The sequence below is a fragment of the Lytechinus pictus genome, chromosome 16, assembly GCF_037042905.1.
Source record: "Lytechinus pictus isolate F3 Inbred chromosome 16, Lp3.0, whole genome shotgun sequence".
Classification (NCBI taxonomy): Eukaryota; Metazoa; Echinodermata; class Echinoidea; order Temnopleuroida; family Toxopneustidae; genus Lytechinus; species Lytechinus pictus.
The window spans coordinates 8,321,104-8,374,160 of record NC_087260.1 but is presented as its reverse complement, the minus strand read 5'-3'; the positions used below and the strand labels follow the sequence as shown (position 1 = coordinate 8,374,160).

At 37.2% G+C, this 53,057-nt stretch overlaps 1 protein-coding gene across 3 annotated transcripts; it reads right to left on the bottom strand.

The window, feature by feature from the left end:
• Positions 1-1,921: 1,921 nt before the first annotated feature.
• On the bottom strand, positions 1,922-45,279 carry LOC129279188 (gamma-tubulin complex component 3-like). Of its 3 annotated transcripts, XR_010296014.1 has the most exons (26): positions 45,194-45,279; positions 42,204-42,318; positions 39,413-39,461; positions 36,715-36,776; positions 35,612-35,679; positions 35,176-35,253; positions 33,003-33,198; positions 31,451-31,508; positions 30,823-30,992; positions 30,089-30,207; positions 28,500-28,625; positions 27,980-28,048; positions 26,217-26,349; positions 25,342-25,508; positions 23,763-23,873; positions 22,882-22,996; positions 17,135-17,262; positions 16,410-16,474; positions 14,655-14,790; positions 13,827-14,031; positions 12,559-12,647; positions 11,779-11,910; positions 11,119-11,259; positions 9,384-9,503; positions 5,133-6,806; positions 1,922-4,711 (listed from the first exon to the last, which is right to left on the bottom strand). XR_010296014.1 is itself a non-coding variant. In XM_064111078.1 (25 exons), the coding sequence occupies exons 2-25, from the start codon at positions 42,304-42,306 to the stop codon at positions 6,651-6,653; spliced, it is 2,796 nt and encodes a 931-aa protein (XP_063967148.1). In that variant the 5' UTR covers positions 42,307-42,318; positions 45,194-45,279; the 3' UTR covers positions 1,922-6,650. The 3 variants fall into 3 exon arrangements, 2 of the variants coding, with proteins under 2 accessions (XP_063967148.1, XP_063967149.1); XM_064111078.1 differs by having other exon boundaries at positions 1,922-6,806; XM_064111079.1 differs by lacking the exon at positions 45,194-45,279 and adding an exon at positions 44,976-45,041 and having other exon boundaries at positions 1,922-6,806.
• Positions 45,280-53,057: the final 7,778 nt, after the last annotated feature.

The following is a 53,057-nucleotide window of genomic DNA, read 5'->3' as shown; positions in this document are numbered from 1 at the left end:
CTGTTTTCATGAAATGTGTAGGAATTTTTACATGATTTAAGAACAGTACTTCACTATATATTGGAGGAGTGTATAATAGAAAACTTGTTTTATTCTAGCCCGGTTTGTCTCAAGCTGGTTAATGGGACAAGCCGGTTTTGTGGATACAGTGTACACTATGAGCATGCAGATAGGGGTTATTTGAATTAGCAGTCTAACAACATACATGAAATTCTTAAAATAATCAAAATTATTTTTTTAAATAATATCTGTAAAGCGCTTAGACACGTCGTTCCGATGTACTAAGCGATATATAAAAGCGGATTATTATTATTAATAAGAAACAACAGCCAATACACCTACATGTATGTAAGGTTGAAATTTTAGATGATAATCCTGTATGTTACATAGATTATGTAGATTCGAATCAGTGATTGGTCAACATGCCATCATGTGATCATAGCTCATAATCCCTTGGTGATAAATATAACTCCGTCCGGGAATTGAAATGTTATACATGTATTCAAACCCTAGGTTGGCAATATCTGTATAATAATTCATATAACCGACCCTTTGCCATCAACCTCCAGTGCCCCCATAACATGAAGCTTAGCAACCATCATAGAATATCTTTACGATTGATTACATTGTCTACAATGTACAATCAATCATGATGATCAATCGCTATCCTTTGTGTTACGGCACCCAGATGAGCCTGTCTGATCTCTGGTTGACGATTATCATAATGAATATTATTACTTTTTATTATGGATGTCATTATTATAATTCATGTTAATATGATAAGGATGAAGATTATTGATATTTCTTATTATTGCTATTATGGTCACCATCGATGGTGCTATTATCGTAACTAAATATTGCTATAATAAAGCTGCCCTTACATGTATGTGAGTATTGGAGCCAAATATTTAGGTGTTCTTGATATGCAGCTAAATGTTTTTGTCCACAGTCGTCCAAAGCTGGCAGAATCATAAAGTGATTTTTATGTTGATACATGTACTTCAATTATGCATTAATGTTGTGATCCTCAGTTTGGATTCATTTTATCGTTTGAATTCGGCATGTATTGAGTTGAAATACGACTTCAGTGAAGTCACTAGCCAAGTAAAATTCTTGTAAAAAGTTCGACTTAGTCTTGGATTGAATTCAGGCTCTGGCATAATGTAAGATCATGATGATAATTATACATTCATTTCTCAGTGATGAAATATTTGTAAGCAAACAATATTAAAATAATTCAAACAAATCAAAAAATGTCTGTGATTTTGTTTCTTTTGTGTTGTTCATAATTCAATTCAGAGATTTGGAGCAAGTCTTTAACCCATTGAACCCTGAATTAGTGTATGTGGCTGAAATCAAAGCCATTATTGACTGAAATTATCAACTGCACATTCATAAACGTATATGGCGTCATTTATTGTAAGATCACCCACCATTGAGAACTCCTGCTTTTCAAGTCACATATTTCTGCCCTTCAGGTTCAAAGGGTTAAAGTTTTCTTTTCACTTTCATTGTATTCTTGGAATTTTTAAACCCTACACCCACCTCTTCTAATACTTGCAATAACTAGTCAATAAGGAGTTTTCAATCCAGTTTTCAGCACATTAAAGAACATAGAGAATGTGTTGTCAATTGCCCTTCGTGACAAAGAGCAACCAATAAGTCTTTGTCCAAAATCGGTGAATCAAACCGGCAGTTTTGTCCTGGACTCCGGACAAACTACATGGTACCCTTTTTTTTGTTTCATTGTCATTTGACGGGCACTCAATACATTTACTGTGTTCTTGAATGTGTCATGCATCAAAAAGCGAATGTTCACTCTCTACTATCACATGCTCTTGGTCAGACTTTCCATTTTAATACTCGCTCTTCATTTGTATCACAAATGTAACATACAAAAATGTAGCATAAACTCTTGGTGCATCTTGCCATATTTACAATTTTATTATTGTACAATAGCCAAATCATTTTATAAACTATACAATACATTTCAGAACAAAAAAATATGTATATACATGTAGCTCAGATTACAAATAGCTTATTTTGTAATAAGTCACTTTTATGGGTTTTTTTTAGTGACATGACATTAGCTCCAGCAACAATAAGCCTGTTCACGAGCAGAAAAAGGTCATTGGAGACAACCATGAAGGTGGCTTTCAAATTCACTGACATAGGCATTTATGATTTGATGATTATTCATGTTTCCTTTAAAAATATTTATCACATCCAAGCTGAAGAGTAATAAATAGAGCCTTCATAATCATTGGTATTTGACAGTAGCCTAAACAATAGTCAAATGTGCCAAAGGCAGACAATAAAACAGATTTCCAAACTTTATCCCTGATGTACTATTCTAGTCACCTGGGGAGCGTTTCATCAATATTTTCATCCGACAAGTTGTCAGATCTGACATCTTTCCATGATTTTGATTGGCCGAGATGCACTGTTCCTATGGTAACTGTCGGATAAAATGGAACTTGTCGGATAAAACGTCCGACAAGTCCTTTCATGAAACGCCCCCCAGGTCTATACAATGCCTTTTGTTCTTAGAATTTGAATACTCTACCGGTAAAGCTTACGCAACATTTGAAAATGGTAGTGCTTATCCTAATGAAAAATCACAAAGGTCATTTGAGAAAAGTTGATCATGAGCTAACCGTGATCTGGCTTATTACTCCTGGTTTTATTTCATTTAGGATGTAGGGTTCGGGTTGGAATAGGGTTGATGTTACATGTAGGTTTAGGGTAGGATATAAACCCAGGGTTGAATTTGGTCATTCCTGGTCATTCCATTAAGCCCATCTCACACTATGCGACTCGTTGCGATCCGAATTTCAAATCAATTATGATAACATTTGATATGGCAATTACAACTAATTATGTATTACGGATCAGAGATCAAAATAGTGGTAGGACTACTGAAATCGAAATTAAGTTCCAGTTAGAGCCTCCCTGAATGAATAAAAACATATTCAAATTGTAATGACGTCATCATCAGCTGCGACTTGAAGCTGATTTGCACTTTACTCCGGCTTGCCGCAAATTAAAAAATTTGATTTTAGTTTTCCTAACAATGTGCCTAACTTTAAATAAAATAATTTTACTTCTTCGAACTTTCATATCTAATGCAAAATGCGATTTCTTGAAAAATCGCGTCGCACCGGATCACATAGTATGAGACGGGCTTAAGTGTTTGGAATTTATAGCAGGGCAATCGTAGCTGGAGGAAATGACATGGAACCCTTCGTTCAGTTGTCACACGTCTCGTGTATATGCTCTGAGCTATAAAAGGGTTGCCATTGATTACTGATTTTGAGAAATCAATTCTGATCGGTTAGTGGTGAGACTTTTAAACATGCGACAATGATGCTAATTGGCCATTGCAATTATGTGATTGATCACAAGCGTTTGTGTTAGAAGTTTTAAGTTCAAAATGCAGCAATAAATGCTGAATATACAGTTTTGGAAGAGGTCACCATTAATGATGATTATGTCAAAATGAGGACCTCCACAACCTTAACAAGACGAGTCAAGATTATTGTTATTCTTAAGCTATCAGCAAATGAAAAACAATTTTGTTGTATCTGTGCAAGAACGACCTTACGCAATGCACTTATGCGTGCTGCTAAGGGTGTTTTTGCGCATAAGTGTGATGTTAAGGGCATTCTTGCACAAACACAATTCAACCTATGCAGTTACCAAAGGCAACCTGGCAGTTCAGTCTCATGACCCAGGTCAGTAATATTTACATAATATTGACTGACCTGGAGGGGAACATCATATATGTTGCCTACAACAGAATGATATTGACCCACGTCTCTAGACAAGGGCAATATGGTTCTTTTAAGGGCAACATATTTGATGTTTCCCCCCAAAAGAGCCAGTCAATATCATTATCATTACCTAAGGCGGTACAATGTGTAATTTAGGCTACTATTCAGAACAATTCATATGCCTGCTTGCTTATCACTACTTCTGATTTCAGGTTATTCACGAACTTAGCGAAGTAACCCTTAATATTAAGCAATTGTGACGTAAATTGTTACCTTGCAGTTGCGCATCATGCATGGTGCGCACATACACTTAACGGGTAGAAATCTTGGGTTTGCGTATGCATGCACTGGTCCCGCCGCGCATTATATCTACAATGCATTGCTTCATAAACTGGTTCCAGCTAGATTTTTCAAATACTGAAATTAGCAATCAAAATTGGCTCCTACTGCGCAAGCGCACTAGCAGAAATATGGCCAATATTGCCCTCTGTTTTGTACAGGATTCCTATGGGCAAAGCCCGGAGAGGGCAACATGGCAAATGTTTACCTCGTTGGTCTCGGATTGAAAGTAGCGAGCGAAATATGACTTATTTATCCGCTAAAATGCCTGTATAGGTTAAAATACAAAATATTACGCTCTTCCGCATGAAGATTTGGTTCAGACAAATTGATCTATACTTAACCCAAGTGGGGGGGGGGGTACCTGGCAGAAATTATTTATTAAAATGCTTTATTGAAATAATATTCATGTCCTTTGGAAGCCTGCAGAGATGTTACATGTATATATCACGGTCTATAAGAGAACTGCACGATTATCATAAATTTATTTCATTTGGAAGGGGATGGGGCGTATAAGGCACGTAATACCATTACCAATAATTCAGATTCGCGTCTTTAAGCAGTGATCCTACCGTAAATGTGTTAAGGCCACCGCACACCTAACGATTGGTCTGCGACCCGATTTTAGAACAAAACGTAGTAGAATTTGATGCTTATATTGAAACACAGAATATCTTTACTGTGTAATATTCTAAAACATCATACTAATACCTATGTTCACATCTGTGGCTATGCTATCGCCCTTATTAAACTAAAAGTGAGTTTCATATCTAGTCGTAATGACGTCATGGCAATCGTACGATTCACTACAATTTGAAACTAATTTGGCATTTACTAAAAAATAAAGGCTTCCAATCATCCGAAATTGTTGCATTAGTAATCTTTCAATTAATTTGAACCTCAAATAAAAAAAATAGACTTTTCATTCACATTTTCAGAAAATGAGCAAAATGCAATGTGTTCCAAAATCGGATCGTGGACCAGTCATAAGGTGTGCGGTGGCCTGTAGGCGCCTCTCACTGCTTCTCTCCTGCATTCCAACATTGTTTGTTTTTAAGGAATGTGACGATTGCGGTGTTAAGGAGTTTTCCCTTCCAAGACGCACGACAGATTTAAGAAATAGAAAATGTATTGTCGAAAGCCCTTCATGACAATGAACAACCCAGAAGTCTTTGTCGAAAATTGGTGAATCAAAGCAGCAGTGACATCCAGGGGCCCGTCTTACAAAGAGTTACGATTGATCCGATCAATCACAACTATGGAAAGCCAGCAACATCAACATATAAAATGCATGTTTTTTCAAAATTTGTTCTAGATATGAATGTATATCCATAAAGTCATCGATTTCTTGACAATTTGGTGTGTTTTCCTTTGTTTACAAAGGACATTTTGCAAATTTCCTGTCGAAAAAATTATGACACTGATGGATTTCCATAGAGTTACGATCGATTGGATCAATCGTAACTCTTTGTAAGACAGGGCCATGGACTCTGAACAAATGACATATTTACAATTTTTCATCAGCTCCGAAACGTAGGACAAATATGCTGTCTTGGTTCACCGGTTTTTGACAAAGCCCTCCCAGCTGTTCATTGTCATTTGACTGGCATTTTCAATACATTTACTGTGTTCTTGAATCTGTTGTGCGTCATGGAAGTGAAAAATCCCTATTCATCAGGGTTCCCAGCTTTTCAAGAAAACAAACTTCCCTGATATTTTTCTGATTTTTCCCTGATGAAGTTTAAAAATTCCCTGATAATTATTTAAACCCAGTCCCAGTTTTGCATGTTTTCTAAGATGTTGCAGTGTATTATGTGTAAAAAAACCCACAAAAAACCACCAAAACCAGTCATTCAATGGATGATGTTTTGATATGCAACAAAATATAACAGAGTCTGACTGATTACAGTGCTTTCGACTTTGGGGCTGATCAAATTCCCTGATTTTTCCTTCATTTGAGGCATTTTTCTTAAATCACATTCCCTGATTTTTCCCTGACTGGAAAAAAGGATAATAATTTTCCCTGATGGGTTGGGAACCCTGCTATTTTTTCATAAAAGACACAGCTATAACTTATGGTAAGGATCCAAAGAGCACTGCTCAATGCTAAATTGAGATCACAAAATGGTAACCAATTTTGGTGAAATACAAATAAATCCTTTCAATCCTCCACCTTCTCGCCTATCCATTTCACTTAGACCTCAATCCCCTTTTCTTAGACCTTTCTAGGACTTTCCACAAGGCGTACCACAAACCACTCCCATAATTGTCCACACTACTATGCAAACCTTCAAACAACATCTGCGAATCCTTTGCCTAGCCTCATAAAAAGACCTCCTTAGATAACTTTCCTTTCTGATGGCCGACAAAGGGCGCTGCAGCTTGAGATCTTTAGCTCGGTCTTTGGGAAATGTGACTATTTGTGGTATTCAAGCATAAAAGACACAGCTTTGACTCCCAGTAAGGATCCTTAAGAGTACTGACTAACTGAGATTAGAAAATAGTAACAAATTTGTCTAGCCTCAAACACAGACCCTCTTAGTAAACTCTTTTCTTTCTGATGGCGGACATGGGGCTACGTAGCTTGGGATCTTTCGCTCGGTACACTTCATTGAAATCTAGCCTGACAGCCAGGAGGCGGAGACTGTCGTCAGGGTGATCCCGCAGCATCATCAGGAATTTCTGCACCATGTCCTGTTGAAATACAAATGAAAGTAGTAAACACGATTTCTCGAGAATGCCTGTAAAGCAAACTATATCATCATGGATCTAGATCATGGGCCCATTTCATAAAGGACTTGCAACTGTTGTAACTTTGCCATAATGGCAACTACCATGGTAACAAGGCTCAGCAGCCAATCAAAATTAAGGTTACCATGGTAGTTGCCATAATGGCAAAGTTACAACAGTTGCAAGTCCTTTATGAAATGGGCCCCTGGTACAATTTATAAATAAAATGAAATTTGTCCAATCATGAAATCTCAGCTGAAAAACGATCACAATTGAGATCACCAACACAGTTAAGCACATATGGGACATGCTTGGAAAAAAGCTCAGACAGTCTGTCATGCTTATTTTGCTTATTTCTCAACAATTTACACCATTTCTTCCAGAATCCTTTGGCACATATTTCTTCATTCATACATACAGACACGTGGATGGTCCGTTTCTTGGATTCTGTAAGAATTCATTATGAAATCGTTACCACAACTGGCATTTATCTTTAATTTACAGAAAGAAACCAACAATAATTCATTGTTGCACATAATGTCCTGTATTCTGAACTCTTTTTTTTTTATTCAAACTTTAGTCGAAAGTCGTGGTTTGACTAGGGATAGCCATTTGAAACTAAACAATTCTCCAACAGTACAGGCTCTATTTGATAATAATAACAATAAATGAGATTTGTATAGCGCACTTTCCATCTTGATTAGATGCTCAAGGCGCTTCAGAGCAGAACAACAAAACTATTTACATATAATACATGTCTGAACAATAAATCAATGTCTATCAAAAAGCACTCTTATACAGGTATGTTTTCAGGTTGCCCTTAAATGTGGTCACTGAAGTCTGGGTTTTCAAACTCTGTGGGAGAGAATTCCACAGGCTACGCCCTGCATGAGCAAAGGCCCGTTCCCCCCATGATTTCTTAGCTACTGGAATTTGTAAGAGATTAGATGATGAGGAGCTGTTCCTCAGATGTCGGGGAATAATAACAAATTTAGTTTTCTTTGCCATTATGGTGAAAGAACACAGTGAACATAAAAAACCATACAATCTAGCCCAAATTTTGCCATATTTAGCTTCTCATAATTTTAGCAAAGAGTTTGACAATGGGTGACCGTACATTTGCTCCTACGATATTTGCTCCGGTCTTAATAGAGGTGTTGTGGCTCAGTGGATAAGTCTCCGGATTTTGAACCACAAGGTCCGGGGTTCAAACCCCATCGCAGCACTCGCATCCTTTGGCAAGGCGTTTTATCTACATTTGCCACTCTCCACCCAGGTGTAGAAAATGGGTACCCTGTAGGAAGGAATTCCTTGAATGCTCAAGCGTCCGATCAGTATAGCCATGCTAAAGCCAGGGTAATAGTATGCAGCCCTTACAAACATATGTATTAAGCGCTATAGAAATGTTGCATACTATTATTGTCTCAGAGGGCATAGAGTTAGAGTTGGGATTGTGATAAAGAGTTTTTGGTTCAGAATAATGTAAAGACAAGGATTGGGGTTTATTTTGTTTTGGAGGTTAGGCTTTAAGGCTCTGTCACGTCGTTCCGTGCAAGCCTTGCGGGTAACTATTTTTTGCCACCCGCAGGTCGCCCGCATTGACAATATCTTGCACGTATCCCACACACAGTTGCCGGCAGAAGCGCGAGCAAGTCTGATTTGCACGCTAAAAAAGATATGAACATATCTCAAAACTTTGTTGAGGTTGAGTTGCGGGCAATCACTCGCAACTCACCCGCAAGGCTTGCACAGAACGATGCGACAGGGCCTATTAGCAGACCTGCCAACCTCTAGGAATGAAAAACTGTATTCTGTGATAAAAAAAAACTGCATTTTTCCCCAAAAAAGTGTATTTCATAATAAAATGCTTGGCGCACTCGCTCATCGCGGCGCTCAAGCTGCATGCAAGCTAAAATGCGCACTGCTCTTGCAGATGAAAAAAAAAACATTAAAACATGTGTGTATATCTTCACATTGGTTTTAACAAAATGATTGAAAAAAAAGTTACCTGAAATTACATTGATCTATTAACCATATTTGTGTACGTTTTATGAAATAGAGACATATAGAGATTATTTTTATTATTTTTTTTTTTTTACAAAAAAATTATTTTTTCAAAGAAAAAACGTACTGCCGTATTTTGGTTGCAAAAACGTACTAAATACGGCTAAAACGTACTGGTTGGCAGGTCTGTATTAGGAATGGATTGCAGATTATCCATCAGGGCAATGGTCGCCAGAGCAAATGTCGTGGAACCAGACCATGACCTATTACACTGGACTTCAGAATAATACATCGGGAAGGATCAGGGTGTCGTAGAAAGAGTTGTAATCGAATGGAACCTCGAAAACAAAACGCACTTTGATCAACAACCATTCGGAATCGCACATATTGCATGACTCCATATTACATCTCACTCTTTTTGAAACACCCCTGTTCTAGATGAGAATTACATAAAAAATTATATACATACACCTCAGATAAGACAAATGAAAAGCAAAAAAATGGAAGATTAATTTTGGATTTATGAGCTGCTTATACCTGGTATGACTGAGCTAGTACTTTCAACTGGGCCTTTGAGCTTGGCAAGAAAGTTCGCAGGAAATTGACCTTTCTTCTCTCGTTCTCTTCCTCCTCCAAAGCGGTCGTTCCCCATTCTCCCTAATGCATCAAAGAATAAAGCACAGTTTATATACTGCACTTGAAGGAATCGTTTCACTTTGTGAGCACTTGATTAAAAAAATTCTCGAAATAAGATGAGACATATGTATGAGTGCTTGTATTTGTCCTTAAAACCCCCCCTGAAACAGACTACAATGTAGGATGTAAAACTACAATTTAGACACAAGCCTGATTTTGATAACCGTCTCTGAGATGCATGCAGCTTATGCCCACTTTTCTCAAATTCAAAGAGTCTGTTGCACACACTATATTAGCTACAGTGTACATTCAGTGTACCTTGTACGCACTGTGCATACATGTACATGTAGGTCATGCTGGTTTCATCCAGACTTTCTGTGTTGTAGTGTACAGATTCGCTCTATACACATCTAGTCAATGAAACCAACCCCCAATCATTTTCAAATGTTGTTTTACATCTCCAAAGTTTTAAAATGGTTCCTGTAGATATGATTCCTGCACATCAAAACTTTTGGACTGGTATTTTTACACACCAAGCCTAATGTTAAGCCCATTTCCAAGAAATAAAATTATAATTTTTTAACCCAGAACAAAGTGAAACAATCACTTTAAAAGAAAAAGCCCTAAAATGTGACCAATAGATAAAACTTGTTTAGGGTGGATTTGTTAATCCTGTGGTCTTGTGTGTATGCAGCAATATACATGTAGTTCAGTGCACCTGCCCCCCCCCCCCCCCCCCCCCCCGCACCATCAGGCTATACATGTATAGTAGGATTCTTGGTGAAAGGAGGGCTACATACCTGCTAAAGTTGATTGAAAGTTGCTTTTCTTTTGTATATTCTTTGAACCCTAAAAGAGCCGGGTTTTTCGGACCCCTCTCAGAGCCAGACGGGGTGGGGACTTCGAGATCTTGGCCTTCGATCGCGCGAGTGCCGCAAAAAATTTGCACAGTGGTAGTGTGCGATATAATCAACAAGGCTGTATGGTTAATTTTCATGAAATAATAAGATTTTTTTATTTAATGAATTCCTTATGCTAATTTATGCATGAAATAAAACATTTGCTCTAATCATCTATCTTACGGCCCCAAAACTGCTAATTTTTTATTCAGACCCTTTGTAGGATCCCGATCAAATGTACTTCAAATAAAATTTGGTAATGCAATTTTTTTCTCATTTATTTCATTGTTTGTTAAATTTCTTGTGTATTTCTTTTTTTGTTTACTTTTTTTTTTTTGTTTTTACAATGGAAATTGTTGCAGACTTAATTCTGATCATAAACAAGACAAAACTAATCAAGTTTAATAAGTAAAAGTAGAAATAATGATACATTTATGAATTTTGGCTAAATACACAATTTGCATTCATTTGGATTTGTACATGAATTCACGTTTTTGAGCAGTTTTGGGTCTGACATGTACTTACATAATGTTGCGCAATTGTGTGATCGCATACCCGGGCATCGCAAATTTGGTCTCAAAAGTTGTGTGCAATTTGAAAGTAAAAAGTCAGCGATTGGCGGGATTTATCGTGAAAATGTAGAGGGGGCGGTATTCGCCCCCCTCCCCAGGCCTTTAAGGGTTAAATCTGAGCTCAATTCCTTATCTTAAAATGAAAAGAAATCAAAGTTCACAAACCTGTCCAGTTCTGGATCTGATAGCTTTAGTGACAGCTAGTCTCCTACCCAGTTCCTCCAAAGCATTAGTGTACATGGCCTCCTGCACATTCTGGAACTTGATGATCAGATCAAAGATCGCTCGTAGCTGGGTCAATAACGGCTACAAAAGATAAACAAAGTATGACAAATGTAACCACTTTAGTCCGGTACATGTTTATGAGTGCTGGTTGACATTTGATTTCACTGTTAGTCGATCATCACCAGCAAACTATCGCCAATAACATGATAAACATAAATCTCTGAGACTGAAAATTCATTACCACATATATGTATATAATGATGATAGGTTCTTGTATAGCGCCGGTATCCACCTCTGCTGGGCGCCCATGGCACTTTCTCAGAAATAGGAAATGTCTCACAAATTTCGATGTCTTTAAACAGTGCTTAGAATCATCATTCAGTTCAAATACTGTCCTAGTAGTGCTGGAATTATGTTATTCTTGCGATGATTATGAGCAGGGAAGGGGAAATGAAAAGGCTTTCATCAAAACAATAAGGTTATATCATTTAGCACAAGGGTCTCCAGTCGGGCATAGAGACACTTTTAACTTACACGTAAGAACAGCCTTATGAAACACCCACCTAAATACTGCCCATCGCTACCCCATTACCCACTCACCCTTGATTCCTCATCAAGCAACGCCCTTCGGAGGATCGTATCTAGGAAGATTTCATGAGCTGCGATAATTTTATCAAGATCCTCAGCCTCTGTCACGTCCTTCCACATCTCATCCCATGAACAAGCCATCACCTGGATAATCAGAATAAAAATCAAAACTTGTTATTATTATTTATCATCATCACCATCATCATCATATCATCATCATATCATCATCATCATCATCCTCACCATCATGATCATCACCATCAACATCATATCATCATCATCATCATCATCCTCACCATCATGATCATCATGATCATCACCATCATCATCACCATCAACATCATTCATCATCATTTCATTATCATCTTCATTCATCACCATCTCATATCATGATCTTCACCATCATCATGATCTTCACCATCATCATCACCATCATAATCATCATCATCATCATCATCATCATCATAGTCATCATCATCTCATCATCATCATCATCATTCATCATCATCGCCATCATCATCATCATCACCATCTTCATCATCATTATCATCATCATCGCCATCATCATCATCATCTCATTATCATCACCATCATCATCATCATCATCATCATCATCACCATCACCATCACCATCACCATCCCCCAACTAGGTATGGTATAAAAAATAATGAAATGCAAAAAAAAATCACTCTATTCCTTTCACAGTACACACCAAATTCATAAACTCTAGAATCAATAAATGAATGTTAGCTCTGCTCTGGGGTTATATAATAACATGGATTGTCATCTTACCTCAAAGTTAATATAGTACTGCATCTGATTCACAAAATGGATCATCTCAGTGGCGATCATGTGACATCTATGAAGGAGCGGCGATAGTTCTAAACAAAGAAAGAGGAAATTAATAAATAATTATAATAATAATACACAACATTTATATAGCACTTAAAACAATGTTTTTAAGCGCTGCATACTATTATCCCCGCTTACGAAGGGCCACACTGATTGAACGCTCAAGTTCAGAGAATTTCTTCCTACCCGGCACCCATTTACTACACCTGGGTGGAGAGTGGCAAATGTAGATAAACGCCTTGCCAAAGGAAGCGAGTGCTGCGATGGGATTCGAACCCGGACTTTATGGTTCAAAGTCTGGAGCCTCAACCACTGAGCCACAGCACCTCTACAATTCAAATTCTGAATTCAAATGGTTAACACTACCAGGAGGGTGTTTCATAAAGCTGTTCGTAAGTTAAGAGCAACTTTAAGAACAACTGGTGAACCTTTCTTACGGGCTAAATAATCACCAATGAAATTTAATGTTCAATATCATTTACCACAAGAAAGGATCACCAGTCATTCTTAAAGTCACTCTTAACTTACGAACAGCTTTATGAAACACCTCCCAGGCCAAACATGTTTCTTTCATTTTCGGAGGCTACCTTTCACAACCTACTGCCTAAATCTGCAACATTGGATAAGCTTTATAGTTGCAGTGAATGGGAATTTCCAGGGATATTTTAACAAAATTTCACAGGCTCTTTTGAGTATTTCGGGGGCAAAATTGCCCCCAAGCCCCCTGTAATTTATCCCTGCACACATCATGTCTCCAAACTACTCAAACATTTCCTCTATCATAATCTACATGTAGTTAGTTTCAATAGACTACTGCCATAAGAGGGAAGATATGCATTGCAAACTGCTTTTCAAATGTTCCCCTTCGTATTTATCTGTTCTATTCTGTCTGCTCCCATCTATGTCTTTCAAAGGCAAGTGATTATAACCCCCCTCCCCCTCTCCTTCGAAGCTTTCCCGTGATAAGTCTGAATCATTAAAAGACTTACATTGAAAAAACAATTAAAAAAAAAAGTTGAAAACAAAGAAATACATAAGAAAATATTTATGATATTGAATTTAGAATCCTATAGAGAATCTGTGAACAATTTTTTTTTTCGTCGCAATCGCGGGATCGACAGCCGAGATCATAAGGGGGGCTGAATCAGCGTCCCCCCCCCCCCCCCCCGTTCCAAGCCTTCTTATATGTTGGAATCGTCTAGTGATACCTGGGATGGCTCTTAAAGCCTTAGCGTTGGTCATCTGCCCCTTCCAGACCTGAGCTAGGACGTACTCCATCCGCTTGGCCCTCCAGAGGAAGTTGAAAACCCGGAGGTACAAGATCTTACAGCTGTCGGTGAAGACGGTGTTGATTGGGCCATCGAGATGGTAGTCTAGGCTGAAGACGTCCCAGCCTGTGTCTCCTGGGGAGATCTATCAAACAACAACAAATAAAACAATTCAATGAATAATAACCTTGTTATTTATAATGCACCTACATATAAGACAGTATTTTGCATTGTCTATTTGTTTGAACAAAAATCTTTGTGCAATTCCAGTGGGGTGTTTCATAAAACTGTTTGTAAGTTAAGAGCGACTTTAAGAACGACTGGTGAACCTTTCTTATGAGCTAAACCAAACATGTTGCTGGATATCATTTACAACGAGAAAGGATCACCAGTCATTCTTAAAGTCGCTCGTAAGTTACGAACAGCTTTATGAAACGACCGGTGAATATTTCTTACGATCTAAACCATCGCCAATGTACATTTTGTTGGATATCATTTACCACGAGAAAGGATCACCAGTCGTTCTTAAAGTCGCTCTTAACTTACGAACATCTTTATGAAACGACTGGTGAACCTTTCTTACGAGCCAAACCATCGCCAATGAACATTTTGTTGGATATCATTTGCCACGAGAAAGGATCACCAGTCGTTCTTAAATTACCAACAGCTTTATGAAACGGCCCCCAAGTTTCCTCCAGCTTAAATACTACTAACTTTATCTGACAATGCCTATGCTCATGAAAATCAATAAAAAAAAGATTGACATACCTCCAGTAGCCTGACATCAAGCCGACTGAGTATATCCGAGTCGTCAAACTGAGCATTGGTCGCTCTGACAGCAGTCTCCAGTACGCCATTTAAATTGTGAAGATACAACATGTCCGCTGGCTTGGCAAGATCAGCCCTGGATAGGTACAAATAATCCATCCAAACCCAACTTAAGCTTTGGTAAAATGTCAGTAGTGTGACATTTACTTGAATATCACTGAACATTACAATATTGGCAAAGCTTTGAATGCATTTTTTTATTTTAGTTTTTAGTTCCTTTACACCACAACTGCTTGGGACACAAACATTAATATGATCTAGTAATGAAATGGAATAGTGACATTCATTTTTTGGGGGGATTACCAAAACTAAGGATAAGCTTTAATAATGGAAAGATATTTAAGCTTGGAGCGTAAGGTCGCAAACTGCCTTCTCCAGTGCGTCTAAAAAAAAACCCCACAACTAAACTAAAAAATATAACACTATGGGGGAAAGACTTATGACATGTATCTATATGGAAAGCAAATAATTCATCTTTCAGTGATTTTGTATTTGGCATACTAGGTGGAAATTATTCTTCTTTTAATTTTGATATTTTATATGGAGAATATCATATGTTTTCAACGAGATGTGTAAAAGGTTATCTATTAATTTCATCATTTCGAGAGACTTTAAAATATCAGCATGAGGGAGAGTGCACTATGAATATGCAACAAAATAAGTTTATTGTAGATATTGATGGATCAAAGCACATCAAGCCTATTTGTGTATAATATTGTTTGTAAATATGCATTTGATTTATGGAGGAATATTGAATAAAGAATTTCTTTAAAAAAACAACAACTCAACTTTCAAATGGCACAAAAAACTTGCAGGGCCACTGTAAAGGGTATGAAAATTAGGCTGGGCAGAAATTAGCCTTTCAGTTTTATTTTGGTTTTAAAGGGGAATCCAACCCAAATAAAAACTTGTTTTTATAAGAAAAAGAAAAATCAGACAAGTTGATAGGTGAAAGTTTGAACAATATTGGACAAACAACAAGAAAGTTATGAATTTTTAAAAGTTGTAAATATTGGTAATCACTATACCCATGGACACTTCAAATTGGCCGCATATGGGATGTCATAGTGATGTAAGGCAAGGACTACTCTTCCATGTACTCTAATACATATTATGGCTAAAATGTAATTTTTCCCAAAATCTTTATTTCAAATTATATTTTTCTTTCATGAGGACATAAAACAATATACTACCTGGGTTATATTTAGATTACGGCCCCAGGGGAATGGGTACTTAGGAGAAAACCACAAATCCCTGATAATAAAGTACATGGCCTATGGGAAAGTTGTCTTTGCCCCTTGTCATAATTTACTTACCCAGTTGCCAATTTGAAATCTACATAGTATTAGTGATCTAAATTTTAAAGCAGCTATAACTTTCTTATTGCTTGTCCGATTTCTTTCAAACTTTCACCACTCTGTTTAATTCATTTTTCTCCTTTCCAACACAACATTTAATGGCCAAGGCTGGATTCCCCTTTAAGAGAGGCTAGTTGTTTGGAACTTCCACAGTTAAGGGATAAATTACTGATAATTTGTAATAATTTTTTTTTTTTGGAGCAAATTTTCATGAGTTTCTTAATTAGAATTCAATGCATGAGTGAACAGGAATTGCAATTTAGGTGAAGCATTTTACCTTAACAATAATCATCTTTAAATTGAGTTTCAATCAGAGTTGTATAATTACATGACTTACTCTAGAAGGTCCATCAAGTGTTTGATAAAGTCACCTTGCCCAAGCAGGAGGTATCTCCTCATCGCCTGCAAGACAACACATATCATTATTGTTATTTTGGCAGGAGTTCCTGCATTTTATTCATAATTCAATAATAAATTAACATGTTCATATAGTAATATAACAACAATGACATAGTTGAATACATTTTAAATGTGAAAATAAAAAAGATCAATGATGATGTCAAAGATGATGCCCCCCCTAAATTTGAGGTGGGGGGATGATCCCCCCCCCTAAAATTTCTGTTGATAACCTTTTTTTTTTTTTGCTTGTCAAATTTGTTACCCGTGTCCATCCCAAAATTTCAGGTGAACCAACCCTAAATTTTTTTGGCTTCTGCCGCCAATGGTTAAAATGCAATGAAAGCCAAGAGTGAGGGCTACATGAAAACCGTGCTGAAATAAATTTTAACAAAATGTCAAGAAAAAGAAATAATTAAAATCTAGATTGGTTGGGAAAAAAGATATGGTAATTATAGCTAAAAAAGTGCAAGGGGGTGAGTGCAGGTGATACATGTATATTTATATATACTTAAAAATAAGAATTTTTTTCAACCAAGCTTTAAAAAAAAACCAAAACAGATGGTTTAATATCATGTGTCAAGGCATTCCAAATTTCTGGGCCATCGTGACCTATGTAGGACCCAATTGGACTAAGAACCAGAGGACAAAGGTCTAGGAACTAACCTTAAGGTGTTCTAGGAATTTGAACTCAGTCTGTAGGATGTAAAGAAGTCTCTTGCTCGTATCTCTGTATTCAATATCAATGACTTGTTGAAACGAGCCGTCCATATCTTGTTGTAGCAACATCTCGGCTTGAAATAAAGAGCAAAGGAAATCTTAAGTAAGCCTAAATAATCACTGGTTTATAATGGAGTGTACACGTCGGGGTCAAAATCAAAGGCCCATATTACCAACCCGGGTTTAATTTAAAATCTGGTCAGTGTTTCATCAGCATTTTTGTCTGACAAGTTGTCAGATCTCACATCCTTCCTAAATTTTGGTTGGTTGAGAAGCACTGTTACTAAGGTAATTATCAGATAAAACATCTGACAAGTCCTTTCATGAAACGCTCCCCTGGGCCCCGTCTTACAAAGAGTTACTATTGATCCAATCAATCGTAACTCAATGGAAATCCATCAGTGTCATAACTTTTTCTACAGGAAATATGCAAAATGTCCTTTGTAAGCAAAGAGAAGCACACTGAATTTTCAAGAAAACAATGAATACATGAATATACATCATAATTAGAAAATATTTTGAACAAACATGCATAATAGATGTTGACGTTGCTGGCTGTCCATAGTTGTGATTGATCGGATCAATCGCAACTCTATGTAAGATGGGGCCCAGGTCTAATGTGGTGGTTCAACTCTGGAGAGCGAATTGTGACACAAATCTCTGACAGTGCATACTCATTTTACCAGCTCATTTCTCTCTCAAATAATTCCTTACTGTCATAGAATAATATCTAAAATGGTTTTATTCACCATACAATCAAACAAACAAAAAAGCACAGCAAAGATGAAAAATATACAATGGTACACAAATCTGTGACATTTTCGACTCCCAATAATTTTAGCACAGAGTTAGACCATGGCCTCAGTTACTTCAGAATACGGGCCAAAGAAATCATTAAGTAGTTGGCACCACATGGTAGCTATTGGTTTGTGATGTAACTGTCATAAGGGACTTCCACTTAAAAATCTTACTGTTCTGGTAGCTATTGGTTTGTGATGTAGATGTCATCAGGGACTTCCCCTTAAAAAACTTACTGTTCTGGTAGCTATTGGTTTGAGATGTAGATGTCATCAGGGACTTCCCCTTAAAAAACTTACTGTTCTGGTAGCTATTGGTTTGTGATGTAGATGTCATCAGGGACTTCCCCTTAAGAAACTTACTGTTCTGGTAGCTATTGGTTTGTGATGTAGATGTCATCAGGGACTTCCCCTTAAAAACTTACTGTTCTGGTAGCTATTGGTTTGTGATGTAGATGTCATCAGGGACTTCCCCTTAAAAACTTACTGTTCTGGTAGCTATTGGTTTGTGATGTAGATGTCATCAGGGACTTCCCCTTAAGAAACTTACTGTTCTGGTAGCTATTGGTTTGTGATGTAGATGTCATCAGGGACTTCCCCTTAAAAACTTACTGTTCTGGTAGCTATTGGTTTGTGATGTAGATGTCATAAGGGACTTCCCCTTAAAAAACATACAGTTCTGGTACATGTAGCTATTGGTTTGTGATGTAGATGTCATCAGGGACTTCCCCTTAAAAAACTTACTGTTCTGGTAGCTATTGGTTTGTGATGTAGATGTCATCAGGGACTTCCCCTTAAAAAACTTACTGTTCTGGTAGCTATTGGTTTGTGATGTAGATGTCATCAGGGACTTCCCCTTAAAAAACTTACTGTTCTGGTAGCTATTGGTTTGTGATGTAGATGTCATCAGGGACTTCCCCTTAAAAATCTTACTGTTCTGGTAGCTATTGGTTTGTGATGTAGATGTCATCAGGGACTTCCCCTTAAAAAAACTTACTGTTCTGGTAGCTATTGGTTTGTGATGTAGATGTCATCAGGGACTTCCCCTTAAAAAACTTACTGTTCTGGTAGCTATTGGTTTGTGATGTAGATGTCATCAGGGACTTCCCCTTAAAAAACTTACTGTTCTGGTAGCTATTGGTTTGTGATGTAGATGTCATCAGGGACTTCCCCTTAAAAAACTTACTGTTCTGGTAGCTATTGGTTTGTGATGTAGATGTCATCAGGGACTTCCCCTTAAAAAACTTACTGTTCTGGTAGCTATTGGTTTGTGATGTAGATGTCATCAGGGACTTCCCCTTAAAAAACTTACTGTTCTGGTAGCTATTGGTTTGTGATGTAGATGTCATCAGGGACTTCCCCTTAAGAAACTTACTGTTCTGGTAGCTATTGGTTTGTGATGTAGATGTCATCAGGGACTTCCCCTTAAGAAACTTACTGTTCTGGTAGCTATTGGTTTGTGATGTAGATGTCATCAGGGACTTCCCCTTAAGAAACTTACTGTTCGGGTAGCTATTGGTTTGTGATGTAGATGTCATCAGGGACTTCCCCTTAAAAAACTTACTGTTCTGGTAGCTATTGGTTTGTGATGTAGATGTCATCAGGGACTTCCCCTTAAGAAACTTACTGTTCTGGTAGCTATTGGTTTGTGATGTAGATGTCATCAGGGACTTCCCCTTAAAAACTTACTGTTCTGGTAGCTATTGGTTTGTGATGTAGATGTCATCAGGGACTTCCCCTTAAAAACTTACTGTTCTGGTAGCTATTGGTTTGTGATGTAGATGTCATCAGGGACTACCCCTTAAGAAACTTACTGTTCTGGTAGCTATTGGTTTGTGATGTAGATGTCATCAGGGACTACCCCTTAAGAAACTTACTGTTCTGGTAGCTATTGGTTTGTGATGTAGATGTCATCAGGGACTTCCCCTTAAAAACTTACTGTTCTGGTAGCTATTGGTTTGTGATGTAGATGTCATCAGGGACTTCCCCTTAAAAAACTTACTGTTCTGGTAGCTATTGGTTTGTGATGTAGATGTCATCAGGGACTTCCCCTTAAAAAACTTACTGTTCTGGTAGCTATTGGTTTGTGATGTAGATGTCATCAGGGACTTCCCCTTAAAAAACTTACTGTTCTGGTAGCTATTGGTTTGTGATGTAGATGTCATCAGGGACTTCCCCTTAAAAAACTTACTGTTCTGGTAGCTATTGGTTTGTGATGTAGATGTCATCAGGGACTTCCCCTTAAAAAACTTACTGTTCTGGTAGCTATTGGTTTGTGATGTAGATGTCATCAGGGACTTCCCCTTAAAAAACTTACTGTTCTGGTAGCTATTGGTTTGTGATGTAGATGTCATCAGGGACTTCCCCTTAAAAAACTTACTGTTCTGGTAGCTATTGGTTTGTGATGTAGATGTCATCAGGGACTTCCCCTTAAAAAACTTACTGTTCTGGTAGCTATTGGTTTGTGATGTAGATGTCATCAGGGACTTCCCCTTAAGAAACTTACTGTTCTGGTAGCTATTGGTTTGTGATGTAGATGTCATCAGGGACTTCCCCTTAAGAAACTTACTGTTCTGGTAGCTATTGGTTTGTGATGTAGATGTCATCAGGGACTTCCCCTTAAGAAACTTACTGTTCTGGTAGCTATTGGTTTGTGATGTAGATGTCATCAGGGACTTCCCCTTAAGAAACTTACTGTTCTGGTAGCTATTGGTTTGTGATGTAGATGTCATCAGGGACTTCCCCTTAAGAAACTTACTGTTTTGGTAGCTATTGGTTTGTGATGTAGATGTCATCAGGGACTTCCCCTTAAAAAACTTACTGTTCTGGTAGCTATTGGTTTGTGATGTAGATGTCATCAGGGACTTCCCCTTAAAAAACTTACTGTTCTGGTAGCTATTGGTTTGTGATGTAGATGTCATCAGGGACTTCCCCTTAAAAAACTTACTGTTCTGGTAGCTATTGGTTTGTGATGTAGATGTCATCAGGGACTTCCCCTTAAAAACTTACTGTTCTGGTAGCTATTGGTTTGTGATGTAGATGTCATCAGGGACTTCCCCTTAAAAACTTACTGTTCTGGTAGCTATTGGTTTGTGATGTAGATGTCATCAGGGACTTCCCCTTAAAAACTTACTGTTCTGGTAGCTATTGGTTTGTGATGTAGATGTCATCAGGGACTTCCCCTTAAGAAACTTACTGTTCTGGTAGCTATTGGTTTGTGATGTAGATGTCATCAGGGACTTCCCCTTAAAAACTTACTGTTCTGGTAGCTATTGGTTTGTGATGTAGATGTCATCAGGGACTTCCCCTTAAAAAACTTACTGTTCTGGTAGCTATTGGTTTGTGATGTAGATGTCATCAGGGACTTCCCCTTAAAAAACTTACTGTTCTGGTAGCTATTGGTTTGTGATGTAGATGTCATCAGGGACTTCCCCTTAAAAAAATTACTGTTTTGGTAGCTATTGGTTTGTGATGTAGATGTCATCAGGGACTTCCCCTTAAAAAAATTACTGTTCTGGTAGCTATTGGTTTGTGATGTAGATGTCATCAGGGACTTCCCCTTAAAAAAATTACTGTTCTGGTAGCTATTGGTTTGTGATGTAGATGTCATCAGGGAGTTCCCCTTAAAAAACTTACTGTTCTGGTAGCTATTGGTTTGTGATGTAGATGTCATCAGGGACTTCCCCTTAAAAAAATTACTGTTCTGGTAGCTATTGGTTTGTGATGTAGATGTCATCAGGGACTTCCCCTTAAAAAACTTACTGTTCTGGTAGCTATTGGTTTGTGATGTAGATGTCATCAGGGACTTCCCCTTAAAAAACTTACTGTTTTGGTAGCTATTGGTTTGTGATGTAGATGTCATCAGGGACTTCCCCTTTAAAAAACTTACTGTTCTGGTAGCTATTGGTTTGTGATGTAGATGTCATCAGGGACTTCCCCTTTAAAAAACTTACTGTTCTGGTAGCTATTGGTTTGTGATGTAGCTGTCATTAGGGACTTCCACTTAAAAAACTTACTGTTCTGGTAGCTATTGGTTTGTGATGTAGATGTCATTAGGGACTTCCACTTAAAAAACTTACTGTTCTGGTAGCTATTGGTTTGTGATGTAGATGTCATTAGGGACTTCCCCTTAATAAACTTACTGTTCTGGTACCTATTGGTTTGTGATGTAGCTGTCATTAGGGACTTCCCCTTAAAAAACTTACTGTTCTGGTACCTATTGGTTTGTGATGTAGCTGTCATTAGGGACTTCCCCTTAAAAAACTTACTGTTCTGGTACCTATTGGTTTGTGATGTAGCTGTCATTAGGGACTTCACCTTAAAAAACTTACTGTTCTGGTACCTATTGGTTTGTGATGTAGCTGTCATTAGGGACTTCCCCTTAAAAAACTTACTGTTCTGGTACCTATTGGTTTGTGATGTAGCTGTCATTAGGGACTTCCCCTTAAAAAACTTACTGTTCTGGTACCTATTGGTTTGTGATGTAGCTGTCATTAGGGACTTCCCCTTAAAAAACTTACTGTTCTGGTACCTATTGGTTTGTGATGTAGCTGTCATCAGTGACTTCCCCTTAATAAACTTACTGTTCTGGTAGCTATTGGTTTGTGATGTAGATGTCATCAGGGACTTCCCCTTAAAAACTTACTGTTCTGGTAGCTATTGGTTTGTGATGTAGATGTCATCAGGGACTTCCCCTTAAAAACTTACTGTTCTGGTAGCTATTGGTTTGTGATGTAGATGTCATCAGGGACTTCCCCTTAAAAAACTTACTGTTCTGGTAGCTATTGGTTTGTGATGTAGATGTCATCAGGGACTTCCCCTTAAAAAACTTACTGTTCTGGTAGCTATTGGTTTGTGATGTAGATGTCATCAGGGACTTCCCCTTAAAAAACTTACTGTTCTGGTAGCTATTGGTTTGTGATGTTGATGTCATCAGGGACTTCCCCTTGATGAGGGTGTGATCCTTGCAGACTTGACGTAAGAAGTTAATGGCTTTCCCAATTGAGAGGATCTAGATCAAATAAATAAGTGTTTGGTACTGCAAAATCAGAAAATATCATTGAAACTGACGTACATGTACTGAAGCTAAACGCATGAATGAACAGAATGCTAGAATGAAACAATAATAGAACCGAAAAAGACAATGGACGATGAACGACGAGCTGTGATTGGGTCTTAGATTGATTGGATGTTACCTTGAGGATGTTACCTAAAGCTTCAGTGTGTCCAGTTTTAATGCAACAGCTAATACAAGAATGTTGCACATCTTATAGCAAAAGGCCACCAAAACAAAAAGTTTGTTTGAATAAAAAAGAAAAATCTAAAAGCAAATAACTAAAGGTATATATGTGAACCTGACATATAAAAAAAAAAATAATTGGTAATTTGTGAGGTGCTTAGTTTTTTTTTCTGACTCTCACTATAGTAGGATTCAGATAATTGTGGAGCACGATTGCCGACAAATAAAACTGCAGCTTGGATATTGAACAGATGTGAGTGTATCAGTAGGTTTTGTGAGCATTTAAGGTAACTATAGAACAGCCGAGTGGGTTTAGACCAGTTTCCATAGTTACCTCATGCTCTCTAGTCCTACCGATGCACAAACAAACCTGTGTATCATTTGTTTTATAGAATGGCAGAATTTTTCGGCAAAAATTACATTTTTTACAACCATGCACAAGTAATTACCATTGCATGGCTAGCCATGCATGCGTCGGTAATTACTTATGCATGGTACTCATAGATTTTAGAGAATCCTTTGAGAATGATGGACCTACCTTTCTTGCTTGCTCCATGGTAATGAATGATGGAATCATGGACTTCCGTAAAGAATACTTGTCATGCCACAGCTTCTCGTCTTTGACACTAGGGTCTGCGCCAACAAAAAACTGTCAAAAATACCCCAAAATTACATCAATTAATGACATATTCAGAAAACTATCAAATTAATCCCTCAAAATTATATCAATTACATATTCAGAAAACTCAAATACATACCTCAAATTATACTAATTATTGACAAATTCAGAAACTAAATAAAAAAATATCCTCAAAATTAATATTAAACTCTCTAATATATTCAGAAAGCTGACATATAAATATCGGATCAATAAATGCACATTCAGAAAACTGTTGCAAAAAAAATACCACCAAATTATTAGGATTATCAACAGGATTCCCATCACAAATATATTTTTCAAAATCTACCGTTAGGATTCTTGACTGCACACAGTCAAAATTTATACCTCTGCCATGGCAAGGTCTGATATACAGTACGTCCCAGAAAAAAAGAAAACTGGGATTCCCTTGTCATTTTTCTTCAAAGGAAAATCAATAATGATATTTCATTTACATAATCATACAATTCAATTATTCCTCTTTAATTTGATACCTAATATGAGACGAACACTTCACGCATTAATGAGCAAGATGAGTTTGACATTTTTATGTCAAAATTAGATTGCGCAGAAAATGTTGGAAAAGATAGTTTGTGATACGACGACCGTGTTTACTCGACGACTGGCTCATTAGCATTTCTTTTGTATTCTTTGTTAAGTTTCTCTCACTGATAGCTGAAATGAGAGTGGGTCCAGATAAACCACGAGTTTCTGCGCAAATCGTTTCTGATAGGCCTTGAATATCTATTCTTTGTTATCTGCCATGCGTGAACAATTTCCTAAGCTGTTGGTCTCAAATCAAAGATGAGATTCCATTCTTACCATAAGTATCAAATTCATAGTAAAAATAAGTTTAATAATTGTGAAATCTATCTCTGAAAACGGGTTTATTGTTTTGTGGGATGCACTGTATATTACATACTTTATTCTGATTTTGAGAAAACCTTTAAAATAATCTAATCACATTGTCAATCTATACGCTGATATTATATTATAGCAAGAACAAGCAATACCCCGTTGTGGCCCAGAGGATTAGTCTTCGGACTTTGAAACAGAGGGTCGTGGGTTCGAATCCCAGCCATGGCGTTATTTCCTTCGGCAAGAAATTCATCCACATTGTTCTGCACTCGACCCAGGTGAGGTAAATGGGAACCTGGCAGGAATTTATTCCTTGAAATGACACCGCGCTGTAAAAGGCTGCGGGGCTAATGCCAGGGTAATAATTTCCAATGAAGCGCATAGGGACGCATTTGGCAGTGATATGCGCTATATAAGCATGTTGGTATTAGCATTAACCAAAGACCGTTGTCATTCCTACATGTAGGCCTATATGCTTGCATACATACATTGTAAAATAAGTTTGAAGCCAGTCCTTCAAACAGTTTTTTAAATTACCACAAAAATTATATATTTGAAGATGTATGACCTCTGTGATCTTTGACCTTAATGATATACCTACTTCATTGTATTTATCCTCTAACTGGCCATCAAAGATCCACCTATCCAGCATAGTCCGGATTGGGAAAGCGACAAGCCGTAGAATGTGTTTGATAAGGAGTCTGGTCGAAGGGTCACCGTGTAACGTGTAGGAATGGATAGCAGATGCCAACGCTCCTCCTTTTTTATCTAAGAAAGTAAATAATAATAATATAGGATTTGTATAGCACACGTATCCACCTTGCTAGGTGCTCAAGGCGCTCCTATATTACCCCGGCTAAGCTAGTCTACCGATTCTGGTGCACACAGCTTTTTGAGGAATTACTTCCTGCCAGTATATAGCAAAAGAGCAGATGGAAAGCGGGCATACAGGGTCATTGAGCTTTGAGAGATGTTTTAATCTATTCACTATATAGAATTATTTAAATCCCATAGGCTTTGAACAGGAATACTTTGTTTCAGTAATGGGTGAAGTTTTAACCCTAAAATAGCAGAGGGGGGGGGATAGAATCACCATCATCATCATCTGTCACCATTATCATCATAATCATCATCTTCATCACCACCACATCATCATCATCATCATAATAACCATCATAGTCGTCCTCATCATCATCATCACCATCACCACCACAATCACCATCATCATCGTCAACACCACCATCATCATCGTCAACACCACAATCATCATCATCATCATCATCATCACCATCATCATCATCACCATCACCACCACAATCACCGTCATCATCATCATCATCGTCACCACCATAATCATCACCATCAACATCAACATCATCACCATCATCATCATCATCATCAACATCATGATGATGATCATCATCATCATCATCTTCATCATCATCATCATCGTCATCAAATCCTTCTATTTCTCACCTGTACAACCATCCACTAATATGGCTAGTTGTTTCATCCGATGTATAGGATCAAATGTCCAAACGTTCAGACGAAACAAGGAAAGGTTGCTTGGTGAACCCTCATCCAAACCAACATCTTGTTCTTGAAGTTGCTATAAAGATTAACCAAAAAAAAAAAATAACTGAATGTTCCATTTTCATGCAATATAAATGTTTCTAGGTTGAGACAACGTACTCCAGAGCAGAAATAAGTTAAAAAATCAATGATCCTACAACATAACTTATTCTTGGACTATTTATTGGCATATAATGCAGCTTTAGTGGAAGAAGGGCTGGTTCACTGAGCAGTGATTAAAGGTCAAGTCCACCTCAGAAAAATGTTGTTTTGAATCAATAGAGAAAAATCAGACAAGTATAATGCTGAAAATTTCATCAAAATTTGATGTAAAATAAGAAAGTTATGACACTTTAAAGTTTAGCTTATATTTCACAAAATAGTTATATGCACAATTTAGCAACATGCAACTGAGAGAATCGATGATGTCCCTCACTCACTATTTCCTTTGTTTTTTATTTTTTGAATTAAACAAAATTTCATATTTTACAGATTTGACAATAAGGACCAACTTGACTGAACCATAAAATGTTGAACAATGATAATTCCACATGATCAGGGAGAAATGAAACTTAGTTTCACAGGAAAATGGGGAGGAAATTAGAATATTTCATATTTCATATAATAAAATAAAAAAGAAATAGTGAGTGTGTGATGTCATCAGTTCCCTCATTTGCATACTGAGCAGGATGTGCATATAACTGTTTTATGAAATTATGCAAAATTTAAAAATTTCATAACTTTCTTATTTCACATCCGATTTTGATGAAATTTTCAGCGATATGGATTTTTCTCTTTTTATTCAAATCAACTTGTTGTTGGGATGGACTTGTCCTTTAAAAGGGCTGATACGTTGGTACCCATTCACTTTCATATTCTATGTACAGCACAGCAACCAGTAGGTTATGTGCTTGTAAGTAGGACAACCTTTTTTCTGGCTTCTGATAATCCAGGAGTCTTGATTTTTCGAACTATTTGACTGTTTACCCTGATAAACAATCGAATGGCAAAAGGGTATTCGTCCTAGGCCTCATTGAAACATGAATTTCTTCTATTTATAGGACAAGTCCACTCCAACAAAAAGTTGATTTGAATAAAAAGAGAAAAATCCAACAAGCATAACACTGACAATTTCATCAAAATCGGATATAAAATAAGAAAGTTAAGACATTTTTAAGTTTCGCTAAATTTCACAGAACAGTTATATACACATCCTGGTCAATATGCAAATAAGGAGACCAATGATGTCATCCACTCACTAGTTCTTTTGTATTATATGAAATATGAAATATTCAAATTTTCCCCTCGTTGTCATGTGAAACCAAGTTTTATTCCTCCCTAAACATGTGAAATTACTATAGTTTAAACACATTATGGTGCCGTCAAGTTGATCCTTATTGTCAAATCTGTAAAAATTTAAATATTCAAACAATAAAAACAAAAGAAATAGTGAGTGAAGGACATCATAGGCTGTCTCATTTGCATGTAACTAAGTTGTGAATATCTCTATTTTGTGAAAAATAAGCAGAACTTTAAAATGTCATAACTTTCTTATTTTACATCCGATTTTGATGAAATTTCAGCGTTATGCTAGTTTGATTTTTCTCTATTTATTCCAATCAATGTTTTTCTGGGGTTTACTTGACCTTTAAATTGACAATACTGACCTGCGCTTCAAGGACAGCTAGCAGTCTATAATATTCAGTAAGCTCCTGCTGTAATGCTGCACACAGGCTCTGAAGAAAAGTGAAAAAGATCGTAATGAATAGAATTTGATAGCATTCCCTCTGCAGCTCAACCAGAGGGAGTTTTCACTTCCACAACGCATTCAAGAACACAGTAAATTTATTGAAAATGACAATAGACAGCTGGGAGGTCTTTGTAAAAAATTGGTGAACCGGAACAGCGGTTTTGTCTTAAGTTTCAAAGCTGACAAAATATTGAAAAATATTTCTTGAATGATTGCAGGTATTGTCCAGGTGTTTCTCAAGCACAATCTAGCATTTCCCTGTACCTCCCTGTACATCTCAAATACTTCCAACAGTCACCCAGTTTTTCCTACCTGGGCAGGAAACACCGAAGTTTCCTTGGAACTTGCCAACCTTGGCTTGGTTTTCCATTTTTTTTTTCCAATTTGTGTTTAGAGGAGGTAGAAGAATTTTTACGTAGAGAGGAAGAAGAACTAACCTGACCAACCAGTCCAAATGCTTTGTCCTGGTTCCTGGCATCGATGTACCTTCGAACCTTCAGGTACAGCCATCCCAACTCCGACAGCTTGTGCACGAGGTCTCGACAGGATCTAGGAACTCCCAACTGTTTAATCGTAGAAAGAGAGAGAGATAAGAATCTCTTTTACTACTTCAAATTCAAGGGCGTGGATTGGCTTTAGCCTGAGCCAGCGCTTCTCAACCTTTCTTTACTCGAGGACCACTTTGACTCTCATATTTTTTTGGAGGCCCACCTACCAAAATTTTAAGAAAACATCCATTTGAATGAAAAAATGTTTCGTGAAGTTCTAACACAAAGCTCTGACCACATTTGAAACAAACAATTTGAGAACTAATCTGCATTCGCAAATGTCCGGTAAATGGAACTACATACAAATGCACATACGGTTCAAATTAAAGTTAGATCGAAACCATCATAGCTAGTGTGGATGCTTTGCAACATGCATGATACCTAAGAGTGCAATAGTCTTTTTTTTTACCCATTATTTTCCGACAGGTCTGTGAAATATACTCTAGTTTTTCTCCTAGCTATTTTTTTTTCTCCCTCTGGAGCTTCTCGCGGCCCACCTGAGAGAGCATCGTGGCCCACTGTTTGAGAAGCGCTGACGTAAGCCATCTCAGGTTCCGTGAATATAGAAGCGCTTCCAGACCTCTCTTTCCAGCATGGGAGTCCTTATTACGCTAATACTATCAAGGCACTTGTCTTTCTTTAGAACACTGATGTCAGTGGCCCGACTTCTCCCTCTTCTTGCTGCGCCCTGTTCAGGCTCCCACAGAGTGAGGGGATTTGCAGAGATGGTTCAGCATGCCAGAAAAAGTCTATCATCCCACAAACTTTATATTTTTATGGCAACTATCATTCTCCAGGGTAACCCCCCCCCATTCATTCTACTGGAAAAAATTCATTAATTGATTGTTCCACAAATGCAAATGTAACCGTCGTAGCCATCGGAAAAAGCGGCCCTATAGTCTCGCTCTGCTATTCAGGTGGAACAAAAATAAACTTTTCTCCTTTATTGGTTTTGGAACTTTTTATTCTAAAGGAAATAGTGAGCATGTATAAATGTAAAATGGCCAGAGGGGAAATGGAAAAAATTTGTCCAAAAAAAGGCAATGATAGTACTTTGTAGACCCTGAAATAAGCGAAAAGACGGTATACTTCAGGATAGTCCCAAGACTCTCTTAACAAGAAGCCATTTATTTCTCTTTTCCCTTTGTAATACAATACCCAGGATTATGGTCAAACGTGATGCGGTTATCTATAAAATGACGTTGGTTTACTTTGAACATTGAAGGAAACTATTGATTAAAAGAGCAATGAAAAGAGCAAGAGTGTCTTACAATGAGCAGTTTATACAAATAATGTCCAAGAATGTGATCATAATTGCATCAATGAAATTCAATAGGCATTATTTCATCTCTCGAGTCACCCATTGTTGACAGAAGTCAAGATTGGTCACGGTAGGTGAGGGGGAGATCACCACCCCCCCCCCTTCCTAGCATTATTCTTGGTTCATCTGTATTGCTAGAAGTAGGCATAAAAGTTACCTCTGATGATATCCTAAATGCATCAGCCGTTGCATCATACTTGATCATCTTTCCATCAATACCTTGAAAGACATAGATCAGATCATGAACCAGCGTCTTCTCAGCTACTTCAAAGGAATCTAGCCAGATAAAAAAAGACCATATACATCAACTATAATTGTACAAATAATGCACATTTATGATGTATCAGGGAAAAATTGCACGGAGGCTCGGGATGATTTAGCCGCCGAAATGCTCAAGAGCCCAGGAAACTGAAGAAAAGAAGCCCTGGAAAATTCGCATTCATTGCAAATGTTAAAGCTTATCCAATGTTGCAGATTTAGGAAGTAAGTTGTGAAAAGTAGGCCTCGAAAATAAAATATCAATTTTTTTTTGCCTGTGATGTACTGTGGTGATGCAACACGCTCAATACACTCAAATTGTTTTGATTTTTAGTTGGAAATTATAAAGAAATTAAGAATCTTCCCCTTCTTTCTTGACTCTGAGAGATCGTTTTTCAGTTGATTTCACACTCGATCAACAAACAAAAGTTCGTCACGTGGGACTACAATAATGCCATTGGAGTTGGACAACAGCTGTAACTTGTTGGAGACCCAAAATAACTCTAAATCCCCATGATGATGCCCAACTGTAGTATTCTAATAACCTGTTAACTGCTGAATTATGCATTTCACATATGGTTTCTACAGGGGCCACCATTTTCAATTAGCTATAAATGAGTAAAAGCAGCTCACCATTTTCAAGCATGCCTGACCTAGCACCTGTATGAGTTCTCTTGAAGTCACTGTCTGCTTGTGTTGTGCTGTCCCCGATGAGCATGCGAGCAAGCCTTCCTCCAACAGAATGTGGTCCTAGAGTGTTGCCTTGGGGTACACCGGGGGTCATGCCAGGAGTCATCATAGCCCTTTGGAGGTGAATTCAGACATTGCAAATAGACCAGAGTACGATGGTAAAGAATTGTGCATATCAAAAGTAATTGCAAGGTGTACAGCTGAGATTTCAAGGGGGGGGGGGGTCTGCAAATCCCCTCAACACCCCCCCCCCTATGATCTCCCAAAATAGCCAAGCTCATTTAATTTATGGAAGAAACTAAATCTTTGGATAGAAACAAAGGTTTTAAACAGAGGAAAGAATTTTTGACTAAACTCGGTTTGAAAAAAAATGCATGAATTGCAATGCTTATTCATACACGTATACATATACATTCACTTGCCCTGCATAATATAATATTATTATTGTAACCCTTCTCCAAATCAAAATAACGATTGCCAAGCTAGAAGGCAGAAGGTACAGCAATCCTGTGATGACTATGGCAATATGACAAACAAAGTAAAGATATCAAGTTAGGTGTATCAGTCTTACCCTGGAGCATAGGAATGAGGTGTTGGAGTGGGTCCACTTATACTGCTGATACCGCTACCTGAAATAATACAAGAAATGCGTTGTGCATCAGTAGTCTAATAATAAACAAACAAATATTGTCTACATACCATAGGGAATAATTTTCCTGGTATCGCATCACGATTTGTTCCACATTTTTGAAAGACTGCTATGCATAAAGTCTTTTGAATAGCATATTTTTACATAGGACTGTACATTACTCTTATGACCAAAAATGCTATTCAAATTTGTAAAGCAAAATTATTCCCTATACCAACACAGGTAATCTTGACTCAAACCACATAGAATGACATCATAATTTAGGTCACTGAGAAGCGCAAGATATCCCATATCACAAATTCAAGTATTCAAGTAGAGCAAAATACATCGTTGATAAGCAGTGACAATGCACGTAACTTGCATTGATTGTCATCTGTTTCTTCACAGCTTTCCGATAATATGAGGTTGTTTTGGCTTCCAATATGGTCTTAAAATCATTTCCTTTTCAATATCAACATGCATGATTTCATATCAGGTCTGTCTTTGTTATTTTTGAATACCAAATATGCTATCAAATCTCCCTATAATAATAATAATAATAATAGCTGGATTTATAAAGCGCTTTTTGCCTGAGGATTCAAAGCGCTGTTATTATTACCCCGGCTTTAGCTCGAGCTACCATCACCGGCGCTCAGTGTATTCAATATATAAATAAAATCCTGCCGGGTACCCATTCACCTCACCTGGGTCAAGTGCAGCACAGTGTGGATAAATTTCTTGCTGAAGGAAAACATGCCATGGCTAGGATTCGAACCCTCGACCCTCTGTTTGACAGGCGAGAGTCAGAACCACTAGACCACGACGCACCGTCACTCACTCACTACTTGTCTGGCGACATGCTATTAGTTTCCTTTCACATAGATTACTATGACTTAATATTTTCCAACCTCCCTCATACATGCATGCAAGTACTTGCACTTCAACAGGTAAAAAACTCTGCTCGTGTACTGAATATGAGCACATAACCCCTAATCCTGCATTCGTTTCACAGGCTCCCCATATTAACTGTATATTTTTCTAAGTCCTACTTCTAAAAAATTATCAAGGGTCAATCCCCCAAATATTTCACAGATCTTGTTTCTTTACGTTCTAGTACCTCCTCAAGACTTCTACGTTCATCGTCTACGATGCGGTAACTTCCGGACCTCGAACCTCCACAAAATATGGTGACTGTACTTTTTCTTGCAAGGCCCCTTATCTTTGGAATACCCCCTTTGGCTACCCCCTCAAATTAAAATAAAGCCAACTCCGTCAATCAGTCGAAGGCCCTTCTCAAACATACCTCTTTAATACGTGATTTCAAGATGTGGGTTGGTCAATAGGAGGTGCATGCGAAATTTGACTAATAGTTTTCATCTCATTTTTGCCCCCAAGTATTAAGAATAAACAGATAGCAGAGTGCCCGTAGTAAGCACCCTATGAATGTTTTTATCATTTATCATTACTGACTTAGCAAGGCTTCAGTCATACTCACCAATGCCACTACTGAGATGGGAAGACTTTGAAGAGAGTGTACTGGAACTTGGTTCCCGTTGGAGAGGAGTTTGAGACGGGAGTATTGAGGAGCCATGATGCGCGACACCGCGTGGGTCATCCCGGGTTGTATACGGGGTGGAGGTAGCAAGCTTGGGTAATCCTCTACCGAATATCGTAGCTGCTGTCTTAGAACCCTTCAAGTTGAAACACGTTTGAAATTAAATTTAACTGAATTTAAAGGGATGGTCCAGGCTGGAGACATTCATATCTCAATAAATAGAGTAAAATTCACAAAGTGAAATGCTGAAAATTTGATCAAAATCGGATAACAAATAACAAAGTTATTGAATTTAAAGATTTGCATTATTCCGGTGGAACAGTTCTAGGCATGTCTTTATGAATATTCATTAGGTGGGCTGATGTCATATCCCCACTTGTTCTTTTGTACTTTATTATATGAAATAAGATTTGAAATTTTTCTACCAAGAACTAAAACAATTTGATTGACAACTGATTAAGTGCATTAGTTATTTATTGCCGCAATTTACTTCATCATAATGGAGACACATCATTTACACATGCATGAAAATGAAACATTTATGATTTCATGTAATGACATAAGAAAAAGGAAAGTGGGGATGTGACATCATCAGTCCACCTAATGAATACTCATGACGATGTGCATGTAACTGTTTTCACAAAATATTGATAAACTTTAAAACTCAATAACTTCGTTATTTGCTATCCGATTTTGATGACATTTTCAGCATTTTGGTCTGTGAATTTTACACTATTTATTTAGATAAAATATTTTCAGCCTGGACCATCCCTTTAATCACCCACGCAAGTACTAGATTGAATATAGAAGAAATTTAGTGAGCTTAAAAAAAAAGAAGAGAAAACAAGGTTTGAAGTTTGGGAGTCACTCAAGCATGAGATGTTCTCTCTGTGCAATAACAGTGAAATTTTCACGCATTCCAGAAAAACTGGTGTTTAAAAAACTCCTGAATCTTGTCTTAATTTTACACCTTCCAATTTGACAGTATGAAGAAAAATAATTGATCTGTCAGATAAGATACATTTTTAGTTTTTACTTTTTGGATACCGAATTATTGTTTTAGATATTCACAGAGAACCTTTGAAGTTTGGGATCCACTCAAGCATGAGATGTACTCTCCGTGCAATCTCAGTGAAACTTTCATGCATTCCAGAAAAACTGGTGTTTAAAAAACTCCTGAATCTTGTCTTAATTTTACACCTTCCGATTTGACAGTATGAAGAAAAATAATTGATCTGTCAGATAAGATACATTTTTAGTTTTTACTTTTTGGATACCGAATTATTGTTTTAGATATTCACTGAGAACCTTTGAAGTTTGGGATTCACTCAAGCATGAGATGTACTCTTCGTGCAATCGCAGTGAAACTTTCATGCATTCCAGAAAAACTGGTGTTTAAAAAACTCCTGAATCTTGTCTTAATTTTACACCTTCCAATTTGACAGTAGGAAGAAAATGAATTGATCTGTCCGATAAGATACATTTTTAGTTTTTACTTTTTGGAGACCGAATTATTGTTTTAGATATTCACAGAGAACCTTTGAAGTTTGGGATTCACTCAAGCATGAGATGTACTCTCCGTGCAATCGCAGTGAAAATTTCACGCATTCCAGAAAAACTGGTGTTTAAAAAACTCCTGGATCTCGTCTTAATTTTACACCTTCCAATTTGACAGTATGAAGAAAAATAATTAATCTGTCAGATAAGATAAATTTTTAGTGTTTACTTTTTGGAGACCGAATTATTGTTTTAGATGTTCACAGAGAACCTTCCCTGGTGACATATTGTTAGTTTGGGGTGGTTAGTCATATTTAGGGTCCTCATGCCTTGCCCCCTCCCCCCTCCATCCTCTCAACACTGCCCCTATAAATAAATGGGTGATTGCAAGTTTATGTTGACCTCTTGGTGTTGGTGTTTGGTCAACTTTCACAAGAACATACATGTAACACCAAACATAAAATAACGATGGTCCTGAAGAGTCACTCACTAGGTGTTGAGTCATTAATATTGTGATCTGTATCAGGAAATGCAGTCCAAATTGTGCTTTTAACACCAAGACTAACACCAGACTTAAAATTAACCATTGCGTATACATATGATCATAGATACATACCAGTTGTTTATTTCCTTGTTTCTCTTCGCTGAGTGTGAACAACAGGTATAGAATGGCCCATCTATTCTTCAGAACGCCCTGGAAGCACAACATAGGATTATATCATTACCACATACTAGGATTCTAATCACTGATTGGTCAAAACTACATCGTGTGACCCGGTGCAATCCTGTCTATCATAATCTCAGGGTTTTGACTTGCATTCAGTTTCTTCTATCAAACCCTATAATAGAGCGTGTAACCCCTAAGGTATACGGACTGCTCTGTGTTTGGATGATGGTGGAAATCATCACTTCATCTGTACCCATCATACCAGCCCTTCTACCCTTCTTCAGCCAAGACCTTTGGGTAATAGAAGGGCTAGTATGAAAGGCACCTTGAGAATAACAATAATTGTCAAACTATGAATTACCAAGCTTGCATACATGTATCTTACCTGGGACTGGACTTTCCTGTGTAGTTCAGAGAATACGGCAGCATCAGTCTCTCTTTTCTCTTTAGCCACTGTCACCATCAATCAAACATAAAGGATCGGCAATACAAACAAAATCAAATATATAAATGTAAATATTTCACCAGAACAGTAGCAATCTATTCTCTTGATATTTGATAAATTTGCCGATACTTAACTGCTACAAAAGCATGGCTGCAGAGCTGCCAAGCTGAACAAGAACATTTCAGTATTATAAAAGGTGAAAACCAGTATTTTGGTGAGGAAATCCCATAGGACAACACATAAAACTGAAACTATAGAAACCAGTATTTTGCATGAAACCGTCAGTATTCTTCACATTTTCAGTACTAGATACGGAAAATCCATATAACTTGGCAGCTCTGTGGATGGTTATCCCTTTTAGTTACATGCAATCTTCAATAATCAGGATTATAAGGATCAATTACTTTTAAAACTAAAGAAGCAATAAATCATTCCAGGAATAAGATTAATCAACGGTTCCATGACATTTGCTCCGGTGACAATCGCTCCACGGTAAATTCCACAAACGAATGGTATGACCAGTTTCAACCCTGGATTTAACACCGTACCCGACCCTAAACCTAAACCTAACCCTAACATAAAAATCTATTGCAACCCTAACCCTAAACCCTATATCTTAGACGAAATTAAGCCCAGAGCAATTGTCGTTGGAGCAAATGTTGTGTCACCTAATCAACATGCATCTACAGCCAGGCTATCAGCTCCCCTATGAGTAGCCATGATACCTCTGTATTATTAAGTACAGGAACAACAACAATCATAATAACAACAACAATTATAACAATAATAATAATAATAACAACAATAACAACATCAACAATATGAATTTATAGAGCGCAGAAACTATTCACTAAAGTATATATTCTACTGAGCTATATACGACTCCTTAAATGCTTGTTATTAATTAGATAGATGTGTAATAATAACAATAATTTTTAAAAATAAATAATAATAATAATAATAATAAAAACAATAATAATAAGTCTTAGAGCAATAATGACAGTAATAATAAAAACAATAATAGATGAAAATCATGAACTTACATTTACGTTTGATTCTTTCAGCGACCAGAAACTCATCATTTTCAATAGTAGGGGTCAGGTTGCTGATAATGGAAAACAAACCAAAAACAGAAAAACAAAGACATGATATTGTGTCATAAATTAATAAAGTTCAAGCAATTTGTCAGTTTCACTATACATGCAGAGAAGTTGTTTCCTAATTGAGACCTCACTACTTCGTAGTTAATCCCAAGAGACAGAATGGTTAACAGTGCAACAACATGCATTAATTTTATTGTGCAATATTTAAGGACAAGTCCACCCCAACGAAAAGTTGATTTGAATAAAATGAGAAATATCCAACAAGCATAACACTTAAAATTTCATCAAGAGCAGATGTAAAATAAGAAAGTTATGAAATTTTTAAGTTTCACTTAATTTCACAAAACATTTATATGCACATCCTAGTCAGTATGCAAATGAGGGAGCTGATGCCATCACTCACTCACTATTTCTTTTGTATTTTATAATATAAAATATTCAAATTTTCTCCTCATTGTCCTGTGAAACAGTTTTATTTCTCTCTGAACTTGTGGAATACCATTGTTTAACATTTTATGGTTCTGTCGAGTTGGTCATTACTGTCGATTCTGTCAAATTAGAAATATTGTATAATTCAAACAATGAAAAACAAAAGAAATAGTGAGTGAGAGACATCATCATATTCTCTCATATGCGTGTGACTAAATTGTGCACATCACTATTTTGTGAAAAATAAGCTAAACTTTAAAATGGCATAACTTTCTTATTTTACATCTGATTTTGATAAAGTTTTCAGTGTTATGCTTGTTGGAATTTTCTCTTTTTATTCAAATCAACTTTTTGTTGGGGTGGACTTGACCTTTAATATTATGTATGACACGATACATACAAGATGACTTGTACTCCTTTCTTAACCTCTCTATTCCTTCCTCTATCTTTCCTTCTTTGTTTTCCTTATGCTATTCTTTTCTTTCTCTCCCTGTGTCTCTTTCTCTATTTTTCCCTTTCCTTTACTTCTCCATCTATATAGCATGAATCATTTCTTGTATCTGTACACACTACATTTTGTTTGCCCTGCCATTGGCTTTTGGTTTCAAACTTTTCCTGCCAGGGACCTGGAGACCGTTTCGTGAAAGTTGTCAGCGCTGACAAGTTGTATTTCTCTGACAGTTACCATAGTAACAGTCAGAGCCAGTGCCTTTCAGCCGATCAAAACCAAGAATTTCACTGAAATCGTCAGCACTGACAATTTAGTCAGTGCTGACAACTTTCATGAAACACCCACATGGGCTTTCATTATATTCTTTTGATTTAATGTTTACATGTTATTTCCGTATTTATTAAGCCTATTTTGATGTATTGTTAATGTTTTGATGTTTTGTGTTAAGGCAAATAAAGATGAATTATATATATGTCTAAGATAAGGGGGAGGGGGGATATTTGTAGAATAATTGTCAGATTGACAGGATTAAAAGACATATCAATCACGATTATGACAAAGTATCATTGCACAGAGAAATAGTTAAACTCCCAATTTTGATAGTCGAGTTAAAAAAACCAACAAGGTAAATTTTGACAATTTATTGGAGTTGACAGTATTTATTTCTTGCTTGTCAAATTCTTGAGGATGCAAATATTGATCCATTTAAGGAGGAAGTTTATTCTGACCAAAAATTTTATTGTAAGAATAGCATGATAAAATATACTGGTGAAGGTTTGAGGAAAGTCCATCAAAGAATAAAAAAGTTTATGTAATTGCTATCTCATACACAAGCAGCTCCCCCATAAATCATGTTGTAAAAAATAAATCCTAATTGAAATGCAAATGTAAAAATTAATTCATCATGAACCATTATTAAAGGTCTAATCCACTCCAGAAAAATGTTGATTTGAATAAATAGAAAAATCAAACTAGCATAACGCTGAAGATTTCATTAAAATCGGATGTAAAATAAGAAAGTTATGGCATTTTAAAGTTTCGCTTATTTTTCACAAAACTGTGATATGCACAATTCAGTGACATGCAAATGAGACAGTCGATGATGTCCTTCACTCACTATTTCTTTAGTTTTTTATTGTTTGAATAATACAATATTTCATTTTTTACATATTTGACATTTAGGACCAACTTGACTGAACCATATAGTATGAAACAATACTAATTTCACATGTTCAGGGAGGAATTATCATTGTTTCACTTGTCAATGAGGAGAAAATTAGAATATTTCATATAACAAAATACAAAAGAAATAGTGAGTGGATGATGTCATCAGTCTCCTCATTTACATACTGACCAGGATGTACATACATGTATAACTGTTTTGTGAAATTAAGCAAAACTTTAAAATGTCATAACTTTCTTATTTTACATCCGATTTTGATGAAATTTTCAGTGTTATGCTTGATGGATTTTTCTCTTTATATTAAAATCACTTTTTTGTTGGGGTGACTTGTCCTTTAAAGAAAATGAAATTTATGTATTTTAAATTACATAACACATAGGGCAGTTGCTCACATATGACATCGCAAATAAAAAACTTACAATTAAATAGCATTTTTGTCTTTGGTGGATTTTAATCAAACCTTCTTATGTTTTTTTTTTCTTGTACTGGTATTTTATCTACAACAAACTCTTTGTTAGGGTGAACTTTCCCTTCAAGGTGTACCCCATTCGAAATCTTGTAAATGCTTGACTTACCTACTGATGATTCTGACAACATACTGAAATTGAGCCGAGACATCCTCACCTAAATAAAAGGGAAAGTTGACAACAAAATATTTAAAGAATAAACAACTGGAAAGCTGAATACTTCAATGAGCATCTATGTTATCAAACATCAATGTTTGTATATGAGGAAGGTGACAGTATGCTTTTGAGCAATATCTATTAATTATGCTTTATCTTGCCTCTATGATACAGGTAAAATATTGATGCACACTTATAACACTAGAAATCCTGAAAATTATTACGTTGAAGAATGTAAAAATACAGCATCTTCCTTTTCTTTCAAATTCAAATGACCTTGCATTTGAATTATCTTCCCCGTAACATTAAACAGATTTCATATTTAAATTCCTTTAAATCCAAGCTGAAAAAATTTCTTTTCAACCATCCAACATCTTAATTTAATTCATCCCATCATATTTCCTTATTAATATATATTTTTTCAGTACAAGTCTTGAATTTTATATTTTACTGTCCATAGGGACTGCCTCAACAGAACATTTGCTTTGTTCTTTTGCAGCTTCCCATTTCATGTTAATTTTTATGCATGTACATGTAGCCTACTGTAAACATCCTTGTACAATCTTAGTTTTTAAAAAAATCTTACTTGCATCTTACTATGTATCTTTGTTTCTTTGTTTATCTATTTTAGTTATTTTTTATATGCTCAATGTATTTTAATGGACTTGAATAAATAAATAAATATAATGAAATGAAATTTATTTTCTTTAAATCACCCCTGACCAGGATGTAGCTCAATGTTCATTTCCCTCTCTCTTTAGACGTCTATTTCAAAAGTAATTTATGATTTATAGTCAATATGTTTGTATGATTTGGTCAAATACATAATGATAGGCCTAAGAAACATACTGTTGCCCTCATGGTCTCATTCAACTGAGCATAAAATGCAAAAAACAAGTGTGTTTTTTTTTATATCAGACCCCAAATATAAAAATGCCATGTGAGAAAATGTCAGATATGGGCAAAGAATTTGCTCAATTTTGTATCTAATAGCTTTCAAAAACACTTAACAAGTGGAATGCCTCTGGCCGTCTCACCTGCATCACGCGATTCAATATAGCAGCAGTGCTGATTCTGAAAACTACTATAACTCGCACAAGATGTTCAGTGATACTTGGTTACTCTTATTTCCACGTTTTATGAACTAGACCAATACACTTATAGAGATATGATGGCAATTCAACAAATACCCCCAACGTGGCCAAAGTTCTTTGACCTTACATGACCTTTGACCTTGATCATGTGACCTGAAACTTGCACAGGATGTTCAGTGATACTTGATTACTATTATGTCCAAGTTTTATGAACTAGACCAACACACTTTCAAATTTATGGCTGTAATTCAACAAATACCCCAATTTGGCCAAAGTTCATTGACCCTAAATGACCTTTGACCTTGATCATGTGACCTGAAACTTGCACAGGATGTTCAGTAATACTTGATTACTATTATGTCCAAGTTTCATGAATCAGATCCATAAACTTTCAAAGTTATGATGGTAATTCAACAGATACCCCCAATTCGGCCAAAGTTCATTGACCCTAAATGACCTTTGACCTTGGTCATGTGACGTGAAACTCATGCAGGATGTTCAGTGATACTTGATTAACCTTATGTATAAGTTTCATGAACTAGGTCCATATATTTTCTAAGTTATGATGACATTTCAAAAACTTAACCTTAGGTTAAGATTTTGATGTTGATTCCCCCAACATGGTCTAAGTTCATTGACCCTAAATGACCTTTGACCTTGGTCATGTGACATGAAACTCAGGCAGGATGTTCAGTAATACTTGATTAACCTTATGGCCAAGTTTCATGAACTAGGTCCATATACTTTCTAAGTTATGCTGTCATTTCAAAAACTTAACCTCAGGTTAAGATTTGGTGTTGACGCCGCCGCCGCCGGAAAAGCGGCGCCTATAGTCTCACTCTGCTATGCAGGTGAGACAAAAATTGCTTTTTGACTCCAGAAAGTTGTTGCCCACTTGCAGCAAAAAAAACCATGAGAAAGTCTTTTAAATAAAGTTTAATTTTCACTAAATTATCATCTAGATCTAGTACATTAATGTAAACTTAATTTTGTGATATCATGAAATCTCAGCTCAAAACAGAATTTTTTTATGATCACTGACACAAAAAAGCATATGTGGGACAGTGCATTAATATTGCGTGGAAAAATACCCATCATTTGATGGAATTCTGTGGTTATTTTTTTCATTTCTCAGCATTTATGCATTTTCTTCCAGAGCCATTTGGCACATTTTGAGGTCATTACCACAACTGGTATTTATCTAATCACCTCTTTGTGCAGTGCAGCACGGCATCAAAGTTATATCTTTAAAAGAAAAAGGTCACTGACCAACTGGCCGAGCCTTCCGATTTTGGGCTAAATCGGATTCTCAATTATTTCTATTCCCATTATTTGAAATTGAAATAAGATTTTTGTAGATTAGAACACGTTTTTTTTTTAGAATTTGATTAAAGGTAGCAAAATTTAGTCCCATTTCATTTAAACAACCTTGCCAACATGGTACTCAGCACAATAACAGTTGACAAGTTGTGTGCAAATTATTAATAAGTATAGTATGTATTTGTTTATTTTAGCAGTCCACAGGTCTCCGCTGGAAAATCATGGATGGTCACCGGTCAAACAAAAATCTGTTAATGACTCAGCCCTAGTCCCAGGTGATTCAACTTTGTACAGCCAAAAAAGCAATATTTTTCCAATATAAATTGTACCTTGTTTCTTGTTGAGTAGAGTTTGTACCATTCTCAGGAGAAGTCCAGCAGGGCTGTTGTCCCCATCAGATGCTCCGGGGTTAGACATGGTGAAGCTTGCCATTATCTACATCACCTACCGACAGATAATCAAAGAGAATCAGGAAGTCAAACATATGATGCTACACGGTAAAAGCAATGGTTTGAGTCTAGTCATCTTGTTTTGTCTTGTCTTGGATTAAATCAGGAATGTGTTATGAAGGATAGGAATCTATCCGCTAAGTTCCAGCCTGCTTTAACCCCATCTGACGAGCCGGCGACGAGTCCATTGTTTTTAAACATGTGTTTCAACAATGCCTTTTCAGCTGTTTCAACAAAACAGACATTTTCATTTGGCGACAGTTTCTCGTAGCAACAAGAGAGATTTGGATTTTAACTTGGCTGGTTCAGTTTTAATAATGCATTAGTACAGTATAACGGGTATCAGCAAACAGAAATAACCATAATTCGAGTAATATCAAAAGTTAATTATCTCAGAGCCGACAAATAAATTATATAATTACTGGTATACAAAATGTGTTCATAATCATACACCTTTTAAAATGAGTGAGCTCTAAAAGAGCGCAAATTGTCGGAAAGTGCTGCAATTTGTCCATTTTGTAAGTAGTTATAAAATTGTATATGTCTCTTTTTCACGATTCTATCATATTATGTTGACATGAAAACATCACAAGAGCTTCCCTTTTGCTGTCCATAACTAATTTGAAATTTTCAAAAAATATTGAGCCAAAACAATGCTTCTAGAGACAAAAATAGTAAATATTGATATTTCGCTTCGGCAGAAGCCAGTCGGATCCAAAGGGTTAACATCGGCACGCCACATGGAATATCAAACCCCCGGGGGGGGGGGCACTCAGTATATAATGCAGAGTGGGTATGTGCCGCGGAGGGGACCCCCATTTTTACACTGAAATTTCCGTTCCAAGGAATAGCATTTTTGTCTTATTGAGAAAAAGAACAAAGAAAGCCGCTCCAAGGCATAGCATTTCCTTCTTATCGAGAAAAAAGAAGAAAGAAATCCGCTCCAAAGCTTCGCATATTTTTCGTTACGCCGTTCCGGTCGCATTGATCTGCTACAATTTTGGTGAAAAGCGGCCGTAGAGCGCGTTTCGACCATCGCCTAAGCGCGAGCGCACCCGGCGGAGGCCGCGCTAGCTGCGTCATGCACGATTGCCCGTTCCATAGGGATGCATACGCACTTACAGAGATCCGTTCCGAGGACCCCCGTTTTCACAAACATTTGTAGTTCCGAAGCCCGTTCCGAGGACCCTCCTTTTTACAATAAGCCCGCTCCAAGGCCCCCGTTTTTTGCCTCGCCCGCAGCACACCCCTACCACTTTTTTGGTCGAGTGCCCCCCCCCCCCCCCCCCCCCGGGATCAAACCCCCGTGGAATGCTTTGTCAATGATTGGGATGCTATAGATTTTCAAATTAATGTATTGTGCTTGAGTTTCCTTAGACAGCTGGCAGCCGTCTGTTTCGAGGAGTTTTTAAACATTTTTTTATTTTTTTTATTTCTCCTCGTACACAGACGGCTCGCTAGCGTGCAGCCACCATTAGGGGACTTGCAATGCAAAATCCCCCCGTCGGGGCTCTTCAATTTTTGTCTTTGATGAATAAAATTTTTGAAAATTAACGCGACCAAAATGCAAATTAATATTCCCTCTTGGCATTAATTGCCAAAAAACAGAGAAAAATCAAGTTAAAAGGAACAAAAACAGTGACTTATACCTCGGCTGTCGCGCAAATTCACTTCCCCGTTTTATCCGCTCTTAAGTACATAAACATATGGCCAGTGAGTCCCCTGTACAGATCGCGCTAGAACTTCGGTCTCTGTATTTGGTGAGTGAAGCCAACGGAGTTCAGCTGAACGACCAACATAACAGAGACTGAAGCTTTTGGTCTAGAGTTTCCTTAGCCCTGTTTCGTTTCACACTGCATCTCTTACTTAGCACCGCAATTGTGGTGCTAGCACCACAATAAGCCGGCTAACCCTGCTATTTTGCAGGGCCAGATAGTACCGTACTATTTACCGTGCTAGCCCACTTTGCTAAAAGGAAAACGAAGTGGGCTAAGCTGCCTTAGAGTTAGACAGCTGCCAGCCGTCTGTTTCGAGGAGTTTTTTAACATTTTTTTTTTTTTTAATTCTCCTCGTACACAGACGGCTCGCTAGCGTGCAGCCACCATTAGGGGACTTGCAATGCGAAATCCCCCCGTCGGGGCTCTTCAATTTTTGTCTTTAATGAATAAAAAATTTTGAAAATTAACGCGACCAAAATGCAAATTAATATTCCCTCTTGGCATTAATTGCCCCAAAACGGAGAAAAATCAAGTTAAAAGGAACAAAAACAGTGACTTACCTCGGCTGTCGCGCAAATTCACTTCCCCGTTTTATCCGATCTTAAGTACATAAACATATGGCCATTGAGTCCCCTGTACAGATCGCGCTAGAACTTCGGTCTCTGTATTTGGTGAGTGAAGCCAACGGAGTTCAGCTGAACAACCAACATAACAGAGACTGAAGCTTTTGGTCTACCTTAGAGTCTAGACTTAGAGTTAGCTTAACCCCGGAAAATTGGTGGGGCTAAGAAGACACCCCTTAGCCCCACCAATTTCCTGGGGTTAAGGGGAAAAAGTGCAGTGTGGATAGCATATCATACTCCCGATTAATAAAATCTTATCTTATCTAACGTAAAACAAGTTTATCAGTTTATAACCCTATTTTAATTTTTACCTTCTATTGAATGTCGCCACAGACACGAAAGTGAATGCGTGGGTCATGTACAATCTCTGCGATCGGATCCTCGTCGATCTAACTTTATAATTATATTTTCTAAAGCCTGAAGAAATCATGATATTGCCTTGGTAAGGAGGTAAAAATAATGAAATCAATTCAGATCAATATGAGTGTCTGTCTAAACAAAAAAAAAGGTATAAAAAAGCTACACTTACATTACAAGTTATTTTCAGAATCAGATACAATTAACAAGTACAAACTTCTCGTTGAAATCTACGCCTCGGCGCCAGTTTTTCAGACCGCTTTTTAGCTTCGATCTCATTGAATTGTGCGCACTGCGCGTGAACACATCCATGGCAGGCATGGGGCGGCTTTCCTCGAGCCCCCCCCCCCCCTCCTCCTTCAAAATATTCAATTCAATTCAATTCAATTCATTTATTTTCTCTTTCAATCTTTTTACATTTACAATAATAGTTCAATAAACATATTTACAAAATATAACATTTAAATCATTTTTTATAATTCAATAATACCATGAAATCGAAAGGGAAGGAGACCAACTAAAAAGCAGAGCTTGTAGGGTGAAGGCCCCCTTTTATAAGTAAATTTTATGAATAAAAAATAAGATAAAATAAAGAAATAAACAATATATATATATATATATATATATATATATATATAAAATGATCTTAAAAAATAAACAAATAAAAATAAAAATAAATACATAATAATAAAAATAAATGATTCAGTATACACTGTATACAGAAATCATAAAACGATTAAACATATATACAAAGAGAAATTAATAAACACATTTACATATTAAGTTCTGAATTACATTACTTTGGGAAAAAACGATAATCTAATATGAATTCAGAAGATATATTTTAAGTTTTCCTTTGAAATTGTGTATTGAATTACATTGTATAATATCCTTTGAAAAAGAATTCCATAATTTTGGACCAGTAAAAACAAATGTCTTCTGTGCAAACGATGTTCTATTCAGAGGTAAATGAAAGGAACTCGCCTGGCGAGTGAAATGCTTATGAATTGTATTATTTTTTACAAACATATTATTAAAAGGTAACGGTAATTGTTTATTGATAAACTTGAACATTAACTGTCCGAGTTGAAAAGAATATAAATCTTCAACCTTCAAGACTTTATTTCTCAAAAACAGAATATTTGTATGTGCCCTGAATTCTGCATGACTAATAATACGAATCACTCTTTTTTGTAAAATAAAAAGTCTATTAATTTGAGAATTCGCTGCATTACCCCACGCAACAACTCCGTGATTCAAATAAGGTAAAATTAACGTTGAATACAATGATAACAAAATAAAATGGGGTAAGAAGTAACTTAATTTTCTAATGACACCGATGTTGCGAGCAATGATTTTACAAATATTATCAATATGTGCTTTCCAAGAAAGTTTTTCGTCTATGATCAGTCCCAAAAATTTAGTAGATCGCACTCTATGAATGACAATATCATTTAAAATTACATCTTTTGGTACATTCGTAATCTTGTTGCTAAATAGCATGTAGCTAGTTTTTTCTAGGTTAAGAGAGAGTTTGTTAGCTGTTATCAAATTAGACACATTTTTTAGTTCGTCATTGAATATTTGCGTCAATTGCTCTGGGTCGGGGTGCGACAGAAATATATTAGAGTCATAAGCGAAAAGTATAAATTGAAGCAATCTAGATGACATATCAATATCATTTATATAAGTAATGAACAAAAGTGGGCCAAGAATGCTGCCCTGTGGAACTCCACAAAGGACAGGTTTACGTTCAGAAATATTACAATCGAGTGAAACGAACTGTGAACGCCCGGTTAGATAATTCTTGAACCACTTTAGTGGTTCTCATCTTATTCCATAATGAGAAAGTTTATAAAGGAGAATGTTATGATCAACTGTATCGAATGCTTTTGAAAAATCTAAAAACAAACCAATCGTATTCGAAGACTTGTCATAAGCTTTGGCAACTGTTTGAACTAAAGAAAGTATTGCGTGGGAAGTGCTACTCTTTTCCCGGAAACCAAATTGAGTATCGGATAGGATGTTGTGCTTTTTTAAAAAACATATGGTTCGTATGTGAATATGAATAGATGGATAAAATAAAACAAAATAAAATGAAAAATGAGAGAAAAAGAGACGGGAAAGTGGGAGAGGAAAGACAGTTATAGCTAGAGATGACAGAAAAAAAGGACTGATTAAGATCGGAGAGAGACGGGTGAATTGGGATGCTAAAAAGCATATATTTATCCCGGATATATCTATCTACCCAAATAGGCCTAAGTTACATGGAGCTTTTAATTTTGAGCTTTTAACTCATTTTTTTTTACCACAAAGCAATGGAACTCGATCAAGAAGAAAACAAGTGTTCGGGTGATGAGACAGGGGGACAGGACTATCCCGGTCCCCGGAATTGGTCGATCCAGATAGGGTTGATGATCTATATTTTACACTTATATTGGAATTCAAGCATTATTTTACATGATTCATTTCTTGACAATTTCCTGGTGACTGAGGTATCAAGATGTTTCATATATGTTTAGACGTGACATTTTCTTCTTTTTTAAAAATCAGATACTACCGACCAAATGTTTTTTTCACTAGTTCATTCGTGAATTCAAATCTGTCAAGTTGTACAACTTGGTGAAAGGCCTATACAATAATAGGCCATTTCCCTATTTTATACGTGATGATCATGATAATTTTATTGATATACTTTCGACATCGAATAAGTCCAACATGATTATTCTTTAAACAGCTAGTGGTGTAAACAGCGCGTCTATAAAACCGGGGGGGGGGGGTGGGGGTTGATGCGGGTGGATGATTCCATATCGTAGGCCTAGTGGCGTACGCAGGGGGTGCAGGGGTTCAAACACCTCTTTAATATTTTTGATACCCAACCCCCCTCCCAAGCCCCTAAGAATTCAAACCCCCTTAAAAAAATATGAAAACCTTTTTTTTTGCTTGTCGAATTTTTGGGTGGTTGGAAACGACCTAAATTGGAAAACCTTTTTTTTTAGGTTGTTAACATTTCAATCACCTTGAACCCCCCCCCTTAAGAAATCCTGCGTACGGTCTGGTGTGGAGGTGCATGTGGGTGTGTGTGAGGGGGATTACCCCCCCCCCCCCCCATTGGTAGGCCTACATGGTTAGTGAGTGGGCAAAAGAGGAAACATATGTAGGGGCCTATTAGGTAGAAGAAAGAAATCACAGAAAAAGGGGCGGGGTGGGAGGTGCATGGGCCAGAGAAAAGACAATGAGAATCAAAGAAGGAAAACAAGTTAGGCGAGGGAAAGAAATGACAGGTATAGTTCTCAGAGAGAGAGAGAGAGAGAGATTGAGAGTGGGGGGAGTTTATGCTCATATAGAGGAAAAGAGAGTGAACGGAGAAAAGGGGAATCATATTGAGAGCAAGAGAGGGGGAGAGAAGGGGGAAGGAATTGTGAAAGGGGGTGAGAACTTAGGGAGTGGACAAAAGAAGAAACGAGAGAGCAGGGTAAAAAGGGGAATCACAGATATTGTGAAAGAGATCGAGGGGGAGCGGGGAAGAGGGGGGGTTCTAAAGACGGTTAGGGGATTGTCATTACATGAAAAGAGAGTTAAAGGGATGATCCAGGCTGGCGATATTCATATCTCAATAAATAGAGTAAAATTCACAAAGCAAAATGCTGAAAATTTCATCAAAATCGGATAACAAATAACAAAGTTATTGAATTTTACAGATTTGCATTATTCCAGTGAACCAGGTCTAGGCATGTCTTTATGAATATTCATTAGGCGGGCTGATGATGTCACATCCCCACTTGTTCTTTTGTATTTTATTATATGAAAGTAGGTTTATTCAAAAAATTTCTACCAAGAACTAAAACAATTGGATTGACAACTGATTAAATGCATTAGTTATTTATTGCCGCAACATAATAATTTCATCATAATGGAGACACATCATTTGCATATTTTGGCGGCCATATTGGATTTTGCCAATTTGCGGATAATGCTCAAGGTTACACGAGTGGCATCATCCAGATTCGTAATCAGCACCCTCGAATTGACAAGAAACCTTCAAAAAATATTGTATATATAAAAAAAACAAGGTTTGGTCAATTTTCTATGGGGCCTATCCTGGACTAGAAGGTGTCCAACAAAGTAGGGATGTCACTGTGGCGATCTCTCGAAAGCTTCTTGCTGCTCCTGGTTGAGGCCCGGTTGCTCCTGCCGGTCGTGACCCTGCTGCTTGATCTTGGAATCTTTCGTTAGTAATGATGATTTGCATATATTAATTCGTTCATACATCGCGATTTTTGCAGTCTAGTGCTCATTTTTGTGAAATTATTAGTTTTCCCTTTTCATATTTTACATAATAGCTAGTGTATACAATGGCCTATGGCGCCCATTTTGAATATCAGAAACATAAATATTTTGTCAAAAATTTTTTTTTCAGAGAGTATTTCACTCCTGCCACACAATTTCATGCATTTCACAGCCAATGTGCGGACAATTTTACGATATTCATGGGTAATTTGCATATTTTGGCGGCCATATTGGATTTTGCCAATTTGCGGAAAATGCTCAAGGTTACGCGAGTGGCATCATCCAGATTCGTAATCAGCACCCTCGAATTGACAAGAAACTATCAAAAAATATTGTATATATAAAAAAACAAGGTTTCGTCAATTTTCTATGGGGCCTATCCTGGACTAGAAGGTGTCCAACAAAGTAGGGATGTCACTGTGGCGATCTCTCGAAAGCTTCTTGCTGCTCCTGGTTGAGGCCCGGTTGCTCCTGCCGGTCGTGACCCCAGTGGCGTAACAGGCGGGGGGGGGCAGGGGGGCAAGTTGCCCCCCCCCCCCTGGCGGATTTCACCGGGAAAATAAACGAAAAGCGGGAAAAAGAAAAAAAGGAGGAAGAAAGAAAGGGAAAGGGGAAGGAAAGGGGAAAAGGAAAGAGGGGAAAGGAAAGGGACAGGGAAAAGAAAACGAAGAATTTAATGGGAAAGGAAGGAAAGCGGGAAATGTACAAAAAAGAACAATTGAGAAAGAACAAATCATTCCGAAAAAGGCCTATGTAATGCAATAGCACCGTGGGAAATAAATCAAAAGATGAAAAAATGGCAAACAATAGCGGGAAACGTAGGTAGAATGGGATTAGTCAAAAGCTAAATTGGAAAACAAAGAAAAGGGACAAGAAAAAAATAATAACATGACCGGGCTGCCGATGATTGAAATTAATGAGTGGGAAGAAAGATGGACTGCAAACAACATTGTGCTATAAGTTCGCTAAATTATATTCAAATAAGCTACCGGGGCTTTGCCCCAGACCCCAAGCAGGCTCTTTATTTATAACCTTCAAATGGCTCTATAACGCCCCCCCCCCGTTCAATCATGTTCAATCACTGGCATACAGGCGCGAGGGGGGGGTCTTGGTTCCACACCCAAGAGGAAATAAAAGAAATTATAGGAGACAACGTATAATGAAATGAATGGAAACAATGAAATGTGTTATTTGCTGAATATATAATGGAAAAATATATCACATAATTAGAATTTAATTTCAATAGGCAATTTTTTTCCAGCTCGCTTTGCACGCTAGCACTTTTTACAAAGTTTTCCCACTTTGCTATGATTTGCCCCATCAAAATATTTGGTTAATTACGCAACTGGGTTGAATCTATGTGTTGTGTAAAAGCTGTATTCTATATATACCTGCGATTTTATTAAAACAGCGGCAATCTTCGAGGTTTAAATGGCTTTGATATCGTGAAGTTCAGGGGCTCCGCCCCGGACCCCAACCGCACAGCACTTTGTATGGAAGGGTTGGGCCATGGCCCCAAAAGTTCTACAAAGAACAAACAAAAAAGGAGGAAAGAAAAGCAAAGGAAAAGTGTAGGATATGATTTTATTTACTGAATATGTCAAAAAATAGCTCAAAGTTAGATTCTCATGAAGCGGTGATTTTTTTCTCACTCGCTTCGCTCGCTCGGGACAGCTTTTTAGCACATGTGCTGTAGCTGCACCCCTCGTTTTTTATTTTTTTTTACTCTTCACTGCCGCAAAGAATCATGTTCACAGTGGCGTACAGACCACAAAAAAGGAATCTAAAGAGAGAAGAGTGAAATATATTATTCTCTGGATATCATCATGTCAAAATCTATCACAAAATTGGATTTTTGTATTAAAAAGGTCAAAATTTTTGTTCGCTCGCTCGCAACTTTTTTTAAAGATAAATTCTGCCCAATACGCGATATCTGGCCTTCTCAAAATAGTCGCCTCATTACACCATTACGCCTGTTCAATGCATGATATGACCGCGAAATTATAGGCTATTGCCCCCCCTGGCCACCGACCCCTGTTACGCCGCTGCGTGACCCTGCTGCTTGTCTTGGAATTTCTTAGTGGCGACACCCCTTTTGAGGACATGGCCTATGTATGTGAAGATTGTAATCATGATGAAAAGAGGAGCAATATAGAGAAAAAGATTGTGAATCCAGTCGCAACCATTGCAGTGTTCGGTGTCGGTAAAACAGGCCTTCGACAGATTCCATTCTCTAGGCTGGAAGTTGCGGGTAAGAACCAGCCCCACCCCACCCCATGCCCATGATCCAAGGTAGTATAGATGCTGCTAACGCCGCTTGATGGTGAAGTTGCTTCGATACCTGATAGGATACTTAACCGCGTAGAATCGCTCGAAACCAATGAAGACCAAGTTGAAGATTGAGGTGAAGTTGAAGGACCACACGAAGAAATTGTTATACCAAATAAAACAGAGGTATCCTGCCAATACAGGACCCGCAGTCTCAAAAGGTGGCACGGGGACGACCTCGAAAGCTCTGACAGAGAGAGATCCGAAGAAATCAATGATGAGGCTTTGGTTGGCGATCAGGAGGTTAGTAGCATCCCACATGTCACGGGTGTTCAGTAAGACGATTAGGACAAGACCATTGCCAAGTATACCGGTGATGCCTATAATAATGTAAGATATGTAAAAGATCAAGAACCTTGGTTGACTTGTCAGGGGCGAAAGTCAAGTCGAAATTTGTAGTCATTACTTCGTAATCTCCTCAGTCATCTCCATACTGGCAAGAGATCAGATAAAGATGTTCCAATCCAATGACAGCAAGAGTAAGTTGTGAAAATTTGCCGTGTAATGCGATGTCGATTTTTACATCTTTAGCAGTATTAAATGTTTCTTCAGATGTACCTATATTCTACAATAAAATTGATTCCACCTGGTTGGAGGTTAACTCTGATTGTTTTGACAATAGTACTGCAATCGATACGTGCGGACCTTGCAGATTCCTGTTAATGGAATAGTCAAGCTTGATGGCCATGACCCCTCGTCGTCTATCGAGGAGTTGAATGCAGCCAGGTAGAATTGATATGGGAGTAGCAACTTTTCAATAACGCTTCTTGTCTCCAATATGTCTTTTCAAAATCAACGGATAAAAATCGAATCTTGTCTCTCGCCCGACTCTAAGTGTACATCTATTGTTATGTGTTCAGCCAGAAGAAATGATTTTATTTTTGTTTTCAAAAATATCAATTTTGCATAAAAAATGTACAATTTTGTGATTTGCGTATATGTAGCTAAACAAAAAAGTAAACGATAAAAAAATACCCTTGGCAAGGATCTTCACTTTGATCATCGGTAACGTCAGATATCCTTTGTAAGACACAATAAATGTTATTTTCTATCCGCTTAAACTTTTAATGAAAAATGTAGGGTTTGTGCAAATGATTTTAAGATTGCTTTAAACCTGCGAAATTAATTATACAATTTCTTTAATTATTAAAACGTTGATTTAATTCTGTCACAAAAGTTAGGTCCATTTTTTTTTCAATTCGAATTCTTAAAACCGACTTTTTAAAATCTTCATATCCACTGTTCTTTGATATAATAATTGTTATTCTTAGAGATTTGAATAATTTGTATATCATCGTCAAAATAATGTCGGATAAATACATGTTGACTAACGATTTGAGAAGTCCACCGATGACGAGTGTTGTGGTCAGTGTATACTTTTCGTCAGTGGAGTAATGAGCCAAAATTTTTGATGGGGC

What these genes read in the sequence shown, in the direction of transcription:
- LOC129279188 (XM_064111078.1), bottom strand. Translation starts at nt 42,306, where the DNA reads ATGGCAAGCTTCACCATGTCTAACCCCGGAGCATCTGATGGGGACAAC. An exon ending in CATTTAGGATATCATCAGAG is followed by an intron (nt 28,626 to 30,088) that starts GTAACTTTTATG and finishes ACGATTAAACAG; the next exon opens with TTGGGAGTTCCTAGATCCTG. An exon ending in CATTTGGACTGGTTGGTCAG is followed by an intron (nt 28,049 to 28,499) that starts GTTAGTTCTTCT and finishes ACTTTTCTTCAG; the next exon opens with AGCCTGTGTGCAGCATTACA.